Source organism: Camponotus floridanus, unplaced genomic scaffold (genome assembly GCF_003227725.1).
Source record: "Camponotus floridanus strain SB8 unplaced genomic scaffold, Cflo_v7.5 scaffold38, whole genome shotgun sequence".
NCBI classification, from domain to species: domain Eukaryota; kingdom Metazoa; phylum Arthropoda; class Insecta; order Hymenoptera; family Formicidae; genus Camponotus; species Camponotus floridanus.
In genome coordinates this window covers 1048731-1120819 of record NW_020229525.1, presented here as the reverse complement: position 1 = coordinate 1120819, position 72089 = coordinate 1048731, and the positions used below count along the sequence as shown (strand labels likewise).

General features: G+C 32.9%; 7 protein-coding genes and 1 long non-coding RNA gene across 15 annotated transcripts; 3 read left to right on the top strand and 5 right to left on the bottom strand.

Annotated features, from left to right (window-relative positions):
* Positions 1 to 31123: 31123 nt before the first annotated feature.
* LOC105249747 lies at positions 31124 to 37641 on the bottom strand. 2 transcript variants are annotated; one of them, XR_889067.3, is made up of 6 exons: positions 37317 to 37641; positions 36995 to 37130; positions 36690 to 36905; positions 35767 to 35955; positions 34765 to 35017; positions 31124 to 31896 (listed from the first exon to the last, which is right to left on the bottom strand). It is a non-coding gene; the product is annotated as an uncharacterized LOC105249747 (long non-coding RNA). The 2 variants fall into 2 exon arrangements; XR_002192470.2 differs by having other exon boundaries at positions 35771 to 35955.
* Positions 37642 to 37739: 98 nt separating this feature from the next.
* LOC105249742 (putative zinc metalloproteinase YIL108W) lies at positions 37740 to 42536 on the top strand. Of its 2 annotated transcripts, none has more exons than XM_011255426.3 (5): positions 37740 to 37920; positions 39642 to 40019; positions 40545 to 40979; positions 41105 to 41697; positions 41939 to 42536. In XM_011255426.3, exons 1-5 carry the CDS (start codon positions 37918 to 37920, stop codon positions 42150 to 42152), a joined length of 1623 nt encoding a protein of 540 aa, XP_011253728.3. In that variant the 5' UTR covers positions 37740 to 37917; the 3' UTR covers positions 42153 to 42536. The 2 variants fall into 2 exon arrangements, with proteins under 2 accessions (XP_011253728.3, XP_025266986.1); XM_025411201.1 differs by lacking the exon at positions 37740 to 37920 and adding an exon at positions 37947 to 38306 and having other exon boundaries at positions 41939 to 42413.
* A 1691-nt stretch (positions 42537 to 44227) lies between these two features.
* LOC105249715 (glycolipid transfer protein) lies at positions 44228 to 45702 on the top strand. The gene is made up of 5 exons (XM_011255388.3): positions 44228 to 44452; positions 44569 to 44624; positions 44703 to 44830; positions 44922 to 45072; positions 45199 to 45702. The coding sequence occupies exons 1-5, from the start codon at positions 44311 to 44313 to the stop codon at positions 45385 to 45387; spliced, it is 666 nt and encodes a 221-aa protein (XP_011253690.1). The 5' UTR covers positions 44228 to 44310; the 3' UTR covers positions 45388 to 45702.
* On the bottom strand, positions 45689 to 46927 carry LOC105249729 (transmembrane protein 17B). Its single transcript, XM_011255415.3, has 4 exons — positions 46657 to 46927; positions 46210 to 46313; positions 46013 to 46126; positions 45689 to 45943 (listed from the first exon to the last, which is right to left on the bottom strand). The coding sequence occupies exons 1-4, from the start codon at positions 46748 to 46750 to the stop codon at positions 45689 to 45691; spliced, it is 567 nt and encodes a 188-aa protein (XP_011253717.1). The 5' UTR covers positions 46751 to 46927.
* Positions 46928 to 47312: 385 nt separating this feature from the next.
* LOC109609877 (translation machinery-associated protein 7 homolog) lies at positions 47313 to 48241 on the bottom strand. Its single transcript, XM_020026993.2, has 2 exons — positions 48035 to 48241; positions 47313 to 47689 (listed from the first exon to the last, which is right to left on the bottom strand). Exon 2 carries the CDS (start codon positions 47686 to 47688, stop codon positions 47494 to 47496), a length of 195 nt encoding a protein of 64 aa, XP_019882552.1. The 5' UTR covers position 47689; positions 48035 to 48241; the 3' UTR covers positions 47313 to 47493.
* Positions 48242 to 49422: 1181 nt separating this feature from the next.
* LOC105249704 (dihydrofolate reductase) lies at positions 49423 to 50987 on the top strand. 2 transcript variants are annotated; one of them, XM_011255376.3, is made up of 6 exons: positions 49423 to 49549; positions 49639 to 49690; positions 49782 to 49937; positions 50010 to 50127; positions 50394 to 50503; positions 50585 to 50987. In XM_011255376.3, exons 2-6 carry the CDS (start codon positions 49650 to 49652, stop codon positions 50658 to 50660), a joined length of 501 nt encoding a protein of 166 aa, XP_011253678.1. In that variant the 5' UTR covers positions 49423 to 49549; positions 49639 to 49649; the 3' UTR covers positions 50661 to 50987. The 2 variants fall into 2 exon arrangements, with proteins under 2 accessions (XP_011253678.1, XP_011253668.1); XM_011255366.3 differs by having other exon boundaries at positions 49425 to 49690.
* On the bottom strand, positions 50852 to 52265 carry LOC105249696 (histidine triad nucleotide-binding protein 1). Its single transcript, XM_011255354.3, has 2 exons — positions 51896 to 52265; positions 50852 to 51269 (listed from the first exon to the last, which is right to left on the bottom strand). Exons 1-2 carry the CDS (start codon positions 52097 to 52099, stop codon positions 51000 to 51002), a joined length of 474 nt encoding a protein of 157 aa, XP_011253656.1. The 5' UTR covers positions 52100 to 52265; the 3' UTR covers positions 50852 to 50999.
* A 483-nt stretch (positions 52266 to 52748) lies between these two features.
* LOC105249672 (cyclin-dependent kinase 4) lies at positions 52749 to 69499 on the bottom strand. 5 transcript variants are annotated; one of them, XM_020027065.2, is made up of 5 exons: positions 69163 to 69499; positions 55061 to 55764; positions 54576 to 54935; positions 53975 to 54135; positions 52749 to 53880 (listed from the first exon to the last, which is right to left on the bottom strand). In XM_020027065.2, the coding sequence occupies exons 2-5, from the start codon at positions 55742 to 55744 to the stop codon at positions 53658 to 53660; spliced, it is 1428 nt and encodes a 475-aa protein (XP_019882624.1). In that variant the 5' UTR covers positions 55745 to 55764; positions 69163 to 69499; the 3' UTR covers positions 52749 to 53657. The 5 variants fall into 5 exon arrangements, with proteins under 5 accessions (XP_019882624.1, XP_011253639.1, XP_011253620.2 ...); XM_011255337.3 differs by lacking the exon at positions 69163 to 69499 and adding an exon at positions 65327 to 65589; XM_011255318.3 differs by lacking the exon at positions 69163 to 69499 and adding an exon at positions 63062 to 63342.
* Positions 69500 to 72089: the final 2590 nt, after the last annotated feature.

Genomic DNA, 72089 nt, shown 5'->3' with positions numbered 1-72089 from the left:
AGGATGACCCGTTTACCTTGACGGATAAAATTGACGACGTGTCTCGGAGAATTCGCATTCGTTTCTCCGATCGGATTAAAGATTAATTCCTGGTGGTCTCGGAGGGTCGATCCGCTCCTGTGACCAGTCGTTACACCGATCGATCGGTATGCAACGTACTGCGCACGATCGCATGATCCGAACCTTCGAAAGTACATTGACCTGTGCAGGTACTGTGTATCAATTACTGTATGTACTTAGTATAGTCGTTGAGGAGTCGAGTATCGAATTTTTTTACTGATAGACGATAACGCGAATGATGTCATCAGCACAGTTATTAATAAAATATCTCGAGGAGGAGAATCTTCAGCCATATATCTCTTCAACCGTGTCTTTTATACATTGTATTATTTATTCCATTCAACCGTATTTTATTATGCATGCGATACACGTTACACGTGCGATAAATGCATATGCGAGTAAGTTTTTATGCAGAGTGAAAAAAGTTAAGAGGATCGAAAAATTGCGAGTCGATATGCATCTCTAAGAGGAAATTTCCGCACTCCTGCCTGTGTAATATACGCGCATTGTAATCTCGCGCGTATTTATCGCGAATCGATAAACAGGTGCGTCGTCAATTAATCGACGTCGCGATGATTGGCCCGAGAAATGCGATCGCTATTAGATGATATGCTAATATCGGGCGATACTTACAGAAGACCGTCGATCGGGGTCTCCGACCTCGATCATTTTACGCAGTTGTCGCGTATTGGCGCAAAACACAGGTCGTCTCCCCCATCGGCTGATTTCATCGTCATCATCTTCCATATCGTCTGTTCGCTCGCATAATGAGCGTCTCGTTCCATCCTTCCTCGTCCATCGATCTTTCGGCGCTCACCTTTCGATCGCGTCGGGCGATCGTATGACAGCGCGTTATACGCAAAAAGAATCGCCATCGCGGAAACATGAGACGAATAGGAAGAGAATCGCACCTGAATGACTGCGTTTCCACACATGCGCTCAGCTTAACACGAGCTTCGTCGTTCGATTCAGCTTCGCGGATTCGCTGAATGGGTCTCACGCGCAATTTCTATGCGCAAAAAAAGACGTCGCGTGTGTACGTCAGCTGCTTTAAACCTTCGAACACGATCTGACGAAACAGTAGACTCCGCGCTGACAATGAATCCAATTTCCGCAATTTTTCACGCTGAGGGAAGTATAAGTATACGCCATACGCGTATGCCATCACGTATGCGATTTGGATGGAAACAATTAATTTTCGTCACTTCAACGAGAGAAAACTGGAACGCGATTCGATTATTGTTTATTCTCCGCGCGCGTTTCTTTCGGTTTATTTTTAAAGATTTTATTTTCGGCTATTCTTTTTCTTTTTACTGAAATTGCCTCACTGTAAACAACACGACCGTGAACTCGATGAGTGATCAATGTAGGTTCAACAATGCTCGATTGCGTCGTAAGTGATGAAATAAAACGTCCCAAAAATACTAAAGTAGTTTTAACTTTGCAATGTTTTAATTCTTTTTTCTAGCATTTTTATCGATTGTGCGCTGAGAAAAATGATGAAAAATATATGCAAATTATAATATTTATCATTTATATCAAAAATAATTTGTTAAACTAATGTCAGAAAATTGCCAAGAAAAAGCGAATTATTCGAGAATCGAACGTGCTTATGTAAGAATAAAGATTGAAATGAAAGAGAAGCTACAAACACAATTATTTAATTATGACTATATTATTACATAATATAATATAATAATTATATAATAATAATATAAAAATAATATAATAATAATATAATAATAATAAATGTGACAAATACGATGTATGATTCTTTTCCCTTGGCATCAAATTCGGTCGCGAAGCGAATCATATTATAATTTGTATGAGTAATAGTGTTCGTAATGAATCATCGATCTCGTTTGTCTACTGACTGATCGTATAATTGCGTATACTATTGTAACTTGACGAAGCATCGAATGTGTTTCGCGGATAGTTCGCCATCGAGTTCCATCTACGAAATACGAGACGAGCAATCATGATCCTAGTTACGTCACCGCAGCCGCAGATATAGAATCACTGTCACTCTCGGTATACACGGTAGTAAACACACACAGGTCGTAGCCCTCTTCCTCTCTCTTAACACCTCCCTCCCTTCTATTTCCGTCTCTCTCCGTTTCCCACGGCGTTTCTCTTCCCTCTCCGTCTGGGATCACTTTCGTTGGGGAATCAAACACAAATACAAACGCCATTATACCGGCTTATCAGCTTCCTGACCGCTGACGTAGAAGGTCGCAACGCAATTATCTCGATCCTTGAATAAATTTGAACGGCGTCAACAAGAGCGAATTTTTGCAAATCGTTTCAAAATGAAGATGCGCACGATGCAAATAATGATCGAAAACAATGATTCGAATGCATGGAAACTTTCATCGATTTAAATTATCGAAGCGAAATACAATCCTGGGATTGACAAGTTTGACAAGTACTTATTGTTACAGCTGTTTCTCACGAGAATAAATCTAATTCTCTTCAATTCGATCGAGGGAGGGAGTCTTCCGAGTAAACGACGTCGAAAACAGCGTCGTATCTTTCTTCATCGCGAAAATCATCGTTATTGTCGCAATTCAATTATTGTTATTAATTTAATTATATTATTATATAATTATTAAGTTAACAGAATAATAATCGCCGCAATTAAATCTAACGTAAGAACAACAATTTTGCGACATGAATTTTTCCGAATGGAAAATCACATTCGCCCGCGAGCGAATCAGATGCGAAAGATTATCGCGATACATAATAACGACGTGTATACAATATTTTATTTTATATAGGTAAATGACATGCACAACGCATTATGAAGATTAGTGATTATTAATGTAACGAGAAGGGGTAAAAGTGAGCGGAGAGGTTATTTTTTTTCGTCCACGTGTAGCAAATGTGCAGGACATTTTACATATTTATGCGATACGAGATTTTTCTTCCGATCATTGCGTGATTGATTTTCGCATATACGTACGTTTACGTGCATGCCTCTCGGAATGAAGCAAACGAAACGGAATGGAATGAATGGAAAATTGTTTATGACGTTGTATAATAGGGACAGGGACAACACACGCAATATAGAATTTGCTTACTTCGTTTCCCCTTTGTACGTATGCTGATAATGCTGCATATGTCGCATGCCATTAGAATTGTCTCTAACAGATACCAGCAATAATGCGGTTAGATTGCAAAATGATATGCAACACGTGTCGTTATTTTTTTCGGTATCTAGTGTCTCTTACATCTTTATTTACATTTCTCAAAGGAAAAATCATATTTTTATTACGCCATAAACGCTAATTGATTGCAACGAGATTGTCAACAGAGATTGTATGTATGTATTATTATGTAATATAATTATTAATCATTATTTTTTATTATATGTCATGTTGATGGCAGTTTCATAAATATATATATATATATATATATATATATATATATATATTAATAATCTAATATACATTAATAAAATAATTAATTAATCAAAATCAAATAATTAATCAAAATTGTTTATACATAAATATTAAATAGATAATTAAATATAAATTAATATATTTAATTTATATATCAATAATTAAATTCTTATATATAGATTCTTATATATAGATTCTTATATATAGATTCTTATATATAGATATTAAATATTGACACTCAAGATAGCTTAACTGTAATCGCCCATGTACGATATCATTCAAAATGGCATCCATCCAAAAAATGGAAAGAATAGATTGGTTGCTACTAGCAGACATTGCACATGGCACGAAGGTACCACATACACGCGTACGGACGCTAAACTATTTGGACAACATGATACCCATGTTTGCTAGCTGGTGAGATAAGGTACATCGATATCATAATACCTGTGGCAATGTACACTTCCGAGACGGTCACGAGGACTTACTCGTGCTGTTTGCGTCTCACGTGGGCAAATAGAATGGACCCCGTGAGATATTCCGCGCGCGCGCGGAGTCGAATATATTTTACCGCAAGCCCCGAGAAAAATCTCCCTTTTCCGACCCGATCTGCGGGGCACGCTCACGTTTTCCTTGCCGCTTAATGGACGTTAACTCACGCGTGAGACTCTCGCGAGGGCAGTGAACGCGGAAAACGAGCCGAGTGTCGGCCGAGGCCGCGCACCGAGCCCGCCACAGCCGACCTAGCATAAGCAATTCGGCACTGAGATTGTGTGAGAAATCTATGCTAAATCCGATCCGATCTACCATAATTGCGATGTAGAAAGTAAACAAGAATTAGAAATGCCAAAACTCACGTTGCAATCGCGCATGGAGCTCCCGAGGCGACGAATGTCTCAGCCCTCTCACATCCGTTAGTTCCAAGTAGTTCTTTATAAAAGGTGTGTGTACATGAATGTCGCGTATATTATCTATCTTTCTTCAACTGACAGTGAGAGTGAGAAAACGAAATTTCCTAGAAAATTAAAATAATTATAAAATAATTATTATTGGCCAGCCAATGCAACAAGATTGAATCAATAAACCAATAGGATTTGCAAGGTTTGAAAACATTTTGTAATTTTTTTCAATTTAATTCGATAATATTTATGAATAGTTAATAATCTCTTAATGTATATATGCCTTTTAGCAAGTATATTAAAACCCAGACGAGTTTAAAATACATACAATACGGAAATAATTTAAATTCGATAAAACGATAATTTTGTATAAATATATAATATAAATAATCTTATATAAATATATAATGTGAATGAATACATAATATGAATACATATATAATGTGAATAAATTATACTAGCAATGTATATTTATTTTTTTTGATCACCTTTATTCTCATCATTTTCTTGCATTAATTTAATCGATATTTAAAATAGCTAATATGAAAATTAATTCCACTTTTTGACAAACTAATCGAATGATTGTAAAAGAATGATTGTAAAATGATATTAAAAGACGAGTATATGATTAGTATCTAATCAATGTAAAAAAATGTTTTATTCTTTGACGCATATTTTAATAATTAAATAAATTGTAATCTTTATTTCTCTTATCGCGAGAATTTTTTCTCTATCGATATTTTGATCAAAATCTTTGTTATCTTAACAAAATCTATATTTTATATCAATTTTTCACCTGATTCAAAACTGATTTTTCTCATCCAAGAATGTTAAAGTCAAACACGTTTCACGTTTATCACAAGTAATTGCAAAATTAAAGACATTTTATAAAATATTAATTAACGCCTCGCGATTATCGTAATACGCTATCTTAATTATGTTTTTTGCGTCACATCGTGCGACGCGTCACACACTCTGTCGAAAGGAAGGTACCGGCGCTACGTAAACAGGGGTTAAGGTCAGGTGATATCCGTGTCCGACAAATGGATCGTGATCCGAAGGACGTCTTAGCAAACAAGACGCAATACTTTAGGCACGTGGTCGAAGTCTGCGTATTTCATGCGCGGCGATGGATCCCAGACACCGTCTGGGGCCGTCGCGGAATTCCAAAGAGAGAACGTTAGGAGTTCTAAGACCGGCTTCCCCTCCTCCTCCTCCTCCTCCTCCTCCTCCTCCTCCTCCTCCTCCTCCTCCTCCTCCTCCTCTTCCTCCTTGGAGAAATGACGCAATATATCCGCGGCTTATTTACGAGTGGATCGCAAGGATCGTCGCAAAATTCCAGCGAGGGCTGGTCAATGACGCAGAATGTGCGTCAAGGATCGCAAATGGAAAAATTCTGATGGACGAGAGATTAAAGTGTCGACATATGTATATCAATTTTTTTACCGGTTCGTAATTATCTTCACCACTGGTGTACAGGGCGTTTCAAAAAATTATCATCCATTATCGTTAGATTCTTTGATTAGAAATTAGGTTCCTTTGTACCTTTAAACATTTATTTTAAATATTTCTATGTAACTAATCTATAAATATTAAAAGACGTAATTAAAATCGATCACACTGGTAATTTTATTGAGGTAAAAAATCATGTAAACAACATTAAGACCTACAATTTTAAAAACACGGCTAATTTCACTACTCAAGCCCTCCACAAACGGCAAGGAAATGTACGAAGGTGTAACTGCATTGTCACATTCAAAGGACCAAAACCTATGGTCGAAACGTTGTGATTTTTTACCTCAATAAAATTGCCAGTGTGGTCGATTTTAATTACGTCTTGTATTTTATCTACTGGCGACCTTCAAGAATTTAATGTTACTATAAATATTATTAAAATATAAATAAAATATAAATTTTATAATTTATATATATATATATATATATATATATATATATATATATATTATATTATATATATATATATGTTATATATATATATACATATATATAATTACATAATAATATAATATATAATTATATAATACATATATATTTTATATTTTAAAATTAAAGAATTGGTTTTTTATTTATTTACAATCCTAAAATTTCACTTTAATCCTAAAACTTCACTTTAATCCTAAAACTCCACTTTAATCCTTCACAAAAAATCTCTACATTATAAACAATTCCTTAAACTTAAATGTAAAAATACTCGTGTGTTTTGATATTGAAAATAACTGTAATCTTCAAGTAAACAAATGGAAAAAATGTAATCATGTGAAAGTAATGTTATTTATAATTTGGACGCATTTGCCAGGTTACATAAAAAACATGTTATATGTAAATGCGAAACAATCGGGACTGCGTAGATTCTTTTACACACGCAGCGTTGCCACAGATATATCTTATGGCTACTACCTACCCTCGTCATTCGAGTGTTTGTTAAAAAGATTAAAAGAGAATTTCTTAGAAACAACGTCATCGTGAGGTAAAATTTTCCCACACTTTTGCAGCAAGGACGTAAGTCGGGGATCCTTTTAACGCGCAAATTATTTTTCGCTTGTTTTGTAATTTTATTGCGCTGCCTACGCACGTGAAATTGGAAAAGTCGGAGAATCAAGACTCTTGCATCGGTCTTTTTGGATGACGCAACCAATCACCTACCTAAGAGTGCAGTTTCGGGAGAGACGCAGGATTCAGGTAATGCGTACGCGATGACGCATCGTCGTGTTCTCCAAGGACGCTTCAAGGGATCTTCGTTGCACCGATCAAGTTCACCATATTTATACTCTTCTGATTGCACGAGAAGCGCAATAAAAATACGACGCCCGGGAATTCGATACTTGTGTAAGCGTATGTGTATTTAATTGATGACTGGGAGAATCACTTTTATATGCATATTATTATGTAAATTTATGTTGAGGTAAATTTTATATTGAAGAGTTTGCAAAATCGCCCAATGCTATAATTAGAGCAATTACATAATACGATATTAAAAATCGTGTTAATTCTGTATATATACATATATTTAATCCAGTGTATATATATATATATATATATATATATATATATTTAATATATATATTTAATCCAGTGTGTTAATAATTTACTATTATAAAGATATAATATAGGCTATTTTTATATAGGCTATTTTTAAAATGAATGTATTTTAAATGAAGTAATTTTATTTACATAGATGTCTCAATCTCGAGAGAATCTGGTCATAATAAACTAACAGAGTGTAATCTCAGGTGAAGTGATGATGATATCTTTCTATGTACATATTTACGATGTCTTTGAACATTAATATTTACTAATCTGTATTTGTATATATCAAATTCATTTATAATCGTCACCCATTATTATCAGATATTTATTGTTAGAGCTTATTATATTTGCTAATATTTATTTTGAAGCGGAAGAATTGTCGTGGGAAAAAATTTCCTAAGCGCTATTTGGATTGTGTTCATCTTGAATACACGTGACAAGTGTAAGAGTATACATTCAAGAATGAAAATCAAACCTGGCACCTGCATTTTTCGATTTCATTAATGCATTCAAGTTGCATATATTTTTCACATACTAAATATCTATTAAATTTCCTCAACAATCCGTGCAATGATTAATCGATATATATAAATTTTTTCGAGGAGAAATATTTGAATTTTTTTCTCTCTCTTTTGTCAAAGAAAATCACTAAGACTGACTTAACTAAAGATATTTCGTCTTTTTTTACATTTCAAGAGTATCACCGACAGAATCTTTCAGCTTCATTCCTGTGCTTCTTGAGCATAAGTTCCTCGTATAATCGAGAACCACAGCATCATTCTAGGGCAGAGGTAATCCCTCCGCTTTTCGCGGGAGATCGGAAGTCCATTCACGTCGAAGGAATTTTTTAATATGCCCTCGCATCCCATTCCCTTTCAGTTATCCGCCGTCTACGTCTGGCTGCCCTTCTCGTCGTCCTCGTCGATCTCCAACGCAAAATTATTCGAACACGTTGGCATACAATTAGAGTCGTGGAATCGCGTGACGCACATAGGAATCCAACGGGAGACCTCGAGCGCGGCCACCGACACCGGCGATTAGCAAGAAGCTCGTCATCCTGGAACGCCGACGACGATAGACGCGCGATCTCCCTCTCGTATGCGTATGCATTGAAGAGGGGTTATCGTTAGGGGAAGATCGTTAACCCTTCGCGCTGCTGAGTGCTCACGCTGAGGAGACGAGGAGAGGACACCTGCGTTTCTCTCTTCCGATAAGACATCGCGCGTCGGCCACCCCGCACGATAATCTCGCGCGGAAGTCACGCGGACTTCAATTACAGGCATCGTGTTTAACTCTAAACTCTGGAAGCGAATTTAGAATTACGTTACGTTGAAAAATACGGGGAAGAAATGTGATATAGAATTCATAAATGTGAGCTAAAAGTTTTGCTTCAATTTTCTCTTAACATTGTTCGTCACTTTACTGTTGAAAAAATTATTACATTTTATACATACACTTCTGGACAAAATTAACGCATAATTTTTTTTCACTTTTTCTTTAAAAGCTGATATTTAAATTTTAACAAAAAATTTAAAAAAAAATTATGCGTTAATTTTGTTTAGGAATATATAATTTACACTAATTTTAATTACAAAAAGAGGAAATAAAAACAAATATTGATTGATGATCACTTCGAAGTGATTGATGGCGCTTCTTGAATTGCGTTTCACATACACGTGTGAAAATTTGTAGGTCTTACGCAAGCATTTTGTTGAGGAGAAAGAGAGATAGAAGCTGTTTCACTCGTTAGTCATAACTCGTGACCATTTAGGCTTCTTAATCGTATGTATCTGGGTATTAGGGCAATGTTCGTGTGCTAACCTTGAGCCCATTTATATGTATGACCGACGATCTTTGCCCTGTCTTCTATCCTTTTACAAATTTCTACTCCCCTCTTTTTCTCGTTCGATGATGTTCTAATCTTTTTGAGCATCTTACACAACCTCAATGTTGATTTTAATCTTTTACTTTATTATTTTCTTATTTTTGATTTCTACAATATTATTTTCGATAAAATGTTAAAATATAGTTATTATGTTTGATAAAAGATTTATCGTTTATACTACTTTACTTATATTATATTTTATATTTTCTCTATCGAGATTTTGTCTATATTATTGATACAGATAAAACATTATAAAATATTAAAATATCTAAATAAGAAAGTTTGAATTACATAATTTTTCGATAAATATGCATATATATTATAACACACATTCTTGATGTATTTCACTTTTTTATCTCTTATTTTTTATCTGTGAAATTTTTTAAATCAAATGTAATAGATTCTTAATCATGTACATAATTCCCTCATCATGGATCTGTTTTAATCATATAAAACGATTATAATAAACTGAATATTTTATGTAAATTTTTCAAGATTACACGCATCACTTCATATTTTGAAAGAAAGAGAGAAAAAGATTATTTAATCTTTAGATACTATGCTAAAGTAAACATGATTGCCTAGATCTCTATGTCATATGAAGTTTTCAAGGAGAAAAAAATGCGCGAAAAAATTTTAATTTATTGTGCTTGTTTCCTTTATCGCAAAAAATAAATGCTATCAATATTATCATTTAGTTAATAATGCACTTTATCATGATTAAAACAAATGCATGATAATCATTTTTTTCGTGATAATAACGATATCTTGATATATTGTAGTGCTCAACGAGTTTACTTCAATCTACTTCAAGAACGTAATACAACTAATACGTAATACAACTAATTAATGTGAGTATTCTATGAGTGAGAAAACTTTGATAGGAGGGATGACTGCAATAAGAGGGGGAAAAAAACGAAAATAGAAAGGGAGAGGGAAAGTCGAACGCGTCGCGGAATCTGTGTTTCGGTGTTTCGGAGCCAAGGTCTCTCTCGTTGCGGATCTGCCGAAATATTGCCGCGTAACGCGTTGTACGTTAATGCAGGTCGGGTTTTACAGGTCCACTGCAATCACCCAAGGTCACAATGCAAGCGATAGTTTTGAAATATGCAAGAAGAAAAAAAGAATCGCGAGTATCGATCAATCTAGAGAAGAGAGAAGAGAGAAGAGAGATGACACGATGACTTGTGTCTCCTGTCTTTCGAATTAACCCTCTAATATTTTTTCAAAAAAAATTCTTGTACATCAAACATATTTTCTGCATCTCTCTCTCGGATCATGGTAAGCACGTATTAATTGCACGCATAATGAAATATTACAATAATTAATTGAAATGATTGCATTTCGTTGTGTAAGATATATTATCCGAATCATGATATTATTATAATCATAAAATGTTGACCGAAAATATATCTTATTATTAAATCAATTTTACAATGTTTTTCGAATTTTTCCAATCTAATCTTGATAATTTAAAAGCACACTTGATTTTTGATAATTTAACTTCGTCAAATTAGTCGGAGTATCGTTGAAGAAGAGTATTCTACATATCGCGCACGTACGCGAAAGGCATCAATCGAAATAATTTTTAATGTTACCAGTCTCGTCGACCCTGTTCCGGATGTCAAACGCGACCTCGTCCACCGGAAGAGTCACGCCCTCCCAGATTCGTCTGCCCCAGTAACTCGCCACGTCGCATCTGCATCGTACCGCCAATTCGTCAAAGGCCACAATGGAAACCTTGTTGCATTCGCAAATACGGGTTTTTCTGCACTGCTCATGCTCATCCGCGAAGAATTTTGCACTCCGATTATTATGACTTGATGTCTCAATATTGAAAGTCCGATGACGAATCATGACGAGCGTTGGTGCACATAACATTTTATTGCTTTTAGAAATATTGCTGCGTGTCGCGTTAATAATCAGCGGCAGGGGATTCCTGATCTTTGTGAATTTCCAATGACCGATAAAAGTTCTTTTCTAAAATATTAAATTATAATCGACAGTTGCAATGCTGTAAGATCGAGAATTAATGAATAAAAACGAAAAAATTTAAATATTACATTGTAATAAATAATATATCATTAATCCTAATATAAAATAATTATTGATTAAATTCTAATTGTTAATATTATTATTAATAACTTATAATAATTAAAAGAATTTATAAATATCCACATTAAATAGTGTATTTATAGTGTGACATTTCGTCAAATTTCTAAAAAAAGGGTATGTGCGTATGTATATTGTTTACAAATCTAAAAGTTATTATTATAAACGATTCAAAACAAGGAAGCAAAACAAGTGTCATCTAAGTATAAGCAGCTTCACAAATTTTCCATCAACGAAGTAGCGAAAACCGAAGCCGCCATCAGTTCTTGAAACGCAAAACGCCGCGACGCTGCTCTCATTCATTTTTCTCCTTATCTTTCGCGCAAAGTTGACGAAATATGTCGCTTACTGGACAGACGTGTCGTCTAGCCAGACACAAAAGTATCCGCGATTCGTACGTCGACTGCACCTCCGCGGGGAGGTGAAAAACGTGCGTAAGCGATGCGTGACAGACGGTGACGAGAGGAAACGGAAACTGCTGATAGGAGGTTTATCTTAAAAAAAAATTCGTCCCGAGGAATCATGTTCGAATCGAAATGCGAAACCTTTCCTCTCGTGCGACCGCACGCAGGTACGGCCACGGTTACGCACGTGCGTGCATCGACACGCAGGTAGGCGCGCGCGCGTGCGGCCTTGCGCGAGGTCGTCAGCATCTGGCAAAATTGTGAATCGTCTCGACGGAGATCGTTAGTTTCGAGAAGGAATATATGTTTAAGGTATATAAATGCCGAAAAATATGTGCAAAATTAATTATTCGGATTATCGTACGATCCATCCGACATTTCATCATCAACTTGATTAAATGACGCGTATATGTTTGGCATTATATTAAATTAAATCCATCAAGATATAAACCAATATTTTACTTAGAAGAATATTAATTATTTTTATCGAAATATAATTAAAAGCAGACTTGCATTACGGATATATTTGTGAAAAAATTGCGCAGTTTTAAAGAAATGCAAATTTTTTATTTTTAGAAGAGGAAATATTTTATATTCCTACAAAATATATTTCTGTATATTGCTATTAATATAGTTGCATTTATATATGTATTATTGTATACAATGTTTTATTAAAGTAAATAATAAATATCGCGAATAAAAAAAACATGTATGATTATAAATTGCAAATAAACTTTTAATTATTTCGATAAAATTAATGGATATTTTCCTATATAAAAAGATTAGTTTATCTTAATGAATTTAATTATTAATTTAATGTGAAACACATGTGCGATTGTTCAATCAAGTTGACGAATTTATAATAAAATATTAGATAGATCGTTATGATAACACACTGATAAAAAGAAACTTACATATGATTAAGATTAGGAACACGAAGTATATCTTTAATGCAAGACATGTGTATATTTTAAGAAAAATGTCTTTTTAAAGAGTTCGGCCATATTGCTTGAAAAAGAAACCTGACTTTAAGGAGGAGAAAATACAACTGTGCATCTTCTGCCAAGCCGCATTTTTCAAAACATGCGACATAATAGAGTTCATTTACCGAAATATCCTTTTTAAGTTTTTTCCGTCTTTGGACCCTCCTCTTAGTCCTAAAACCATGATCTGCATTCATTTCTACGATTGGTTCGTTTTCCCTCGCTCGTGAAATGTGTCCACGAGTGAGAAGTGCCACGTGTACGGTGCCACTTCCCATTGAAGTCTGGGCTTTGAATCCCTTTTTACTATTCTATTCTACAATATATTCTACAATAACAATAAGATTACAATAATTCTCTTTCAACAATAAGAAAATTATTCGCAGGTAGTTCCTTCTTTGGAACCGATTTTTGGCCATCATTTATCCAATAACGATCACTCTAGCCAAATTCAATGATTCACTATGTTAAGCGGATACTTTACGTATTTATCAATTAGTCACACAAACATGAGAAGATTTTTCAATTTTAAGCCGTTTTTAGAAAATCCTCAAAGTCCTAAGCCTTGTGCGAAATGAAGGGTCCCTGAAGACATTGTCAGACCACTTCCTTGACAGACCACTTCCTTTTCTCCGATCATTCTTTTTTTATGCGAATCCTTTCTTTTGTAATCATTTTTTTTACTTTCAACTCTTATATAGTTTCCACTCCTGAAATCGACGACCCACTTTGTATTACGTGTTTTCGCAACCGCTAATGTGTTACCACTGGAATGCCATCATCCCAACGCCGTTAATCGTGTTAGATTCGCTACAGATGATAATTTCATTACTTCTATGATCAACACAGATCATTAAAGATTAAAAAAAGTAGAAGAAAAAAGAATTTCACTTTTATATTTCTTTTTGCGTACTTTTTTCTACACGAGAAGCGATTTGTAAATATTTATTAATACCTAAAACAACATTGCATTTTTGACGATATTAAAGATGTTAAAAAAATAAAAAATTAATATTTAAATTTAAATGTAAAATTTATCTAAAAATAAATACAATCTATTGTTATCTCTAACGGATGTCTACCTTTTTCAAAATAGTAAAAGTAAATATTATTTTTATGATTTGTCCATCTGCTCTTTCCCTTGTCGATCTTTGTGGGTTATCTTATCCATATGTACAACGTAGAATTTTCAAGGGTGTCGACCTGCCATGTCAGGAATGTAGAATACGTCTCCTGGTCATCGAGCAGGTCATCGACCTAAAGCGACGGGTGGGCAGAATGAACTCCAGGGAAACTCCAAGAAGGGACCTAAGGCCAGACGCTGCGATATGACGGTATAGAAGTTTCTTCCATCCCTCGTTAATCAAAATGCGTGGGATCCTTTTCGAAGAGCCGAAGCGACCACCCCCGGTGGTTGTAACGTCCGTAGTAAACTTCACACGCCTGCGCTGCATTCCTAAAGGATCTGCCAGCAGATCCTTAAAGCAGATCCTTAAAGCAGAGGAAACTACCTACACTATCCTAAACTACCGTAGAGGTCCTAAACTATCGCAAACTTCGAAGATCCAATTCTTGAATCTGAAAAAACTAACCAGAGAACGCTTCTTCGATTGATCTACTTCTTTCCTATTAGAAGGAAACTTCACTGTCATATTGAACGAGATGAGTTCATTGCTTCTACGTCTTACGAAAAATGCAATGGCATTGCAAATAATTTCACATAGGATATATACTATATATGTTTAAAAAAAGGAAAATAAATGATCTTTAAATTTCGAAAACAATTCTTTCGAAATAAAGTTATGTTTGTCGTAAAATATCCGCTTTGATCTAATTTTGTAACGTATTCAATTTGTTACAAATTTAATGTATTTTTCATCATAAAAAACATATTTAAAAATTACTTGATCTTTACGCTCTCCAATTATTGATAAATATATATGATAACATATAATAAAATAACATATGATAAAACTTGAAACTTATAATAAATATTTGTCGATGCGGAAATTTGAAGTTATAATTTAGATATAAGATGAATGAAAAGGAAGGAGAAGAATTTTTTATTAAGAAAAAACACGTAAATTGTGCGATTGCCAATTTCCTCTAAATCTGAAATATCAGTGTGCGAATGCAATATTTAAGAGGAGAAATGTGTAAAGAGTGCACCATTTATCATTCTATCGGATTACGTTTCAAAGTACATTAGGAAATTGCTACACAGATCGCTACTTTTTCAGCTATCAAACAGATGTTTCTTCAATAAATCAAGAATTTGAAGAAGATCGTCTCAAATGTCGTCAAAATAACGTATCGAAAATTAAAATTTTGCATGTAATGAAAGTTTGCCTAAATAAATAGTTTTAATAGCAATATCATTCAAAATTAATGATGATAAATAATTGAATCCATAAAAATTTATTTGAATTACCACAATAGACATAAAATTTATCATTTTATTATTCTATTTATAATAATTAATTACAAAATTAAGGCATTTGTAATAGAATCATAAAAATAAATTTTAAAAAAGCAAATAAAATTTAGTCCTATAAATTGAGCGTATATTTTTTAATTAACAAATTTAATCCATCTCGAATAATATTTCGATCCATTTTTTAGACCATCTTCAAATTTAACTAATATTGAAGAGAGATGATGAGATCGCATAAATATAAAATAAAATAAAATGGAGTAAAGTAATGGAGTCGAGCACAATAAAATATAAAATTATCAAATGTAATAAAGTAATATTTTTTACACGGTCCAATCGCAAATAACATTACTTTCGGCATCCTTGAAATTTCTCTCCAGTTGATAGACTAGAAGATTTGAAATATACGTGTAAAAGATCATATATACATATATAAAGAATCGTGTATATAAATATAATTAAATAATAGAAGTTCTAGAATTAGTAGTTTGCAAATTAAAATAATCGAGGATGCATAATAAAAAAAGCCGAATAAAAGAAAGTTAAAAAATAATACATGTAATTTAATTACGAAATTATATATCACGAAATAACATGAAATATTGGACATTAAGGTGCATATGTTTAAATCCAGATAAATACCAGATAAATATGTCGACAAGCAAACAATAATAGCAACAAATGATGAGTAAAAATGATATATACAATTTTAAATAAATAGATGTTATATACATAGTAGCGAATATAAAGATAAAGCAATATCTCTCACGTCGTCCGATTACAAAACTAAAGATTCAACAAATAATTAATATTAGTCTTTGAAAGTCGTTAAATCTTTATTTTCAATTTGACACGAAAGATATTATTTTAATATACTTTTAATATACTTGATAATTTTATATTTTAATTAATTCAACTAATTTATTTTATATTTATACGATTTCATTATCTTCGAGATTGCTTAAGTTTGCGCTAAAGATAAAAAATAGAACAAAACACTTATTATTATTTTTAATTGATTGAATTTATTAATTAAATAAATTGATAAAATTATGTACTCTATCGTGACATCTTATTTGCCGTTTTTTAAGTCTGCTTTTAATATTCACAATTAAATGTTGCTTAACTTCACTAATATAATGATATCGCAATACTTTATCATCATAATAGTTTATTAGCTACGAATCTTTTAGATTAAAATACTAATGTCTAATTCTAATCTCTTAATAGGTTTAGTAGAATTCCATTCAATGTGATCTCTTAAGTATTTCTTGACCCATTTTTCCGAATGATTTCGCACGTTACGGCCCTATTGTATGTCGAATAGCAACAAATAACGAACCTTCGAGAGAAAGTTCTGTGGTCTGCGCGAGTTTCTCAAGCTGTTTGTCAGGAACACTTCCTGCACGAATGCGCATTCAGCCATTCTTTCTTACGTTCCTACAAAACTGTGCGCCAAACATTTCGAGCAATCCAAACGTAATTGAATACAAAGCTTAATAGCAAATATGTGATTCCGATGAAATAAATAGTAACATTCCATTAATTTCTTTTCAATATGCTAAGCAAGAAAAATTGCAGAAATTTTTTTATTCGTTCGCAATTTTATACTGTTTTTAAGAATTTATTTATTAACTATCCAATCAACAAAGTATAATTTCTAATCTTTACATTAATTCTGCGAATAAAGTTTAATTTTGTTTTGAAAAAATATATAATTGGCAACAAATTTACTTTTCAATGTGATATATTAGCTTAATATATCATACAAATGAAAATCTAAACCGACGCTTAAAGAAGATAAATTTAAGCGAAAGAGATACCAGCAATTGTAGATGTAAAAGTTTATACTATTATAATGCAATAAGTTTATACTAATATAAGTCTCTTTAAATGTAGATGCAAATGTAGATGTAAAAGTTTATAATATTACTAATATAAATCTCTTTAAATTTAAAATAATCATAAATCAAATCTTAATTAAAATAAAAATTTACTTTGCAATACATGTAAAATACATGTAAAATCTTCTTCTTTTTTATTATTCTGTCTTATTGTTCTTATCCAAAGAGTTTGTATTTTAAACGGATTAGTAGAGTTCTACACTTGCAAAATCGCGTACGAAAGTGATCTCATTATAAACATCCGTTAAATCGATATTGGCCATAACCTTGGCCGGTTGCAAGAATGCTATGCACACCAACTAGGTTTCTTTCGTCGTATTATTCGTCCGACATGCATGCGAATCGACAGCTATCGACATATCGACGTACCGGATGTATGCTCAAGTATCCCCTCACTCTTGACATTTCGTGACAGTTTGATATCAGTGAACAGAAAAAACAAGTGTACGGATATATATTTTACGATTGTTTTTCTTAAATGTGTGTTAAGACTCTTAGATAACAATATTCTTCAATATTATCGAATGTATTAGAAAAATATATATTTTAATTGATAAGAAAGTTATTTCAAAATAAAATAATATTAATAAGAAACTTAGCGAGACTTGTGTTCGCGTAAAATTATCATAAATCTCTAGATTTAGTATTTGAATAATATATTATGTAATATGCATTTTCCTTTTGTATAGATTTATTATAGATTTATTATTTATTGCATTATAAATTTATTTTATATTAGAGATATATAGATTTATAACGTAACAACGTTCACTGACTTTTTAATTTGATATCTAATCTGATGAATTTGATATCGTCTATCTTGAATTTATTATAAAAGCATTTGAATGTATGGACAATCATACGACAATTTAAAACTTGTATACATCTTGATGGATGATATCATCCTGTTATAAGTATGACAAAACATATCCCCTCTACTTCAAACAAAATTGTGATAATTTTTTCCACCGCACTTTGTTACGTCATTCCATAATGCGACTTTCGCTCTTTCTCTCTCTCTTTCTGATGCAAATACATTAATCTTGTATCGAATAAACAGGAAAGGCATCGATAAAATATTCCATGAAACGTAGAGGTTTTCACAAATATTTATTATATCGATAAACGAAAGCTCTTGAATTGGGTGTCATAGACAGCTGAGGGATCTGAGACTGTATTGAGAGGGTCGATCGATACATAGGCGCCAGGCATCCTGACGCCTACACTGCGGGCTTTTCCACGTCGCTTAGCTCATTTTACGCTGATGGCACGTGCGACAATTTTTCGACAGAGGCCTCTTTCCTTTTTCTCCAATTTCGAGGGTCGTTCGCTTGCAAGAGAAAGAACAGATGTAGGGATCGCTCCTCCGTCGCGCACACTCGCACACATTCGATTGCATTTGACATGTGAGCGATATATAGATATCGGCCGTGCCAAGAAAAAATTTTCCGATACACAATTTACAATCCGAACAATCTTGCGCCGTGACATCCTCTCTAATTCGATTGTTTTGCAGACAGTGAGTAGTAAACTATGTGTTTCTTCGAGAGAATTTTGCAGAAATGTCAACATATTTTCATATCAAATTGATTCTATGGTCAATAGACGCGATTCAATTCATCTTGTATAAATAATATAACTTTGATATATATATATATATAAATATATAACAAAGTTATACATATATATATGTATATATGCAACATATATACATATATATATATATATATATATATATATATATCTTTACATATATATCTTTGAAGTGAACAAAACCTATATATATATATATATACCTATATATATATATATATATTTATCCTTATTTTATTTTATTATAACTGCTTATTTAAAATGTAGTATAAATTTAGCTTATTTAAAATATAGTATAAATTTAAATGATAAATTTGATAGAGTAAACCTATTATCCTATTAATTTAAGTTTGTGTCATAAAAAAAATTCATGATGCTTCAAATATGCAATTGATTGTCTTAAGGCGCCAACAGCATACAATTATCAAAATTTCAAAACGTCTAAAGATGCCTACAGCAGTGAATAAATTAATGATTGTTTTTATTTGGTCAAATTACTTATGATTTGATAATACATATTGAGGATAAGATTATGTTATCAGATTAAATATTATAGTTTTGTTCACTTCAGAGTGCGTTAACCTATGTGAGATTTCTCTCGTTTTCAGATATCTTATAGAGTTTCAATTAAAACACTATAAAAACGTCGTTAAAAAATTTCACAATTTATAAAGACAGGACGGAGGGATTCCTCTTTTATAATTTTGTAATTTGTTTTTTTTTTATATGCCAATATAAAAGATTGCTTGTTTTATATGTGAGTAGTGCATATAATAACAAGTATGGTAATAGTGTGGTAATATGCACTCTCTTGTATATATTTCTAGTAAAACTATTGATATGTATTAAATATATAACATAATGTAATAAAATTGTAGCTTGTTTGTTTCAACTTGAGAAGTGGAGACGAAAGAAGAAGAAAAAATGCAAGAAATGGAACTGCTGATAATAAAAAAAAATCAGAGGAAGAGATATGATAATAAATAAAAAAAATTTAGAAGAAGAGATATGATAATAAATCAGCTGATCGCTTTAAAAGCGGCGCTATAACTATATATAAATAAACCAAATACATATTTGAAGCACCATGAATTTTTTTATGACACAAACTTAAATTAATATGGTGATAGGTTTACTCTATCAAATTTATCATTTAAATTTATATTACATTTCAAATAAGCTAAATTTATACTGCATTTTAAATAAGCAGTTATAAAAATAAAATAAAAAATGGATAAATATATATATAGGTTTTGTTCACTTCAAAAATATATATGCAAAGATATATATATATACATATATATATATATATATATATATATATATAAATCAAATTGATTCTATGATCAATAGACGCGATTCATATATATATATATATATATATATATATATATATATATATATGATTTCTAAATATATACGATATCTAAATTTGTACTGTTTTTTTCTTAAATTTCTTCCATCATTTACATTTTCATATCAAATTGATTCTATGGTCAATAGACGCGATTCATCTTGTATGTGAATAATATAACTTTGATATATATATATATATATATATATATATATATATATATATCAAAGTTATATTATTCACATACAAGATGAATCGCGTCTATTGACCATAGAATCAATTTGATATGAAAATGTAAATGATGGAAGAAATTTAAGAAAAAAACAGTACAAATTTAGATTAGAATAACCACTATAGAATTTAACGCATGCAAAGCATCGCCACAGTATTGTCCACAATAATTCGTATTTCGTTCATCAGACGATCGTGTTTAACGCAAAAATATCAAAGAGTGCTTATCATCAATTACGTCAACTATATATTCAATCTCTGAACTTGAAGAGAACACATTAGCGATGCACTTTGACATTATCGGCAATGTAAAGGAGGTGCGTCTTGATTTCGTCGTAAAACGCAGTTACGTAATCTTTTAGAATGACGTTACAAAATTCGGCTAAAATTTCAAATATCTCCTTGTAATAATAGAACAAATTATATATAATCGATCACATTTTTTTTTATATTGTCACATACATAAAAAACTGCGAAAGTGTTCTCTCTCTTTCTCATGGAAAAATGAGAAAGAACAAAGGATAAAATTATTTTAAGCTATTCATTAAAAATTCGAGATAATATTTTATAAAAATTAGAATTTTAATTAGTTTTATTTCTCATTTAAGATTTTAATTTTTTTTTATATTTTATATTTTATAAAAATATATTTATGCAATAAGACTAAAAAATAAAAATTAGTTGGTGTAACGGATCTCTTGTCTTCATAATCGCATTCTATTGCGGCCTCTATGTGTATTTGTTATCTTCTGATACTTGTACGCTTTTCTTCGCAGACTGTACACAACATATATCCTTCCCTGTTCATGATATATGTCTTTTTAATTACTACTTTTCTATTAAAAGCGCAATCCTACTTATCGAAAGCTCTCTTCATTTCCGCTCACACGTGCAGCAGGATAGATAGCATCTCGGTCAAGGCTGTTCTCTTCGAGTAACAGAGATATAACTGATGAAATACGATCGAAGTCATTGTGAATTAAGGTAATACACGTACGTGTTTCGTGCGCTTTTCATATTCCCTTCAAAATACTTCAGAATTATTATTCAGTGCACCGTTAACTTACGCCTTCATAATGCATACGCGAGCTACATTATTACATAAAACATGCTGGAACGATGCAAATAAAAAGTATTTTTTTTTTATTATCAGCAATTCCATTTCTTGCATCTTTTTCTTCTTCTTTCCTCTTTATTTCTCAAATTGAAACAAACAAGGTACAATTTTATTACATTATGTTATATATTTAATACATATCAATAGTTTTACTATAGAAATATATACAAGAGAGTGCATATTACCACACTATTACCATACTTGTTATTATATGCACTACTCACATATAAAACAAGCAATCTTTTATATTGGCATATAAAAAAAAACAAATTACAAAATTATAAAAGAGGAATCCCTCCGTCCTGTCTTTATAAATTGTGAAATTTTTTAACGACGTTTTTATAGTGTTTTAATTGAAACTCTGTAAGATATCTGAAAACGAGAGAAATCTCACATAGGTTAACGCACTCTGAAGTGAACAAAACTATAATATTTAATCTCATAACATAATCTTATCCTCAAAATGTATCATCAAAATAAATAATTTGATGAAATAACAACAATCATTACATTAATTTTTTTATTGCTGTAGGCGCCTTTAGACGTTTTAAAAGTTTGATAATTGGCGTCTTAAGACGACCAATTGCTATCATCAAGACGATGCTGTTGGCGCTGAAAATGAAACTAAAATATTCATTTTTTGATTATCTTATCTTAATACTTTTATGTACAAAATAATGAGAGGAATCAATTGGTGTAAAGAAAACACATAATTGTTTCGAAGAAAAAATATGTAATTTGCAATTAACAATTACATTTCTTTTTTCGAAACAATTATGTTTTTTTACATCAATTGATTCCTCTCATTATTTTGTACATAACAGTATTAAGATAAGATAATCGAAAAATGAATATTTTACTAGATATTTTATTTTGCTTTATATAAGAATTAAGAAATTATTTCAAGCTTCATAACTCGAAAAGTACTCGATGAAAAAATATTTTATTTTAGCGTTTTGAAAAGCTCTCGAGGCAAGCTACAAAAGCTTTTTTGAGGAAGAAATTGCCCTGACACCCTGTATATATAAATTACAATTCCGTACATGTATATAAATCGGAATAAAATTAAGTAACGCTTATATATCACGGATTTTAAACAATCTCACAGTGATAAAGTTTATATGATCATTCATGATTTAACTACCTCAAAGCGTGCAAAAAGATTCCAAAATTACATCCGATTACATTGATTACCTGGAATAATTAGGCGCCTGGCGGAAATGCATCGTAAAGTAAAATTGAAACTGGTTATCCCAGAGCAGAGAGTCGTGGTAAAGTGGGTCCGGGATCGTTTCGTTGAGGGATTACGGAGAGATGCTCGTAATTTCGAGAGGAACACACGGCAGGAAGCGGCGACGCGTTAAAAAATTCGGTCGCTCGTAATGATCGGCTTTAATAACTTTGCCAATCGAAGAACAGGTGCGTGCCGTTTTCTTCGTTCTTCTCTGACGCCATCGGCGTCATGTAATGTATTCAAGGCCGCTAAGGTTTATTCATAAATCAGATCTCACTTTCATTCATGTGCCTGACGCGACACCACCTTATATCTCCTCCCCTCGAGTGAATTTTCGGTCGATTCGAATTTTCGGCAGGGTACCACATGTGAAAAGCTCGCACTTGGCACGTGCTCCGCACCTATTATCGAGGACGTGATAGAAGGTTTCGACGAGACAAATGCGACGTGTGCACTACGTGTGTGAGAAGCAAAGGAGAACGTATGCACATTCGCAGGTCCCGCAATATGCGAGTCCCGTTAATAGGGCTCCGATACCCTTGCATTCATTATTATAGCATTTCACACGATATTGCGTGGAATTAAATTTATTAAGTCAATTTTCATCATTTTCATCATCAATTTGGATATAAACGGCGTAAAAATCGTTTAGACAAATTATAAAAATATTAATTACGAAATGCAATATTTTATACTTATATTTATATTTTATATTTATATTTACTTTATATTTTTTGACAAATAAAGAAAATAAATAGTAGCGAATCTCTTTGATAAATTTGAAAGAATTCTTTCTATTTTATTATGTCTCACCTAAGTTGAAAGATTATGTTAATAGGTAGAGAACCATTTTGAATAAATGTTTGATTCATTAATTGAATATCTTGATAAAATGGTACTTGTAAGTTATGCAAAAAAATGTGGACATGGAAAATGACACCATTGAACACCGTAGAATTTCCATAGTGCAGAGATTTTTTTTTAAGACACGGATCTTCGGATATTTCGTCTCGGGTTTTTCACCAACTTTGCATACGAAATTCTACTCTATATACACCTGGTCACGTCGATTCCAAGTTCGAAGCTCCGGTTACGCAGAAGGGCGGGAGATGCAGTTCGCGAATTTGCATAATCCGCAGTCGCTCGCGTCCGATATTATAGTAGTAACATTATACCGCTTTGACGGCACGTGGTCCTCGACATCGAACGCAGCGTATCCTACACCTACACCGACCGATTGCGTAAGTCCTTAAAGTTAGTACGCACGGGACCAGGTTCGCTTTCAGCGTGTCAAGGACACGCGTCGACGGATCCTCTCGGCCTAATTTCTCGCGATGAGCGGCCGCATTAAATCTCCGCTAATACGTGACATTTATTCCATCAAATCGCGAGCACAATTTACAATCTGTGTTCCTCTTAATGATCGTACAATATCATAGAAGAATGCACTGTTATTTTTTTTATTAAATAATATTTTTTTTATTAACTGTATCGAGTTAGTCTTGCAATGTAATAATACATTAAATTGAATTTTTAATCAATTATCGAGTTATATTATGGCGATTATGATATTTTTTCATGATTTTTTATAAATTTTAAAGGTTCTCATCAAGTTCGTTAAAAGGTTTACTCGAAATTAAAATCATTCTTTCCTTGCAATTTATCAAATCACTGATTTGACTTATAGTGAAATTTTGCGTGTACTTTTATTATCAGATTATTTGTTAGAGAAATGGAAATTTAAAAGAAACAAGTAATGTAAATAAAAACTGAATCAAGTTAAGAATCAATATCACAGAATCTGATCTCAGTTTAGTTGCTAATAATTTGAACGAAATTTATTAATACGTAAATCATGTCAAATTCTATAGTTAGTCCATTTAAAAAAAAATATTAAAAATAACATGAGAATGAAAAATATTTTTAATATCAGCGAATTTTACATTAAATATAAATATATATTTTATATATTTAAATATAATATTCTATGTTTAACGTAATCTATAAATTCACTCTAATTTTATATGTACTTTTATAACTGATGACCTTGTGAAAATTCAAGAATGCAAGTTCAAAAAATAAAATAAAGCATCGAAGTAGAATTTGTTTCATTGTTAAATTTCACGTTACAACATTGTGTTGAAATACAAAGTGGCTCTATACTTATGGATGACTTAAACAGATATTAATACATATCGAAAGGTTAAACAGATATTAATACACATATGTAGATAATCTGCCCAAAATTCAAAGAAAAAGAAACTTCAACTTCGCCCTGCACACACAATACCTGAAGTCATATTTCTTTCATCCATCGTGACGTCAACTTGCACAACGTTTGCCGACGAAAAGAGGGGCCCGATTTTTCGTGCCTCTCAGAAAAGCACGCGAGAATAGACGCGTTGTCCTTGACACGGCGCGAGCGCGTCGGGCCCGATTCGTCCAAAGAATTTAGTACTTCAGGCGCCGAAAGTGAAATACACAGACCGATTGGCCTATCGATGTCGACGTGACTTGAAATTCGTCGATCATTCCGGCGCATGTCGATTTTCTGTCTCATATTGTCTTCATCGGGCGATTTTTCGAAAATACAGAAGGATGGAAAATATAAATTTTATCTCAAAAATAACATGAGAATAAAAAGCATTTTTAATATCAACGAATTTTATATTTAACTGTTTTAATAATTTTAATCATTTTTTTATTTTAATAATTTTTTTATAATAATTTTATATTAAATATAAATATATTTTATATTAAATATAATATTCTATGTTTAACGTAATCTATAAATTCGCTGATTTTATGTACTTTTATAACTGATGACTTTGCAAAAGTTCAAAAAATAAAATAAAACACCGAAATAGAATTTGTTTCATTGTTAAATTTCACATTACAACATTGTACGAAGTAGCTCTATTCTTATGGATGACTCTTTTGTAGAATACCGATTATCTACATCTGAGCGATTATGTTTTCTAATATATTTCATGTGTCTCGAAAAAACTGTTGGTTATATAAAGTTCGAAACGACTACCGACTGTAACGGATCGTTATCGCACGAGGATTGAAATAATTATGAACTGATCAGAGGGGAAGCTTACATAATTTGTTCTTTTTATCTTGTAATAGAATAATTTAAAACTTTTCTCTCTCTCGAATAGTTTGTACATTTCTTGCCAGTGATTAAATATATCCAGCGTAAGTAATTTAAATATTGAATTTGAAATATAAATTCGTCATTTAAAAGTTAAAATATCAAGATTTAAAATTCGAAATTCAAGATAAGACTTTCTCCCTTTATTTATTCTGTTATCTAAAGACTATCTTTTCGATTCTTTTCGTTTCAATGCTTCTTATGTCGGTGTTTTATGTTGCTGATGCTGTGCGATCAGAAACGATTAATATGACTTATTAATTTTTTCTCTCTTTAACGAAGAGAGAGACAAGAATCTCTTTATCTTAAAAATATAAATGATAAATTTACACTAAGTTGTGCATAATTATCCTTTGACACAGAGTCACGCATAATTGCCAGTTATGCTGGGCACGCTTTCGCACTAGTCGCACATGTTGCGCAATATCATATATCGTAGAAAGAAAGAGAGAAATACAGAGAGAGAAAAAGAACAGGTTTTGTCTATAAGCAAAATCTATGAAAATATTTATTTTTTACGATAGTTGTAGATTCTTCAACATATGAGTGTTTGATCGAATCGTTTTCTCAATTGTATTTTGATTAATTAAATACTTTCTAAAAGTATAAGATATGAAAATAAATGTAATTATAAAAAATAAAATAAGATTACAAGAAACGCGAGAAATTTAGGAAAATAAAAATTGGTAGATTAATGTGCAATTATTGAATAAAGATCTTATTTTAAATTTGATTATAATAAATCCGTTTAATTTAAATTTTTTAAAAATAATATTTAATAATAATGTTATAAAGATGTCTATAATTTTGCATGAAAATTAAATATTGCTAATTGTAGAGGAAACTTTCTGAAAACTTTCTTTAAGTACTTGTGTACTCATATCGAGATATTCAGTTGCACGAGCAGTTAAGATATATGGCTTACATAATATTATTCGATTCTAACATTTCACGTTTCACACGTATCGTACTGTTTTGACAAATGTTTTCGGAATCTCTCTTGAAATTTAGTCGCTGCGTTTTGTCTACGTAATCGATAAAGTTAAATATTAGACACACACAAAGTCTTTGGCAACTCTCTCTAAAACAACCACTGGAAAGAGTGATGTTCTCGGTCAAACGCTTGTCTGAATACGTTGGCAAGACTTCAATACATCATGAATGATTATGCGACAAGATAATAGATGGAAAAGTGCTATAGAAATCGACATGGTTCTTAAACAACATCATTCAATTTGATGTCAAAACTATCTTATATTCGATAAAGAGAAAATCTTCTTTTATTAAAATCTCTTTAAATTATTCTGTTAGAGGATAGAAAAATACTGGACCTATTATTCAAATTTCGATTGATGCGTGATTTTTTACTGTGCACATTATTCGTCCAGTTGAAACTTTTTTAAATATTTAATGAAGAGACTGGCAGTTCATTCATATTTCTTTGCCATGTTTGCTTCATGTTCCACGGAGTTCATTCAACTCTTTATCTAGATATCCTTCAATTTCTGGATTCTTGTCCGCAAATCAATCGTCGGCGGTCTTCTCGATGATGTGTTTCTTCATCGTATCAACGTGTCGTCACCCAATGCCAAAATTATTTCCAAATCGTTCCGTCGTGTCGTAACGCGCTTTTCGGTCTCGGACACTAATTTTATTCCCATATGACGTTCTTCCTCGCCCAAGCTCGACGCTAAATTTTTGCACGCTTATATGACTTTACTGATTAATCAATCGTAGAACTATAAATAGGAATACGCAATTGTTGAATAATCACTTTTAGATAAAGTCAAAAAGGTATATTATTAAATTTTAGTTTTCATTTCTACGAGGAAACTTGTAGCTTTATGCTTTATGAATCGCCATAAATATATAAGTATAATATAAGGCATAATTCGAATACATATAGACCCGACATGAAATAATATATTTTCAAAATGAAAGCTATCGCAGTTAGCAATTATGCGTAATAACAGCCCTCCTTTCTTATACTCTCATCCACTCATCTCTTCGCTTTTCTTTTATATTTGTACGCTTTTTCCAATCTCGTGGATAGCGGCTTTTCCGGAGAAATCAAAAGTGTGTCTCGAGTTGTGTCGTTTGCTCCACTTCCAGCAGTCATCAGTATACCTCATTATAATGTAATTTCCGTAAATCCGCTACTTTTTCCCGGCCTTTCCTGTGCGCGGTGGGTAATAATAATAATTATCATTATAATCGACGCTATTATGCAGATCTCGCGATCTGTGAATCGCCTCGCGAAGACGCGCGATCGTGCCGTCTTGCTAATCGCGAACTCTTGACAATGAACTAAATAACGACGAGCTGCAATGTACACGTGTATGTCTAGGTTAGCAGTGACAACTTTACAGATTCATTCTTTGATACATGAAATTAGATTGTGACAGAGTTTCTCGCTCCAAAGATTACGAGGCTGACTCAGATTATGTTAGACGTGTTACGTCAGATATATTTCTTTTTTTAATTTTATTGCTAATATAGTATTCTTCCTTCAAATTAAAGTTTCAATTTCAAATATAGATACAAGTGAAAAGGATTAATTTTTGATTTTTATTAGATTTTTGTTTATTGCATTTAAAAATGCATTGAAAATATTAAAACTCTGCACAGAATGTATTATAACATTCTCTCAGCTTTATTAATACCTTCATCTCTTAATTGGAGACCGAATATTTGAGAAAAAAATAACAGCAGATAGGATACAGAAGAGAGAATGTTCGACTCTCATTATTATTTAATCTCGTTATTATTTAATAAATTTCACTATTTTGTTGAAAATCTCTGTATTTTCCTGATACGCGTGACAGACACGAAATGCAACATGCTGTTGCACATCGATGAACGACGTCATCCTATTTCCAATGTTGCATATTTATCATCAACGATACGTGGCAATGATCCACATAATCGTCATTCAACCATCATTAAGCAGGGCGATGAGAGAATTGAAATTGCACAGCTGACCGGCTTCGTTCGCAAAGGACGAGGCCGGACACCCACGAAGAATCGATGGATAAAAGCATTGAAATACATAGCGTCCTATCAAAAGGATCGGACGGTATATAAATTAACAGTGTTAGAGAAAATATTATTGCGTCTCTCGAAGAAAAGAAAGTGTCGGTAAAAGTCGCATCTTCGATTGTAGATTCGCGGGCAAATTTCATGCAGGTCGTCTTGGATAGTGAAATCAAAGTACGAAATCGAGCATCGATGTTCGACAAGTTTCGCAAGAAAACGTTCACGATCGTCCAGACGGGATCACTCATTTCCGAAGCATGTCGAAAATCGCGCGATCGCCGCAAGGGTCTATAAATAAATCCCGCGAGATGACGAGAACGTAATCGGCGAGCGCAGTTCTCGTTGTTTTTCTGTTTTCACGATCAAGTTTGCCCGACCGAGAGGGGCTGGCTGACTAGCCGAGTCGCTGACACTGGCATTGGCCTACTCTCTCTCCACAACGTCGTTCACTCTCCTGCTTCGCGCTCGTGTTCTCACTCTCTTTCATTTCATGCTCCAAGATAAAACACGACTGCGTCTCCATTTTCCACTCATCGCACTTTTCTCCTTCGCTCTCCTCTTCCGGACTCGCGCTTTCCCTACTGCTCGATAATTAAATTGCTTCGATATTTGCAATATCATTTTATTCCACTGAAAAAAAAATATCATTTTATTCCATTGAAAAAAAATATCATTTTATTCCACTGAAAAAAAAATATTTAGAGGAGGAAGCAACCACGAGATACTTGAAAAAATTAAGAAAGAATTTTTGCTCATCGACGATACATGAAAAAATAAAAATACCTGACTGAGTTGCTCGAGTTAAATAATTCGCTGGATAATATTATATACGAGCAAAGATGTAGTTGCATAAGTAATACGCTAAATAATTTATAAACGACAGAAACCAAACATATATTTGTTTGGCGCCAAATGTGTAGTGCGTATTTCACATAAATTTTACTCCGCAAATATTAGATCAGACCAGTTTATTCTGTTCTGACGATCTTTTTCCAGTTGGCAAAAATCATAAGATTTTATTTTTTCTTTTACCACAAACAGAAGCTTATGCTTCAAAATTAAAGAATAAAATTGCAAAACACAAGAATATATCGAAAACCGTACTAAACATTTGACGCTTTATCAGTCTGTTGATATAAATCTCATTAATATGCTCGCTCTTCACGTTATAAATGTTATGATGGTAGTGATAGTAAATAGATCGACACATATAAATCAATCGAAAGAGAGAAAGACGAAACCTGGTGCACGCTACACGACGGTCGTCCGGCTCGACCTGGTTTCCAGCGAGAAAAGTCGTTCGCTTCTTGCACGCTCGAGATCGAAGAAGAGACCGTGCTGTTACGAATGGCAGGACGACGCTCTTCCCGATTCTGGACACAGTGAAAAGCATCTCTCTTCTCCCCCAGCCACAGCCTCTCTCGCTCGCTCACGGCTCTCTCCCTCGTTCTGTCATGAAAGTGCTGCAAGTGGAGCGCACGCCGGCTGTGCGCGACAATAAAGCTATACTTTTATTTATAACTGGCCGACTTATATACACATATACAAGTACACACATATACGTACGAGTCGATGGCCCGCCAATAGACAAGGGATGGTTACAGATCGCGTCGCGCGAGGCCTCGTGGATGAGAGAGTGGAAAATGGAAGCGCGACGAGAGAGTGCGAAAGGGGCGCGCAAGAAAAATCTCGACGGACGATGACAATCTCCCTCTGCGAGAGAGCTGCCTGCACCGGTCGGAAGAATTCGTTTTCCTTTTGCCGAACGAGATCGATACGAGGAGGACGTGAGAGAGCCTGAAGAAGAGTACTCCACCCTAGATCTTTGGCGCGGACTTTCCAATAAAAGTTGGATAATTTGTTGCGAAATGATGAATCCAAATCCGATAACGGAAGGATACGAAGTTGAGTTTCTCTACGTGAGCTGCATCGCGAAACCAGTGCCATCATAAATCGATTCATTTCGCGCTGATTAATTTATCTCGGAAATGATTCAATTACACCTTTAATTAATATACTTCAGCGAAGTAAGGAAGTATGTCGCATTTGTGATAATTTAAAATTAGCGATATCAATTAATGGTCTTAATGTATTAGCATCAAATTATCTATTCGTCGATCAATTTTATTTATCAAACATCAAGTTTTTGAAATTTTCAATAAAAATTTTCTGTACCATTCTTAACGTACATTCAAAATTAAATTTTCGACGTATATTAGTATCCTTGCGGCCAGAATTTTGTTTTTTTTCTCATAAATTTAAAATGTAAAATGTTTCAGCAAACACGGAATCGTTTTTTAGATTTCTATTTTTTTCAAAAGATAAATAAAATAATAGATCTTTGAAAAAGAATTCTTAATGATGTTATGTATCTGATTGAATGTAAAACAACTTCAAATGTAAAAATATCGAATCAAAGTATCAAATCGAAATTTTTGTGACCCGATTGATTCACAATTTACCGCTAGTCGAAAACTCGAAAGAGTCATCATAATAATGCCTCGAATGACTCGCAGAAGCGTCGTGTCGAGAGTCTTCATCTTCTGGTAAAGAGAAAAGCGGCGGGATCGAAAGGAAGATCAAGAGGAGCTAACTAGCGCAACGCGTTAACCGACGCACTTAGGGAACACTTTCTTTTATGGTTGGCGCACCGAGGACGGCCGAAGGTGAGAAGAACAAGGAAACCGACCTCCGGTGCAACGACCCGCCGCGAAGTGTGTCGGTTGTGGGCGCAATCGCAATGATTTTGAAAAATGCCCGTTCCACTTTTGCAAGGGAGTACTTTCACGGTCGCTAACCCTGCGACTGACGATGAGAGAATCTCGTGTACCGCCTCTCGATACGACGCCAGCTACCTGCGCTTTTATGCTGTCAAATTGCCCGGGTTCACGGGCTCTCTAAATGGAAAAGACCGCTCGTCGTAAAAACCACTTCTTGTAAACTGCGTGTGATCCCGCCGGTCAATATCAGCACGCAGGGAAAGAACGACGTCCCAGGGGAGGTCGACGTATGTGAACCAATGAGTCGAACAAACATCGCCGAATCTGTTTAAAAAGAAATAGAGAAAATTAATAGAATAGAACAGTTTATATGGACAAATAACAAATCAACATAAAGATAATAATTTGAAACAATTATTGACAGTGACAATTATTGAGAGCGACAGGAGAAAATATTCCTACTTAAAAGAAAAGGTTTATAAAAAGATAAGCTTTATTAAATTATATTCGAAAATTTGCAAAGAAAATGTAGAAGTATCATTTTGTACGTCTATATATAAAATAAGAATAATTATATATTTTTCCAAGAATAAAAAAAATTAATTAAATTAACAAAATATACGTATAATTGGTTTAAAAAAATGATAAATTAATAATAATAATAATAAAGGCTTGTTTAAGAAAAGCGTAGGTAGTATTGCGTTTTATAAATCTATAAATTTTTTAATTAAAAAAAAAAATATATATATATATTTTTTTTTTTATATATATATATTTTGCAAGTTGAAATGGGATCCACTTGTCTGTTCAAAATCTGATTCATTCGAGCATATCGTGAATCTTGAACAAGGTTCTTGATTATGTCGTTTTCTGCTCTCTCTCCCTCTCCCTCTCTCTCTCTCTCTTTCCCTCAATTTATTTCAACGAGAGCAACGATTTTTCGTCCTAGGTCGCGTCACGAGGATTTCCCTCGGTTTCTCAACTTTTATCTTCAGCGGATCATCGTCCACGGGGCCCACTTTTCACCGTAAATTCTCACGATATCGTGCTCGGAAAGTAGCGAAAACGTGCTCGAGCATCTCTTTCCCTTCCCTTCCGCTGCGCCTCTCGGTTCTCGGGAGGATCGCTTTTGCACAGTCCGCGCACCGTGCACGGAGAATAAAACTGTCATCTCGAAAGTTGGCCTACTATCTCCCCGATCGCGATAATAGCCCCGCAGTCGCGAGAGGCGTCTTCCTTCTCTCTTCGACGACGCCAATCTCCTAATGCTCCGTAGAAAAACGAAGCTCTCTGTCGTAGCTCTTCGTATCTTTTGCGCCCGCTCTCCTTTTCTCTCCAGGCAAGTACATGAGAAAAACAGATAGTGAAATAAAAAAAATACAGGCACACGGTAGAAACGTGATAACAAACGCAACTTGTAGGAAATCTGTTATCTAACAAGGAAAACATTTATCTATTTTGTCTCTCTATCTATTCTACAATTGATGTTTGAATAAGTTCTATTATTATATTGATAAAACTGCCCAGAAAATTATACAATTTGTACAGTCAAAAACGCGAAAGATTATGAAATTGAAGATATATGTCGAATGATCCATATGCGAAAACATTTATATTATTCAGAAAAGTTTTTATTACAGACAGATTATATTGTGAATTCTATGTGAAGTGAAGAGTAAGATTTATGCGGGATAAACAAATAGATAAAATAGAGACTATAAAATATAGGAATCGGATTAATCAAAGTGTCAGATTATCCTGATAAAAGAGAGATATGTCGCATCAATTCATAAATTAATATTTGTCTTATTTTCTCTACGTTCATAGAAGATTAAAATTCATTGAAAACTAATGTCAACATATCAATTTCATACATATTATTATAGTTTTATTAAGACTCGCGGTTTCTTCCATATTACATCGTTGACTAGAGACATTGATTAGGATAGATAACAATAAACAGAACGCATGATATTTCTCTTTCACAATATAGCCAAGAGTAATTTATCTTGAAAGCAGTTTCCTCGGCTCTCATTCAGCACATTCCGCAGCCCTAGCATTTATGCGACACTCGATCAGCCAATAGCAAAGCGGGAGATGCGCGTCGCAGGAGTCTCAATATTTCAGGATTATGGGAACCATACACTCAGAAAAATGATTTCCCTACATCGTAAAAATGAAAGATATTAATAATAGTTGCTCTAATGAAAAATTTTTTTAACATAAATCTTTTTATACGCAGTCAAAAATATGTATATGTTTCAACTATTATATTATATTTTGAGAGAAAAAAAATAGTAATATAGGTACATATTTAATTTAATATTCTCAAGAATTTCCAACCCACTAAATCATGAGAATAAAAGTTACATATTTTGCTAGATGAGAAATTGTAAAAGAATAAATAAAATAATTCAAATGGATAAAAATATCGTCACGTAATTGTCACGGTATAATCAACTATCTTTTTTTATGCGGATAGCAGAGCATTAATATTGAGCGGTCTCAATATACATATATATATATATATATATATATGCTGTATATAAATATATATAATAGTCTAAAGTTATCATTAAACTTTTAGATCAATAATAGAACTTTAACTCTCTTTTGTATATAATACATTTATACATTTATACATTCACTTGAATGCATATATTCATTTAAATATTATGAAAATAATTCTAACTGACAAACTGGAATAATTATATAATAATTGTATTAGCCTCCGTAAATAATTTCTCTCTCTTTCTCTCTCTTTCCCTTTCTTACCTTTATCTTATGTTATCTCTAGGAAGTATAAGAAAAAATAGAAGTTGAAGATAAGATCGATAGCGCGCACTGCATTGAGTGTTTCTAGTTAAAGATATACATAATATCTTCTAGCTCGCAACATCTTCTAGCTGCTTCTCAAAAATGTGAAAAAACTTCACATTTAGTTAAAATTTCAAACTAAGCCATTTAAACTCCATTTAAACTTGTGATTTGATAAATAAATTTAATGATAAAAAATAATAAAAAAGATGATATTTATAATAATATTAAATTTGGAAGTAGAAATAACATATTGTAGCTTTTAAGGAAGAAAAATCTGTTCGTTTAGTCTATTTACTGAAAAATTGCGAGCGAAAAAAATTTATTGCGCAACGTTGTGTCAATGATCGAACGGTAATGTAACATGAAAATTACCAGATATATATTCTGAGCTGACCTCGGAGCTGTTCTACGTCGTCTCCTCCTCGCGATCGCGTCGACGAAACAAACGGATGCAAATGCGTGCAGGTCGTGCCATGTGGCACCTGCCGCATATTCTGAACGAGCACGATCGTGTTGTCTTCCCGCACGACCTTGACACGCTTGAATCAGCGACGTCTTCAATCCTCAGACGGCCCATACATTCCTACTAGATCGCAACTTGATATCCAAAGGTCGCTCATTAACACTGGAACGATTAAAACATTATCAATGATAATTTATCATGAATATAATATCGTGTATCGCGCACTAATATTGCCAATTTTAAATTTTTTATTTATATTAGCAACTTTTTAAAATGCAAAATTAAGTCAAAGTTGAAATGTGTCTTTGAATTTAAAGAATTATAAATTTTGACATAAGAAGGTTTCATCAGCTGTTTTACTGTCAATCTATGTAATTGGTACATAATATTGTTGGTCGTACATAATGTAATTATCATAAAGATTGTAGATATGAGGCATATCTGTATATCTAGACACTTTTTATGTATCATAATTATGGATTAAAAAATCTACTTGATTCAGATAAAAAAAATTTTTTAAGAAACCATTAACGATTTCTCGCGTGCAAACGTTCCATTTGTGCTACGAGTCTCTCGATCATTATCATCTCTCGAAATACTCGCAAATAATATTTACTTGTCATAATCGCCTCGCGCAAATTATTAGATAGATACACAAATATATAACTTGTATTATTATATTCTTACTTTGGAAGTGTCGTCTTGTTTAGGGAGCAGTTTTAAAGCGCACAAACTATCTCGGATGCAGTTAATATGTATATAGGTATTCTCTATGCAATGTAAAATGCTGATGAGACGATTAGAAATTTCTTCTCTAGAGTTCCTTAACGTTCTAAATCAAATTCCTGTCGGAAGTGCACGAAGAGTTGAACCCTTTCGAGCGAAGCTTGGCAAATATTCTATCTACCTACGCACGTCTTATCGATCCTTTCGGCCACGCCAAGAGAAGATCGGTGTGACGTCGACTTGCAAACGAGCTAGTTTTCGTCCGTCCTTCGCGTTAATTTCGCTCTCTGCGCAGACACATGATACTCGCGTTTATTACTCCCCAAAGATCCATTACTATTTTAATTAATCCCTTTTGGAAGTAATGCAAGCCACTAAAAAATGAAATTAAGCACGATGTACTTTGGAAACTTCAAAGCATGTCTAAAATTTTGCCGCAGTTCTCGCTACACGTAATATAAATATGAACGAGAGAGAAAATTAATTAATGAATTTAAAATAAAATTTAGGATAACATTAAATTCTTGAAAGTCGCCAGTAGATAAAATAGAAGACGTAATTAAAATCGACCACACTGGCAATTTTATTGATGGTAAAAAATCACAACATTTCGACCATAGGTTTTGGTCCTTTTCGAGTGAAAGTAATTTAGTTAACTATTCTATCGTGAGATCGTTTTAGTCTTTCTCTGTGTGTTAATGGAGAGGTTGACATGATAATCTTGACGAAGTGATTTCCTTATTTCGCTGGTCGATTTTAATTACATCTTTTAAAATTTAGGATATATCCGGATAATCTATAATTATATTTTAATAACTGTAGAGATAAAAGTATTCTAAAGTCTTTTAATAAATTAATTGTCTTTTAATAATCTTCGTAGCATATATACACGTTTATATATCGACAGTATTTATCATTATATTTCCAAATAATTGTTATCTATTTTAATTAAAAACGGAAAACAGATATAAAAATATTATTTCCATTATTGTAAAAAATAATCAAGAAAACATTTCGATAATTTTTCGATAAAAATTTGACAAAAAAGAGGGTTTGTGAGAAAATTCCGTAAACTTCATTAATTTTTTATAAAAGATGAATGCTTTACCTTTAACAAGTAAATGTAGATATCCCAAAAACGTGCCAACATATGAGGCAATTTCGTGCATCCCGGAAATTGATAGGCATCCAATCTTCGAGCCGCCCGAATAAACAATTTGACGCGACAGGAAATGGAAGTACCTATCTTCCATTTATCGCCGTAAATGCTTTTAGCTCCGAAGAAGACGGAACTTTACATTTCTAGGAATGTCACAAATTGTAGCTAAAAAAGATAAAAAAGATACCGTCAAGCGTGTGAAAAAGTTTTTTATCCCGACAGAAAAAAAGGAAACAATGCTTTCGCATACATACTTGTCTCGCAATATATAAAAAAGGAATAGCTCTCGCCGTCAAGTTTGAAAAATAAAAGCGTCCCGCTGTGGTTGTAAACGATATCTCATGCGGAGGATTCATGCGGTCGCGTTGGCGTATCCTTTCTGGCAGATCCCTGTAAAAAATGATTACAAGTCGGTTGCGTTTACAGAGCACGTATTGATAACAAAAAACATACAACGTGACATTTTTGTTAACCACAAATAGCAATTTCGTAGATGGAAAAAATATACCTATATTACTTAATTTAAGATAATTAAAAAAAAGTACGATTAATAAGTTAGAGTGAGTGAAACTTTACTTGGGAGAACGAAGAGCAGTAGAAGCGGGGTAACTTGACATAACTACCCAGTCAACACCAAGTAACAGTTATATAACTGTTAGTTAATTTCCCACTCAACAATATAACTGTTACATGTTATATAACATTACGTATTAAATAACAATTACATTGTCGGGCGGGAAATTCTAACGAACAATATAACTGTTACTTGGTGTTCGCTGGGTAGATTCCTTCCCGTTTTCAACGCCAAGCATATCGGCGACGCGTTTCGCAGCCCAGTTTCGCGGGCCCGCCTCGCATGACGCAGTATATGTGTAACAACGTGGGTGGAGATCGCGGCAAGAGAAAGACGCCCGACAGGGAGGACGACGGCGAGGAGCGATGGAGCGACGAGGCGCGGAGCGAGGACCGAGGACGAGACGGACAAGGACGCGGCGAGAGTGCGGGTGCGCGTCTGCATGCGCCGCGGCGACGCGGCGACGCCGTAGTACCGCAACCCGCCACTCGCCGCCGCCTCGGCGCCACAGTCCCTCACTCCGCATGTCCGGAGCCGGCTGCGAGCCGTCCTCGGCACCTCCTGTCCGACAACGTTCGTCCACCTCTACTCGCCTCCTGCAAAATGGTAAGTCGAGGATCGCGGGGATCTCGTCCTGTTTCCTGTAAAAACGTCGCGGGGTATCTCGGGGGATATTCCCGGGATATTCGGATTTCGCTGAAAGTAGCCGTGAACGCGTTTGCTCTTGAAGATTTTCGCTCGTTTTTTCATCGAAGGAAATTTTCTCGTAGAGTCTGAAAAAAGCGTGGATTTTTTTTCGAAGTTAATTAGTCGAATTTTTCACATTTACGTTCGCGTGTCGCGGAAGGAGGTCGCATGACAGACATGCTGCAGCTGCAGTGCGTCGTCTGCTGCTGTCATCTGCTTTACTCGCGACTGGTTAGTCGCGTGTAACGGAAATCTCTTGGGTGAAAATGGAGAAAAGCTGGATGGGCTGTTAGCAGAGCTGAATCGTGAGTGGGACGACTGACACAAAGTGAAAATACCATTTCCGTTCCGATGCTTTATGCGACGTGATCTAATGACAGGAAAGACGAGAGGGATCGTGATTGGAGTGCGTTTCCAGTTACACAATTTACCGCGCGATCGCAGCACGTGACGGGAAAAATCTTTTACGAGCGATATCTTTAAATTTTTTAAAATATTATACGCACAATTTCTTTTCAAAATTATTTATATATCAATTTATATTTCACGTGTAGACATTGACTAATTTTCGCGAAGCGTTAGAATCTTATTTGTGTTATCTCTCACATATTGCAGTATATTGCAACATTTAATCCGTGTCAATATTTTGTTTTTGCTGTATTTATACTACATTTGTTTATGTGATCTATCGGTATAAAAATATATATGAAAATATTGCGACCAATAAAAAACAAATTTTGAAAAGTATTTTTTAAAAACTGTAACAAATTCATATATTAAATGTATTACAATTTTCCTATTTAAAATAATACTCTGCATCATATTTTTTATTAAAACATGACGTCTCTTGATTTTTTAATAACATTTAATTATTCTCGAATTATAATAGAAAAGAATTCAAAGCTGTATACGAAATTGTACACTTAGACATTTGTGATTTGGAACACACTTGCACTGCAGTGTATATTCAATCAACAGATCATTAACACGTACTGTCTTATGCGGATATTGATCACTTGGTGAAACATACATACATTCTCATGTTTGCGCGTGAATACTCACATCCGCAGTTATTAAAACCAGGAAATGGAACGATATGCCTTTCGCGCTCGAGTATTTGTAGAACGATCGAGAAGTGATTGTATCGATCTGTTTTTCTTTACCCACGAGAGTTAAAATTGCCGCTTTCGTGGAAAATGTTTCAAACTGACCAAGCAACACTGACATTACATAATTAACATAACTGACTATTCCTCGTAAAATTATTTACAAAATTAATTACAAAAATTAATTACAAAATTGATGCTGTATATTAAAATATAAATGACTTTTAATTTTTTTTATAAAGCGAGAGTCGCAAACTAAATGATATTCCCGAGATTATTTTTATATATATATTATATAAAACAAGATATTATATAAAGAAAGATATTTTTATATATATCTTCTTTTATATTATATATATTTATATATATATTTTTATATATTATTATATAAAAGATGTGTATATATTTTTTTCTTTTTTCTGTATAAAGTACCTTGGGAAATATCATGTTCGATTGTGTGGTACTTTCCTGTGTTACATAAGAAAGAAGGCACTAAAGTATAATACATAAATAAGACATTACGCATATATCCAGGTACTTGCGGACGCGACATTAGCGGACAATCACCGCCGTCATCGTACTTTCACGGCAAACGGTAATCCGGACGGTATCACGATATGCAATCTAGTGGATGGCGAGACCTTGACTTACAGCTTAGCCTTGATAAGAGGTCGAGCACCCGCGCTATGCAGCTACATTACTGTTCGGGGTTACAAAAATGTGACTTCGGAGTGGCCGATCGTCGCCGGACAATTCCGCGTCCTGGTGGATTTGGCACGTGGTCCAAACAAATTAGAACTCGAGGCAGGCGGACATAAAAGAAGATTGATGCTTGTATACGAGCCGAGAACCACCAGGCTACGGGTAACACCGGTCTATGTAATTTGTGCAGGTCACGATGGTTATTTTCAGGTATAACTGCAACAATAAATTATATCAAAAGTAGTTATTTCTTTTTTCTAAGAATATATATACATATAAGTTATTATTATTTTTAATAAATTATTTTGCATGATTTTTTGAAATTTTAGATTTGATTATATGATGTGCATTGTTCAATCGATCAATTGTTTTGCTAATTATATTTTAATCAGTATTATTAAAACTTCTCCATCGTATGCAAAAATGTTGTTTCGATTATTGATAATTGACATTTAAGAAAAATAATACAGGTAAATGATTGTGACTCATAACTTAGTTACTTGGAACGTAGCATGCATTTTTTCCAACTATCGATTATCGTTTTGCTACATGAATAGCTATAACTCACAGTAACTTTGCCTACGTGCTTTGCCGGCGCATTAATTCGATTCTCTCTATTTCTCTTTTTCTTTCTTCCTTTATTACTCAATTTTGTAAAATAATTATGATCTCGTTATTTATTAAAAATTATAGAATTTATAATCATAAATTACGAAACACAATCTGCGTTTTCAGGGTCCACGTAACGAGGATCGATCACCTGAGAGCGCGGCAACGAGGATAGGACTTGGTGCCAGGCTTCTTCAGACTTTGACAGCCGAAAAGCTCTTGGAAGCCGGTTACGGTAGAAAAACTTTCCAGCTAGAAAGAGATTTAGACGGTCCGGAATGCCTGGTAATGCATAGTATGCTTCACGTGGATCAGGCACGAGCAATGAAACAAAGAGAACTTTGGGAGTTAATCGCACGTGAGTTGATGACCGGTCCCTTGGCGTCCAAGGATCGCAAATATCTGGCGTTCCTATCGTGTACGAGATATCGTGGCGCACCTAGTCCTCGAACGCACGAGGATACTTTAGCGAGAACGCAAGGTCATGCAGCTCTTGGTGGAGGTGGTTTAGCGCTCTTCGGTTCGGCATGTCTTCATACTTGGCCTACGCGTATGGCTCAGGTTGGTTGACATTCTGTAAATAAAAATAATTCCAGTGTGAGAAGAGGAAATTGTTTCTTATTTCAAATAAAATATTGTCGAAAGAATGACATTTTTAAAAAAGACATATTATGTATTATATACAGATATTACCGAGGTTTCTGGACGCCACTATCATCGATACCGAGCAACTCATGGACGACAGCAATTATCGTGGTACGCACGGGGGCTGCTTGGCGACGACATTAGGTTCCGTTCTACACGAGCTTGGTCACACTTTTGATCTCGGTCATACTCGAGAGGGAATAATGGGTCGAGGATTCGACTACGTTGATAGAGTTTTCGTAGGTGCGGCTGGAATTGACTTCAATCGTAATCCCATCAGAAGGGATCCTCAACACACGACTGTCGCTCTTAGTAGACCTCTCAGCGTTACGGTAACCGTGCAAGAATCTATATTATCAAGTCCGCGAAGAGGTAGATTGCTTTCCGAGACATCTAGACCTACGCCGTCGCCTACTTCGAGGCAGTTGTCTGGAAGACTTTCAGCACCGGCTAGTCCCGAGCTTAACAGATCTCTCTCTAAAAGTTTGATCACTTCGGAGCCTCTAACACAGCCTGATCGAACATTCTGGGGTCCATCATGCGCGGCATTACTTTCGTATCATCGCTGGTTTAACAGCGAAATGGACAATATTTCCAATAGACATCATCATGAAATAGAATACGACGGAAAAAGGTAAGTTTGCTATTCAAAATAGCAAGTTATTTTCTCAAAATAAATGATTAAAATTTTCAAGTTTTTTATTCATATCTAATCTCTTCTTAAACTATTTATAAATAATTAAGTATTTATTATTAATTTAATTAATTTATACTATTGATTTATATATATTTATATATATTAATATCATTATTTGAGTTATTTATGGTCAAATAAGCATGATATTATCTTTAATGATTATGATTTTTCTATTCAGGAACGTAGTGAGATCACGATATGGAATACGAGTAATAGAACTTAGAGAGAGTTCGGGAGGGATGGTTGTGAGTTCTCGTCAATTTCCTGGCTCGCGACCACCTTTGGAGGCTTTAGTTCCATCACCTCCACCCTACTGCCTCACCACTCTTACCCTAGTTGCCGAAGATTCCACCGGGAATGTGCTCAAACATCCTCTTCCTACTGCCTTTTAAAGGTCAGCAGAAACAATGATGCGTAATTTTACCTTCTAGTCTCCGGCGAGGATCATTACACACAGTCCATAAGCAATATCGGCTTAATATATACTGTAAATTATTCAATGACATTTTTGTTCCTTCTTTAGTTTATATAAAAATTTATATTAGGAGCATTTTAATTAAAGATATATAGAAACAAATCTTTTCTCTGTTCTGATATCCCTTACACATTAATTATATATATTTGATGATAAATCTACATAGACAGAGAAAGAGAGAGAGGAAGCGAGAGGGAGAAAGAAAACAAGAGAGAGAGAGAGAGAGAGAGAGCGCGCGCAAGAGAAAGAAATCGGCATAGATTGATATAGATAAATTGAGATATTTTTAGATATGTCTGTATTATAATACACATAATACTGAATTAGAATAAAAATTTTAAAAATGATATTTATAGAGATGATAAATTTTTTTTTAAATTATTGTGAGTTTTTTTTTATTCTGTGAACATATTAATTTTTTATTCTATAAACATATATATAATAATATGTCAAAATAAATTTCTATTTATAAATAAACGTATAAAATTCATATAAAAATTGTCCAAAAAAGGCCTCAGCAGCATTATACACGGTTTTCATTTGAGATCGTTAATCAAAGTATACTTATACTGTCATTATATATTTTTAGCTTTTAAAATTGCAAATACTTCAGCTAAAAGACATAAGACAATTTCTACATGAGATTTGAAAAAGTTTTTCCATATTATATAATTTATTTTTATATGATTTACATACATGTACGATTATATAATTAAAAAATTTTTCCGTTGCTCTGTATGTATATGACTGGTATGTATAGGTGATATGAATTTTATAATAACGTATTTTGCATAGCTAAATAAATATTTCCTAACCATATGACATATACATTCTGCTCATATATAATATTTATTGCCGAATATATATAGGTGAAGGGAATTACTTTATAATAATTAATTTTGTAAAGATGATTTCCAATGTGTGCGTTTCACGAGCTTTATTAGTTTTAAAAATTAATTCACGACGCTGGTAATGATTGCATAAATGCTTTGATAAATATATTGAGTAATACATTTATAAAAGATATGGAAAAGCTTGTGTGTGTATGTGTGTAACCACATTGCAGAAGATTTCATAGAATATATATGCAATTATATATACTTATATGAATAGGATAGAAAAAGATGAGTGATATAAGTTACTAACAAAACTGCACTAATAATAAGATAAAACAATACATGTATACTATTATAAATATATGTACAGTATCTTAAATTATTATAATAAATTAGGATATAGATGAATCAAAAATTAAAAGACAATATTATACTATTGACTTTGCAAACTAGCGAAAAGAATCCATGTATTTTAAACTAGAAATATAAAATTAGTCAAAAACATGAAAATTATTTAATCAATTTTCCCTCAATGTTGTTATAATTTATTATAATTTATGATAGTGAATGACTTATTTTCATATATTATTTTCATTATACCTCATTATACAGCATATACAATATATAAAGACATGGGAAAAAGTAATTAAAAATTTAGAAAAAAGAAAACAAAGACCACAATACAATATTTTACACGATAATTATATTTAAGACATAATAATTTGTACGAAATTAAAAAATTAAGTATTTTTAAAATTTATAAAGTTATTTGAAAGGATATTTTGTATTGCAGGAATATATTATTTATATCTTTTTTAATAATATACAAATCATAAAAATTTGTATAACTATACGATAATAACATATGGAAAAAATTATCATCACGTAAAATAATGTCACGATATATATTATATTCATATTGCATATGTGAAAAATATCTCTTTTCACGAAATAAATATTCTGTCAGATAAGAGTAATATTCAACACATTTCCTTAAACGTGTCATATATCACAAAACTTTTTTAAACTAATGACAACAATATATAGGGTGTTTTTTAGAAAGCGACAGAAAACACAGTGAATCATTTCATCCTTATTTACATTCAGCAATGAACAAGGATAAAGTGTTACACTTGCTCTCTGTGTCACTTGCTGAAAAACATCCATATATATATATAGCATATTTCGTTTTATTTCACAGTAGATAAGTCAAATGCGTACATTTTGAGATTATAGAAAATGTCGTCCGATCCAATCATCCAGAAAGAAACCGATACTGCAATAAAATTTGATAACGTAGTGCAATTTCCTGAAATCATCGATGATAAGATAAACACGGAAGAATTTTTACAAGCCGCTCGTGATGTCGTGCGAACAGTCGGTATGTGTCAAGTTTTAACTTTAACCTCAAATTATCAAGATCAATCATTACTGAACGAAAAATTTTGCTTTAACATGACATGATACGCGAGCACTAGAAACAAATCCGTGTTTCAGATAAATTAGGCAAATTGTTTTCTCCTGTACGATATGACATGCAAGGCAATATCGATGTAAGTGTAAACATTGATGTAAGGAACCTTCTAAACCGCTTTGTAGATCTTTTAAAAAATATAATCTTTCAATTACAGAAACTTACAACCAGATATTCTATGGATAAAGAGAGCAACTCGACTCTCCAAGACATGATTTTGCTTGAAAGATCTACTGAGAACAAAAAAAATCTTATTGCAGTTGATGCTTTAATGTGGTTGAGAAGGTATTTAAAGATATGTCTGCACAAATTCTTTAAATATGCATATCTATGCATATTTATGTAAAATTTCTATTCAGTTATTAAATATTTCTAGGGCCTTACACATGATTTTACTATTCTTCGAAAGGATTGTAGAGGATCATAAGGCTGGAAAAGCAACAGAAGATTTAGTTGCATTTTTAAAAGAGGCGTACAAAGAAACCCTAGAACCATATCATGGTTGGATGGCACAACAATTATTTAATGTAAGAGAATAAATTTTCCTACATATTAATTATTATTTAAACTATATATTTATTTAAAATATCAAAATACTAAGAATAAATAAAAAGATATTATAACATCATGTCTTAATATTGAAAATATTACAGCTCTTATCACGTATGGCACCTACTCGTTCGCAACTCTTATTGGCTTTAGCAGATGGACAATTGGGTAAAGAAGAAATTACTTTACACAATATGGAGTTATCCTTAATAAATTTAAAGAAAAATGTATTAGCTTTAAAGAGGTTTTATAATGACCAGAATTTAGAAGTGACTAGAGTAGCAACACTATAGGTTTAGCATTATCATAACATTTAATGTTATCTCTTTATCCCATTGAAAAGTTTAGAAAAAAATTAGCAAATTAAAAAAATTAAAACGAAGCTAAGAGAAAAATTTCACGTGTAAGATCTATTATGCATGACATTATAAATTCACACAAAATGTATTAATATATTACTTAAATATCTACAAGTTGTATCAAAATACAAAAATGGTTTGACTCAAATCTAACATTTAAATATCACATTGCATTAAATATTATGATATTAATGTAGCAATATTATAACATAGTGAAATCTCAGGAGCAATAAAGTCAATACACATTAATGTACTCTATATTATCAATTCCATATAATTGTGCAATGTAAAATCTTTTAGCATGATGATTTGCCAACTGTTTTAAAGCTATCGTAGCTGTTATAATTTCAATAACAAGCAACAGACTCATGACACCATTAGCAATTGTTTCGCTAAAATGAGGTATAGTTTTATTATCAAAAAGGAGGAACATTTCTAAAGGGAAATGTATAAGAGTGGATATTAGCCAAAAACTTGCCAGTTCTGGTATCTGTATAAAAGTAATATTTTTAACATTTATTTGTCTCCAAAATTTATCTATCTCATTGAAATACATTACCTTCTCAGCTAAGTTTCCAAGATATCCCAAATATAGTCGTAAACTTTCCAATGTTGATATAACAACAAATACTGCTATAGTTATAATTTTGTATACATCTGTCAAGTAATAATACTGTAAAATAAAAAATAATTTAACTATTTGTATTACTATTTTTATTACTAATTTAAAAAAAATTTATATTTTATTGTATTTACTTTAGCATCCAAGTTAACAATTATTACAACAAACCACAATGGAAATATCCCTACATTAAAGTATAATGCCATTTGGAGTGGTAAATTGGATTGTATTTGATTTCCTGCAAAAAAACAAACAATGAATTACAAGAATCATTTCAAATTAGATTGTTAAATTAATAAAATGATTTTTTAAATTAATAAAATTTAATTATTAAGTTTTTATATATATATATAACATTAAATAATTAAAATATTCAATAATTAATTGTAACAAATGGAAAAAAATTTATCAATTAATATTAAATATTTCGTTGCATCTTGAATCTTTTATAATTGTCAAAATTATCGAATAAACATGTTAATTATAGCAATCGATTAATGGATCGATTTCAAATGTTTACTATTATCGTTTGCCATGGCAACTGTTTCCATCGTTGTCGACGATAGAAGCGAAATGCGTACCTACATCATAAAATTCCTTTTTTCGATCATAATAAGCTAAACCGGGAAATATACGATCCGATGCGGTGACAATTGATGTCCTCCACATCCACATTGCTTATAATGAAATTCTCACGTTTCGGATACAAGTGTAAAATTCAATTGTACATAATTTGAAGCAGAATTTGTATTTCAATTTGCACACAGAATCTAATCGCAACGATGAACACTAACAACCAGTGTCGCCAATATTGCAACTTTAAATCTGTAGCCCTCTGGCGAATAATCGCATATAATGAAAAATTTGGATTTCCTTCTAATTATTTTTTCAATCTTTACAGTATTTATCTTTCAAAATCACAAATTTAACATTTTTATTAATTAGCATATATTTTTTTCAGAATATTAAACAAAGCAGTAGAGAAATTTTAATGTCAAATATATAATCAAGTCATATATTGTTACTGTTAATTAAAAATCAATACTATTAGATACTATTTATATAATCTTTATATATTATTTTCAGTTAAATTCAATTTTAAATAAGTATTTTATATAAAATATACATATATATATATATATTGTTTGTTAATTGAAAAATCCAAATATAGTTCACAAGTCTTTCATGTACAGGTACGCATTGTGATTTATAACTTGTAAAAATTGAAGTCAACAAATACATACGTAACATTGCTTTATTTACAAGTTTTAAACATCTCTCGAAATGTAAGAATCGTAAAAAAAAGATATCGCAGAAAAATCGTATAACAATGGGTCAGTTCAAAATTATAGTTGTAATTAGACATTTATATGCACAGTAATCAATCACATACTTCATCTTGTATATTTATGCTACGATCACTTCTTTCCAGATTTCTTTATACCACCAGTTACTAAAGGACCTTTTTGACTGGCTTTTTTCGCTGCCTCAGCTAATGCCTTTTGTTGTTCCTTTTGCTTTTGCTTAAATGCTACGTCCTCCTCGTCTAAAACTTTTGAGTCTTTCTTTGGTGCCTTCAATGGCTTTTTCTTACCTCCTTCTCGACCAGACATTCTAAAGCATAAATGGTCATTTATTATAATTAATTAATTATTAATTGGAAAAATTACATAGTTTTAATAATATTAAATCAAATCAATATAACCTCCAATGAAACACAGTCAGAGAAATGGTAAATAATTTTAAATAATTATTTAAATAATATGTAATAGACATTTAAACAAATTGTTCGTTTAATTAATATTAAACGAACAATTTGTATATACAAATAGATAGGAAATGTCTCTTGAAAAGCATACATATAACATATTTACCAAATCAGGAATAACGTTTTATGCTGTTTTACAAATACAATTTTTAAAAACATCTTGAAAATCAATATTTAAATCCTAGACTTACTTGCGACAGTATTAAATTTCCAACTGGGATTAAGATATAAACTGTACGTTTAAAAAATTCGAAAAAATTAATGTTTATGCGTAAATTTCTAGATTCGATCATACGAATTGTGCTGCCACAAGTTGTGAAATCTAAAGACTTGGATGTGTAACATATTTTTTCTCCTTTTTTGCCTTATATAGATTTGTTGAAAATGTATATAAAGGACGATAATGTTTTCGATTATGACAGATAATATAATAAGATCGAACGAATATGATAAATGTGTATATTTGCAGTTTTTATCAACAGACTTTATCTAGAATTTCAAGTCTGAGAATTCAATAAATTATTGTCCATAGCGGAAAATATGCATATAAATTACTCAATAGCCATTTTAAATAACTAATATTGTATTCAATTAAAGCAGTTTGAATGAGTTTATTTTTTTTATCAATATTCGGCTCGAAAATTCTAAAGAGCTGGACATAAGATGGCGCATCACAGGTCTAGTTTCCACCGAAGCGTTAATTCGCATCTAGTGCGGCGTAGATCAAATTTAAGTCGATGGAAACGCGATTAAGGTCCGGTTCCACAACTCGAGTTAATCCGAGTTTAATACGTTAAACTGGGTCCTGATTGGTCCATTCGCTACTTAAACTCGGATTAACTGGATTGTGGAACTGGGTCTTAGGCCGGGTCTACAATAGACAATTTAAGACCTAAGTCTTAAGAAATTGACCAATCATAGTCAAGTATGAAGAGAATACTCGACTGTAATTGGTCAATTTCTTAAGGCTTAGGGCTTAAATTATCTATTGTAGATCCGGCCTTAATCCGAGTTTAAGTAGTGAATGGACCAATCAGGACCCAGTTTAACGTATTAAACTCGGATTAACTCGAGTTGTGGAACCGGGCCTTAGAGATTAGATACTGCATTACATTCAACAAAAGTTAAGGCTGCACTGAAATTTAATCTTCCTCACTTCTATTCTACTTTCGATGGAAACAATGGGTCTGTTCGTTTTAGCTGCACTGCTGCACTAGTGCAATAAGTTAGAAAGAGACAAACGTACTTTCTTTCACTCTAACTAATTGCACTAGTGCAGCAGTGCAGCTAAAACGAACAGACCCAATATGTTAAATCCAACTAGACCACAGTGAGTATTTATAGAAATCAATTTTTTTCATGCATTCGTTCGTTTTGTCCAACAATTCAAATGTTGGTAGCATCGATTTAGTTACTTGGACAAATATAATTTCACTAGTTTCAAAGTTTCTTCCCATAATTTTTTCAACAATTGCAATAAAACAGAATTTTTATGTTCTTTTTACATTTTTCAGGGAATAATAAATACAAAATTAAAAGAAAACAAAATTTTAAATTCCTAAAAGAGGAAGTATACATGGCCTCGACATGGCTTTCCTCTTATCTCTAAAATAAGATGGTGGAGAGAAAAGATACTCGAATAATTTAACTAATCTCTATCGTCGTTGACTAGTTGCTTTGCTTCTCGATTGAGTACATCATTTTACGTAATTATACGTTTTTTTTATATATATAAGATTGTACCGTTGTTATTCGCGTATCGTAATGCCACCTAAATTGGAATTAATTGCCGCAGCATGCGAAAATATGGGTATCGGAATAAATGGTGGTTTACCTTGGCGTTTGAAGTAAGATCTTTGATGAATTGCTTACTCAAGTGAACGCAATTGTCACTGAGAATCAGAACATTTATCTATGAATGAACTTGAATTTATACAGGACTGAAATGGCATTCTTTACACGCATGACAACCGATACAAAGGATAAAGATAAAAAGAATATCGTACTTATGGGACGGCGTACATGGGACTGTATACCTGAAAAATACAAACCTTTAGAGAACCGTATAAATATGGTGTTAACATCACAATCATTGTAATTATGGAAATAATCGGTGAGATAAGAAATCTTTTTTTTTTAGAAAGAAATTAATTGTATCAATTTTAGGAATTATGGAGATAAAGCAATAATATGTAAAAGTATACCACATGCTATTGAAGTGATTGCGGAGATGCAAAATCAAGTAGAAAGAGTATGGGTAATAGGAGGAAGTAGAGTGTACAAGGTATTTTGCATAAAATGTGTACAAAAAAATATATATAGATTAATATCACAAATGTGTAAAATTTTTGAGATATAATTTCTTTTTTTTTACTCTCACATTTTCTGTACTCAAAATGAAATGTATATATGAAAAGAATGAAAAGTACATATTCATAATTCAGAAAAGAAAAAAGCAAAAAATATAGCTAACAAGATTTAATAACATGAAGACATAAATATTGATAATTTAAACTTAAATTAGATAACACTTGCATTTCCATTGCACAGGATGTCATGGGATCCCCATATTTTGGACGATTATATTTGACACGTATAAAGAAAGAATTTAAATGTGATACATTCTTTCCCCCTATTCCAAGTGGCTTTGTACTGATAAAGTAAACATTAATATTTTTCTATATTGCGTTTGTTATTTTATATCAATGATGCTCTGCTTTATAATGTCTATAAAATTCCAGAGATCCAACTGTACCACAACATATCCAAGAAGAAAAAGGAATAAAATTTATATATGAAGTATATGAAAAAAAATAATTACCAGATATTTCAATATCTTAATTATTGAAACAATTTACAACAGAGACACTATTTTTATAAAGTATTTTTTTTGCTATGTACCTATGGTATGTAATAAAAACATGAGACATTGTGACAAACACATTAATATTATTAATCATTCATGTAATTATAATATACAAACACAATATTGTTAATTGTTATGCTATATTTTTTTTTAACAATATTTTTCAAGCATACATTTTAAACAAATTTAGGATAGAAAAATTTGACAAAACCCATACCTTTGCTACTAATTTTACACCACCTTATGTTTCATAATAAAAGTTGTGTCTGTATATTTAACACACGACCATATTAGCCAGGTGGCCATTGCAATTGTCGACCGCCAAGAACATGCAAATGCAAATGATACACAGATTGTGCACCATGTTTTCCATCATTGATAACCAGGCGAAATCCATTTGTTAAGCCTTTCTCCTTTGCAACTTTATGAGCAATATTCATCAAGTGGCCAAGTAAAGGTTCGTCTTCATCTTGAGCTTTGGAAAGTTGCGGAATTGGTTTCCGCGGAATCACCAAAAAGTGTACAGGTGCTTGAGGATTTACATCATTAAATGCAACACACTGTAAAATATATTTAAGTTATATTTTTTTTATATATTAATGTTTTATTCATATATGTAAAAATATCTTACTTAATCAAAGCTTATTTCTATTTACAAATTCTTTTCTCTCTAAGAACGAAAATTGTAAGTATATTAGGTAGATATATTAAGTTATTTCTAATAATGAGGAATATTTATATACAATTTTCTATATTAATATTAATATGCAATTCCTTTGAGGTTAGAGATAATTGAAGTCAACATGTTTACTATAACAACTCAGCAAAAAATATGATTATATAAATGTGGTTGTTATTGCAAGTATATTATTGGCAATAACAGCAAATTTAAATAATGTGCAACATAGTAACAATTACTCTCAGATGAGAGGCTAAAGAGAAGATGTAGCTTTTAAAATATTTTTCAATATTCAGAAATATCTACAAATTTACATTACTAGTGCGCTATATTTTCTATATTATAATCCCTATTCTATATTATAATCGCATAAGAATTATACATAAAATATATAATAATCAATAATGTATTGAAAGCAACTATACAAAGCCGGTTAAGCAATTTATATTAAAAATTCAACAAAACGATCTATAATTTTCGAGATTTTTATGTGACAACATAATTTACCTGGTCATCTTCGTAAATAAAGTTGCATGGGATCTCCTTACGTAATATTTTTCCAAATATTGTATCACTTTCTGGCACAGCTGATTGTGCCTTCTCCACCTCGGTCGCCATTTTTCTCCAACTGACGGAACAGTTAGGTCGATTAGCACCGAGGTAACCTAAATGTCTGTACGCACTTATGGCAAAGGTCGATAATAACTTCATGTCGAGATGCAACAACGTTGTCGCAGACGCATAATTAATAATACGTGAGTGTATTATCAATATCACTTATTATGTGTCCCACTATCTTATTATATTTTTGTTCGTTCTATTACGTTTCTTTACGATTTAAAGGTTGCTCTTCACAAAGTACAAAGACGCTTTTGCTTTTGCAAGGATGAAATGATTCTACAAGCGTTGGAAACTTCAAGTAGAACATGTTTAAAACGCGCGAATTTTAAATTACGTTTGAAAAATTATTTGAAATTTAAAAACCGATGCTTTGTTACTTTTCATTAAATTCAAATGTTTATTTTTTTATAACAATTTTAATTGTATAAAAATTTAAGAGAATTGTTAAATCTTTAAAGAAAGTATGCTATTATGGAATTTTCACAGATTCCTACATATAAAACTATAAAACTTTTATTTTATCATACAGTCTTCTTAACAATGCACTTATGAATCTATATTTCATATCTTAATACGCAATAATGCACGTTTCATTAAATGAACTGCAGCCTTACTCTGTAATTTCTAACGCTTGCATTATATATCATTGCGCAGGATTTTCATATAAAATAACGCACATATACGCAACATATGTAACACAAGCATTAAAAGTTACAGAATAGAAGCCCTGATATATAAATATTGTCACTTATTGCTTTATACATGTCATTGATATTATACATTAAAAAATAATATGATATGAATGATTGTATAATGGCTCATGGTACATACAAGATATGGCAGTGCGCTTTCTGGTTTTCTCTGAAAGATTCTACATCTTTCACATATTTCTAATGGGTAAAAATCCCAGTCTTAGAAAAAAAAATAATTCTACTCAAAAAATATACATGTACATATTTGTTACCTCAATTTTATGTTGAACTAAAATTAAATTAGATATTCGCAGCACACATACATTCGTTTTCACACTCTTAGTAGAATTTGTTGTAATTATACGCATTTTACATAATTAATTAATGTCATACACATACAAATACAACTAAGCTGTTAAACACAATAACGTGAAATAAAAGAAGTTAATGGAAAGTATAATTCTTAACATCGTTATAAAAAGTGTCATTGACTGAAATATTAAGACATCATTATGTGTAAATAAATAACATATCAAAAATAATAATAATTGTCTGATTTTCGTATTGTATATTAAGGTACACCTATATCGAAATCCTTTAAATTAACTTAAATCCTGTTTTGTAAAATTATTATATGTGTTACGCTTATTCTTAATAACTTAACTACAGGGGCCAAATGTATAAAAATAAACTATAGAGGGTACATGGTGACTACTATCGACTATTTAATACAATAGAAAAGCTAATTTTAATTATTAATTGAAGTTTGATAGTATTGTAATGCACAAGTATGATTCTTATATATAATACTCATATTAGATATTTAATAATCAACCTATTATTAATAATCTTATAAACTGTTATAGTGTGATTACGTATGTTAGAAATATTTCTATTCCTGAATACAGTTATATCAGTCTGAGTTTACTAATAAATCTAGATAACTTACAAAACAGTCATTGTACGTCTTCTTCAGTAATATATCGGTGTCTTACTGCTTGAGCTGCGGTTATACGACTATGAGGATCAAACATGAGCATACTTCTTATTAAGTCTAGTCCATGTTCATTGAGATCTGGTATTATTGCACCAAGAGGTTTGGGTTGTCTGTATGGGAAAGCTGTCCAACTGAGTGATACATTCTCTGGCCATGCTTGTTGCGACGGAGTACCTAAAACTCTAGTATGGGAAAGAAAAAGACATGACGTAGAAAAATTGCAAAAAGAGAATTTTCTAAAAAAGGGAGAACAACTGCAGAATTGCATTAACTTACTGGAAAATCCTATCGAGTTGATCACCTTCACTAGTACCTGGGAATAATGGTTCCAATTTGCAAAGTTCTGCCAATATACATCCAACAGACCAGACATCTACAGGAGTAGCATAGGAACATCCTAAAAGTACTTCAGGTGCTCGATACCATTGAGTCACAACCTATAACAACATTACAAAGCTTTATCAATGCCAATGTCAAACAATGTTGTATAAGAGGGAGAAATATATCACATAATTGATTTGCATTTTGAGGTCCAAAACAAAAACATGAATTGTTTTAATATTGATATATATACTTTTACTTACAGATTTAATATTAAACATTAATAAATTATGAAAAATGGAATCATAAATGAATTAATAAATATATATAAATGAAAAAATAACAGAGTAACGATATTTTTATATTTTTTGATCAATTTTAAATCGTTTTATATCGTTGTGCTGACAAAAATTGTGATAAATAATAGTATAATTATTTTATTATAAATAATATGTAACAAAATTATCGTAAAATATTAAATCGAGATATTTATGGTAAAAACGAAAACGTAATTTATAATACATATATTGTATATGATACTTTGTTATTAACATACCACGGAAGTTAATCTCATCTCAAAATCGTAGGTTTTGGCTAAACCAAAATCCGCGATTTTGATTCTTCTCTCCCGCGTTACCAAGAGATTTTGCGGTTTCAAGTCTCTGTGTATTATTCTATGGCTATGTAGGAACTCCACTCCACACAATATTTCTCTTGACATTTGCCTCACGATATTTGATGGGATTCTCGATTGCGGAGAGCTATCTCGATAATTGGCTATGTAGGAAGCGAGATCTCTTTCCACGTGTTCGAACACCAACCAGAGGGTGAGACCACGATCTAGTCTCTCGGATTGTTCACCATCACCCGATGGTAGGTGAAGATAATCTCCTTGACAGACATCAAGTAATCTGACCTAGAAAATAAAGGAGATCAAATACAAGTCTTTAATAGAACAACTTTAGAGCAAAATATATTTGTTTAAGTAAGACATCTTTATATTGCGAGAGATTATTGTAATTAATATCATATTAAACTCACAATATTTGGATGTTCATATCGTTCGAGTGATTTCAAGGCAGCAATCTCCCTTAATGTGGACATGGGTAAACCATCATCTGTCAAGGGTACCCGAACTTTCTTAAGCGCTACAATTTGACCACTGGACTTGTCCTTCGCCTTGTACACCGTACCGTATGCACCGTTTCCGATGAGTGACAAATCTTCGTAGGAAGCATGTTCGCGCAGAGTAAAGCTCTGTACAGTTGTCTCGGATTTTGCTCTGGAAAGCTCATGTTCGCTCTGTTCGCTGTACTTCATTACAATGGATTTCAGCGTACCAAGCTGTCCCTCTTTCGAAGTACCCGGGATCGCTTCGGTCGAGGTCGTCGCGATGTCTTCTTTTCGCTCGGAGGTCTTTGGATCCTTTTGCTCGGTCGTCGATTTCGTTTCATCGGTCGACACCCTTCGCTCGGACGTTCCCGCTTGTTTCGCGACGCCCGACAGCTGCTTTTCCTCCTCCTCGGCTTCCTCGACGAGCACAACTTCCGCCTGCAAAGATACCTCACTCGTGGACGGTGTCTCGGTACTTTCTACCTCTGTCAAGTGCTCGGCGGACGGTTTGTCGAATGACTTCTCCTCAGATTGTTTGGATTTTTTTGGAGCCGTTGGCGTCGATAGATCTGGTTCGAGCTCTGTGCTCGAACGTCGTGATCTACCAGCCATCACAACATCTCGACTTCTACCTGAAATAATAATAAATTTTCTTATCAGTAATAGAAGTAATCAAACTGGAGAACATATAAATAGTTTCTTTATTTGTTTTACTAATGAAATTATTTTTGATATAAAGCAGAAGTTTTCATTAATTTAATAAGTCTAGGAAATTGTAAGAATTAATATATTAAAGAGGTAAATAAACGTATATATAAATATTTTCAAAATTATATTTATGAGGCTGAAAGAAGCAATGTAAATAAACTTAAACTTAAGTACCACTTTTTCTTTTCTCAATATGATATATACTTTTTTTAGGGGTATTTTTTAAGAATAACAAATTCAAGAGACTTTAATGATTCTTCACAATTTTTTTCTAAATGTATCCCAGCAAACGCCAAGTAACAGTTATATAATTGTTAGTTATAATTCCAATTTCAACAATATAATTGTTATTTAACATGTAACAGTTATATTGTCGAGTAGAAAATTATAACAGTTATATAACTGTTACTTGATGTTACATAACAGTTGTACAACCATAACATTGTCTCTTAAAAAATTTCAATTCAGCCAAGAGTGATTTGACCCCAATCGTCATATTTTATTAATGAATCTTTATAGGAGCTTAATTTTTTAATTTCTTTTCCAGCAGAGGACAAATAAAACAATCTATAGATTTTTCTATTCTTTTTTATATTTCTTCAATACATATGTGTATTGAAAATAAATAAATGTGAAACTCTTGCCCGAATCTCTACTCAGTATCCGATAGATAGAGCTATATCCGATTATAGATTCATATCGAGATCTGTGGGAGGAGATGCACGGGATGTCTCGGGATCTCGTATACGTGTGTTTCGCGTGTACGTATCATGTGATGCATGTGTGTTTGTACAGCGACACTTGCGACACCCGCGCGGGGTTCGCGGGCATAAGGCAAATAAGTACGGCTCTCCCTCTCACCCCTCTCCCCTCCTCCCCTTCTCATTCTCGCCGTCAACGTTTTATTAAAATTTCGAGACGGTACCGCAAGCGACGCGCGATCGCGGCCGGGCCGTCTGCTACGCGACATCTGCACCGACACCTGCGTTCGTATAATAGCCCGCTCATGCCGGCTTTCCAGAACATCTTGTAAATGCAAGAGGGAAGCCCCATAAACCCCCTCCCTTTATTTTCTGCGCTCGGATCGAGCGATAATCGTCGGTCGCTCGCGTTTCACCGGAAGCGCGATCGATGAATAGGTATGTAGATTCGGGGATTACGAATTATGAATTATCATCAGTCGTGACTCGAAACGAGGAAGCAGAGAGACGTTTTACGACATCCGTTATATGAAAACTGTAACGATGCGTCGAGAGAGAAAAAAGGAGGTCGCGGAGATACATCTCTTCTCGTTGCACGGAGAGATACCGAGTTATATGCGCTATGCGATAGGGGAGATCCGTGGCATATAATTCAAACGGTTTTAAATTCGGCCGGATGCCGAAAAAGATACCCGCGACTTTACATCCAGAGGAAATAATAAACCACGGGCTGTTATCACTTCGTAATTCACTCTCTCTGTTTCTTACTCAGTTAACATATGTGGTCGTTATTAAATACTGATTGCGAGAAAAATCCTCAAGTTTCAGATAATCCAATATCATTCATTGGTTTGATTCATTGATACATTCCTTTACATTTCGTGAGAAATTTGAATTTTTCACGTACGTAATCACTATCATTTGTTTAATCAAATGATAGTGTCATTAAAGCGCATTTTTTACATATCATATATTAATAAATATAATATATATGTTATATAAATATAATATCAAATAATTTATACTAGTAGATTTTTATAAACGAACGCTCCGCAGACGGATGTACTCTCGTGATTTTGATTAAATTTCTCTATCAATTTCCTCTTGCGATAAGAAATTATTAACTAGAAAACTGGAACGGAAGGAAGAAAAAAAGAAAGAAAAGGAGCAAGAAAATGAAGGAAGGACAAAGTTTTTTTTACATTGTAACGATTATTTTCTAGACATTTTTAATGTCGAATTATAAAAAGGAAGCATTTTGGACATAAATTTGGAGAAAATCTCCGATCAAGATCGGTCGATCGCGAAGTGAGAGGGACGAAGGGAAAATATATGGACGAGCGCATGTTTTACGAAACTGGAAAAAACATGTCTTTGCTCTCTAGAAAGAAACCAGCAACTTTGTATGTACAGAACGCGTTTCCACGCGGCATTATCTCAAGACCACCTTCCTGGAAGAGGCAGATGTTTCTATGGTTTCGTTGGATGTCGAGAAAGAGAAGCGAAGACAACGAAGTGCAACGTAGGAATTTTTTTTTCTTTCCGTGAGACACAAAAATGGAAGAATGTACTTTGTGTATCCTTAATTGCCTCGTATTTACTTCCATTAGCGAGCGCAATAACGTCTGATAATATAACATGCATTTGCAAGTAACTTCGTAATACGTTATTAAAAAATATAAAGAAGACACATTGCAAATTATTCTATCAATTTCTATTAATATTTCATTAACAAAAAAAAATATTTCATTAACAAAAAAATAATAAATAATTCAAATTATAAATAAATATATTTGTTTCTCTAAAACTATGAAAAAATATATTTGACAATTTATAGCTAATGTTTTGTCGCATTTTCAATCTTATTTTATAACACGCGATTTTATCTGTCAAAATGTTTCGACGCGTGGCTTTTGATAAGCCAATTAAATTCTCGTTTTTTAAAATATGAAATTTATGTTGCAAAATACTACGAAAGACTGCAGTTTTCTTTCATCATCTTCAACGTCTGAAAGAAGGACAATAGACGTTTCTCCTTTTCGAGAGACCTTCGTTTTATTATCCAGTCTTTTTTTCTGTTCCGTTGTCGTTGCAAGAGAGACTTAAGAAGAGATACGATGTTCTTCTACATTGTTATAGGACCATATAAAAAGCATGAGAACGTGGCTCAAGAAGTTGACATAGCAGATAAACGGTCAGAATGCGCGCCACAGAAAGACCCCATGGAAAACTGATAATGCTTGTGTTAGATAAATAGTCGTATGAATTAAGAAATTTTCAAGTATATAAGAGAATACGAAGAGATTTTAATAAAATTTTGATTTATAATATATCTCTAAATATGCTTTACATATCGACTTGTGGCTTCGAGACACGAAACTGCGCTGTGTTCGTGTAAAAAAACACGACTTCCGTCAGGAAATTAGATAACGTAAGAAACTTCAAACATCGAAATGTCGAGTTACTCAATCTTCTTATCAAGAGCTGCTCGACGATATCTATATATATATATATATATATATATATATATATATATATATATATATAAACTCAGCATAATTTCAATCTATTAGTAAAGTGAAAATTTAAAAAAAATGCGAAGGTAAGCAACGATGTCCCGAAAATAATTTATAAATCTATATATTTTTCTTTGTATTTTTGAACATAAAATATTAAAAGATGGAAAAATAGTCAACTTAAATTTTACAAAACTAAGCACGTGTCTCTCTAAAAATCGATTTCTTCGAATAATTAAAATTATTTCACTTCTACTTCTACTTTTACGTACCTCGAAAAAAAATATAAATGAACACGATTTGTATCTCCTTATATCTTCAATAAATTATTATTACGTTTCTCTCTCTTTCTTTCTATAAGAAGAGGATTACTCATCGGAGTCTCTTGATACGCAGCTTATCAAATTCCTCGCCGACAGAGTCATTGAAATTTTAGGTCACACGAGTTGTGCCTTCGTGGCTTCCGTAAAGTTACACGTGTTACGATGTTTACGCACTATGTAACACTATGTAGCGTAAGCTGTGCGGCGTATCGCGTAAATCATGCGTCGCCTTAATTGCAACGTAATTGAAGCCACATTTACGGCCCATTGTTTGCAGAGAGTACGCGGGGAAGGCATGAATGAACGGCTACGCGCGAGCGTAAAACGCACTTGTGCGCCATTTAATTCGTTATGACCTCCCACTCTTTCCCCTTCAGATATAACTACTATAAGTTCGAATCCTCTCTTAAATCTCGTCGACGCCACGCTGGGAGTCATGGGACTCGCTTTATTATGAATGACGTTTTTATCTCGCTATTCTCGATAGAATTGCTACGTTACTAAGAATGTAGAATAGATCAATTGACACTGTTACTTTAAGTACACAAATTCCACATCGATTATCTTATCTGAATTGCATGTGTAATTTTTCATAAAAATGAGAAAAGTTTGATACCAAGTATATAAGTATACATTTTTATGTGTTTTTACAAATAAAATTACGAGCAAAATTGTGATTTCGACAATTAATTTCGACAATTTAACACTGTTATTTTAAGTACACAAGTTTCGACAATTTAACACTGTTATTTTAAGTACACAAATTCTCCGATTATCTTATCTAAAATTCATCGATTATCTTATCTAAATTGCATCTATGCATCAGCTGTAACTTTTCATAAAAATGAGAAAAAGTATATAAGATCATTTTCTTGTGTTACAAGTAAAATTACGAGTAAAATTGTGATTTCGACAAATGATACAATTTAAATAAATCTAGTAGTTAGAAAAATAAAACCCAAAAAATATCGTGAGCATTTAAATAAACTTTTAAATTTAAATCTCACAGTGTTATGTATTTGTGCATGCGAAAATATATCGTGTCCCTTTGAAAATATTTATTCGTCGCGTTGAAAAATATTTTTCGCTATTTTTCGGTGAATAATTAACAGATTATTTCATTTGTTCCAATTTGCACTAAGATTATTGCAATTAAATGATATTCAATTGTTGACGAAGAGCAAATATATCGCAGAGGAAAGATTTTACAGTTATTATTGAGATTTTCAGATTATTTATCACTTGCTTATCGAAGAGCAATGTTGAAATTTTCTTTAGAAATTTGAATAATTGGAATCCGATGAAATAAACGACAAAGAACGCCGTTCTTCGTCCCGTGGAACGCGGTGACGGTCTAATTAGGAACTCGAATAATTTACTCGAATACCGCGTCGGGGGTCCTATCCAATTAAAGACGCCGAAAATACACGCTGAATCTGACGGCGATATTTCCGGGCACTCGTTTGTGCCATGCTAGACTACCAAACAGAGTAAACAGGACGTCACTGCTTTCAGATTATCCGCGGGATTGACACTACTATGTACTCAAGTCTTTCACACAACAAACACTTGCTCAACGCTCTCATTCACTTCTATTTCTAGAACGAAAAGTCGAGCGCGAGTATACTAGAAAAGTATACGCATATCCAGTGTCGTATATCGTTTCAATAGCGCCTGAGTATTTTGGGTATCGATTTCCCTACGAAAAACACGTCCCTGTCATGAAAGATTATTTTTTGTCAAATACAAAAATAATATTAATATATTTCTTTTATAGAGAAATAATTTTTCTATTTTTCCAAAAATCAATTTAATAAAATTATTTTATAAAGTCAATACTTTTTATACCAATTATATATATTTATGATCTTTTATATAAAATTTAAATGTATCATCTTCTTGAAATCCACAATTTTTAAGAATCGAGCTTACATCGAATCCTTTTCAAAATAAGCAAAATCTATCATTATCACGAAATTGTTTATTGAAACTCATAAATGAAATTTGTTAAATAATTACTTGGCCATAAATTTTCATAATCATTGACCCTAATATCTGTGTAAAAAAAAACAAAAGTTCATATAAGCATATAAATTATCTGCAAATGTGCAAGTTCATGACAGCTTGTCAGTCGTGGGAGAATCATCGCATTTCTTAGAAGATACGGAACTGCAGGCAATGCAATTAGAACTGTAGATTTGAATGAATGCGATATGTTACGATTCTTAGAATATACTGTGCAGCTTAGATTATACAATAAGCTGACTAACATGATTATCCTCTATTATTAAAACCGCTAATATGTTAAGTCGTAAAAAAAATGAGACGTCGAATTATCCGATCAATTATAACGTATATTTGTTGATAAATTCCTTTATTAATTTGCCAATGCATTATCCTTTTTTTGCAAACATTAAGTAATGAATTAATTTCCAAAATATATGAAATAGCGCTTAAAAAATACGAGTAATAAAAATGCGTTATGTATTATTTCGAAATTTTTATCTACGCGACAGATGTTCTGCTCTTTAGAAATCCCATGTTCTAAGTCACGTGGCTTTTCGTACTGTCTATGCACATCGTTCGTAAACAAGAGAGACGCGTAATGCTGATTGGAATACCACCCCTGTCATCGTTTCTTGTCTTATCTTTACACACGCTGAAATATTTTACATACTTCTTCAAAGATACGCTATCCCGTCAAAATGCACATTTCTCACGATAAGCATTTAAATATATTCGGCGATAGATGAAAACGGCTGCGTTAATCTTAATTCGTCAAGTTCGAATTACTTTTTAAATTTTGGATATTTCCTCTATCAAAAAATTACCGAATTTTAAAAATTGCGAATGTGATACAGACAAAGTGCAGACTGAGAATATTCGATATAAATAAGAGGATATTTCAATTTGAAAGTATAAAAAACGAATCGACATAAGACTTAAATATACTATTATCAAAATATGATATTTTCTTAAAGCCACACAAGTCGCTGTAAAAAATAATTATATAGAAATTTTCAAATATAAATCATATTTTCATATAATTTCATGTAATTTACGCGAAAAAATATATTCAAAAAATACTTTGATCTATAGAAAATTTTTCTTCACTCATAAAAGAAACTACTGGATTATCCATGCGTTAAAGTCCTCATTGCTCAAGAGGAAAGAGAGAGAGAGAGAGACAAAGGAATACGTAATTTTATATTTATTAAAATTATAATTTTAATTAATATTATATTTATTAAAATTATAATTTGTATTACTGAGAATCTACGAATAATTGAGCATTCAACACGACGTGAGTTTCGTCGGCGAGAGAACCCAAACAAAATCGCTCCGACACTCTTACGCGCGACTTTTCACCGAATCCCCGGGGAGAAACGATCGAGCAGCAGCATCCGCCACGAAATGTGTCCCGGTTGAATCGTCGTGCAGATTTCGAGCTGGCGGTTTCACACGGTGGATCCCCCGCGTTGGCCGGCAACACAAAGAAAAGAAAAACTGTACCGAAACCGGCCGCTCATATTTCACCGCGAGCTCTCCTTTCGAAAGGTAAAATGTAATGGGAGGCCCGCGGCCTCTCTCTCTCTCTCTCTCTCTCTTCCTCCCGACGAGTCCGCATCGTCCAAGCAACCCCAAATCCCACATTCCGCATTTATCTACCTACCTACCTACCGATGCTAAGGTGCTGACCTCCCACGAGAGGAGCGAAACAGCGGGAACCCGCGACGCTGAAGAGAGGAGGAGGAAGAAGAGGAAAAAGCCGACGATGACGATAATGATGATGATGATGAGGATGATGATGATGAAGATGATGAAGATGATGAAGAAGATGAAGATGACGAGCGCAGGCAGGAGGCGACGAGCGACGAGACGAGGCGAGAGAGCGGACGGACGACGCGCGAGACACGCAACACAACCGAAACTGTGTGCACGGCTCCGCGCGCGCCGGAAACGGTATTAACCAATTCCCCCGGCGTGTATACGCACTCGCTCGTAAGCACTCGCGCGAGACACAACGGGGATTATGAGCCGCACATAGGAGGCGACGACACGTCACGCACACACACCGGACCGTTCGCAACCGCGGCCGACGAATCGTCAGGCTGTATCCGGCGATAGGCGGCATGAGATCCGAGACGGAGCGAGCTGTGGGTCAGGCCGTAGAACGCGACCGAGCCGCGCCGCCGAGGCTTCAACGGATCCGATCAGTTGACGGCGGGCCCTCGAGCGGGCTGGCCGGTTTCCCGAAGGGATTGTTCGCGCCGAGTGTATTATGTATTATGTATGTACGGAGCTTCTGCTTCTACTTGTACTTCTCTGCAGCTGCCGTCTCATTTCCCGGCTCGAGCCACGATGGGATTATTCAAGAGTAAATGCACCCCGGAAAGAGGGGTCGCTTTCAAGATCCTCGCACTTGGAGTGGGTTTCATTTTCTAGTCGACATATACATCTGCATTTTTTCTCAAGTTTCAAGAATATTTGCGATATATTGTATATCAGCGTATTAGTTATATTTTTCCAAGCTGCTAAAGCTCGTTAGAATGTTGGAGAGTGAAAGATGGTTTGCGTACATTAGTACATTTCTGTTTAAGCAGTCCAAGTAATTTTATTTTAATCCACCGATTAGAATGAATGTAACCGAATGGTCGTAGAAAATACTATATTTGTGAATTGCTTATATAGGAGGAATTATGTTGACACATGATGCTATTTATAGATACACGTCTTTCGCGAACAAACACGAGGATTCATGTAATCGATAAGTGGAGATGATGCTTGAATCTTTCGCAGTGAGTAAATAATAAAGACGCTGAGTTTAATCGAACATTTTTTGAAACTGTTACGTATTTCTTACGTTGATGACACATCGTAATTTTCTACAAATATATACACGATATACGAAATCGTCTGTACATTATCGATCCATAGTCTACTTTAGATCCGTTTAACATACGTCATATTATACATAATAAATATAAGATAAGCAATAAAAAGATATATTAAGATATGCGAGATATAACGAGAGAGAGAGAGAGAAAGAGAGAGATAAAAAATAGGATGTAAATAGATAAGCTATGCGAAAAGAATTCGTGTGTTTTTAACAGTTTATCTGCTATGATATATGAATGCTCGCAACACGCTAAAAAAAATTAATCATTAGCTTTATTTCAGGAAAATTATCTCCCAGCGAAATTATTAATATTAATAAGTTTGTCAAACCTGTATGTGAGATTCATAGGAGACTTTTCCGCTTATAAATTACTTTTCTTACTAAACTTATAATTGAAAAATATTCTTTTTGCGCGCGTATTATTATTCCAAATAAATAGAAATAAATAAACCAACAGAGACAGAGAGCAACCTCGCGATACTGGAGAGCGAAGAAAATCAACATTCGAAACAAAAAATTAATCATTAGCTTTATTTCAGGAAAAATATCTCCCAGCGAAATTATTAATATTAATAAGTTTGTCAAACCTGTATGTCAGATAGGAGACTTTTCTGTTTATAAATTACTTTTCCTACTAAACTTATAATTGAAAAATATTTTTTTGCGCGTATTATTATTCCAAATAAGTAGAAATAAATAAATCAACAGAGACAGAGAGCAACCTCGCGATAATGGAGAGCGAAGAAAATCAACATTCGAAACAAAAAATTAATCATTAGCTTTATTTCAGGAAAAATATCTCCCAGCGAAATTATTAATATTAATAAGTAATATTAATAAGTTGTTAAACCTGTATGTGAGATTCATAGGAGACTTTTCCGCTTATAAATTACTTTTCCTACTAAACTTATAATTGAAAAATATTTTTTTGCGCGTATTATTATTCCAAATAAGCAGAAATAAATAAACCAACAGAGAGACAGAGAGCAACCTCGCGATACTGGAGAGCGAAGAAAATCAACATTCGCCCACGCGTGTGTACTTACATGTTTACGTGTTGCAGTAGTAGATCTCTAAGAGCGGACGCGGGGCGAGCCGTTTAAATAGGCGGCGGAGAGCGTGTAATTTTTCGTCATCGCGCGTAACCCTAGTTTGGGTAGAGGCCGTGGGAGAGAAAGGGAAGGCGCGCCGACGCGACGCGACGCTCCGAAGATCTCCAGTGTCTCGTGCTTGGAGGGATGAGACGCGCGTTCCGGAGCCCGAAGATGTATACGGTGACTCGTTCGAGTTACTGAATGACCGCACGCGATACGCACCCGGAGTTTATATGAACGAACGCGCCGTGAGTGAGATTACGATTTCCCACAGATACGTTCGCGGAAGCGCATGACGCTTCGCGTGTACTACCTGCCTTCGATAGAGGAATGTGATTCATGGCGCTCAATCAGCTAAATTCTGGAGTAACACGTCACCCGGCTGAACTTAATAGTCGATTCTGGACGACGTCCAAGCAGACGCTATTCAATTTTCTTCCGAGAAACTGCACCCGGAATTTTCGATTCTAAATGGAAATTGCGCATCCCTCCAAATGTTTTCGATATTATTTTCTTGTCGTGGGAATATAAAATAAATAAATTAAACGAAGTTAATTAAATAATCATTACACAGATATAGATATGCTCTTATCAAATAAAATATGTTGAAATCAGGAAATAGATACATAGATAAAATAGTTAAATAGTTAGATGTATTCTAAGAAATAAAAAATTATTTAATAATTATAAATAATTAAATAATTAAATAAAATAATAATTAATTTAATTAATTAATTAAATAATTTAATAATTAAATAAATGATTAATTTAATGATTAATAATTTGTTTAAGAAATTGTTTATTAAAAACTAAAATATATTTAGCAAACTGCATATAAAATGTCGACATTTACATTGCAATGAAGTTTCTTTTTATCAATCTGTTTATAGATAATACGAAGCAAAAGCAACGATTTAATTGATCTATATTTTCCAGCGCGTAATCTTACATCATCATGCTACTTTGGGTTTTACGGTCATTATACATTCAGGCAACATTATACAGATCCACTGATATTGTTGATATTTAATATGGAACTTGTATTTCTTTCACATACATGTATATATATCATCGGGAATGTATCAGAAAATAGTTATTTCCTGTTACTAACATAATGATTATCGATAAAATTATTACTGTAGGAATTTACATATATATATTTATCGCAAGGATCATGAATATCTCATTGTTCCACGAATGACGGTAAAATTCCACGTACATGCAAATATTAGCTTCTATAGATACATAGTGATTTGAAATGCTTAACGGAGACTTACTAGTGATTGTATCTAATGTATCATCATATCGACTCATGAGTTCATCATGATGACGATGATATATCCGTCATTAATAATTTATAATTTGAAAGGTGAACTCCCTTTTTTTTTGTTAATTAAAATTGAATTATATGTTTTAAAACGATAGAAAGAGAGATTTTACTGCCGATAAGAAGCAGAAAAGATAAACATGGAAATTGTCATTAGTTAAAATGTCATGAATACAATAGAGAATGCTACAATTATATTAAATATTTAATATTAAAACTCTATGAGACATCTGATTCTAATAAAAGAAAAAAATATATTACTCATTAATTGATCGAAGTAACTATTTATTGTACCGTCATCATATAACGGTAAGTAATTATTCATTCGACAATTATTTATTGCTTGATATTTAAAAAGAAGAAATAATGTTGAAATAATAATCACTTTTTAACTAGAATATCATTGTATTAATTTCCTTTGATATTTTTTTAAAAACTCTTCATTGTAATAAATAGAAAATCGTTTATCTTCCCTCGCGTGATACAATTACGTATCAAACAATTGGAAAATGACCTGTTTGTCGCAAAACGTAACGTTAGTATCGGCCATGCCGCATACACATATTCCCGGAAAAATTAACATTACACATTCGTCATCCGCGGCTTGACATTATCATCCACGAGTAAAGGAAACACGGCGGTCTCACGACGATCGTCAAGGATCCTCCGTTATTTCAACATCTATATACGTGTCGTAAAAATGGCGCCTCGCGAATGCATGAACCTGTCACGTCTTCGGAAAATGAGTATCCTGTCAAAGGAGGAAATCTCGCTCTGCGAGATATCTTGTGGTAGAGAGCTTCCCCAGAGCACAATCTGTTTCTTATAAATAATTTCTGATGAAATATATATACAGGGTGTTTTTTAATAAGTGTGAAAAATCTTAGGAGATGATTCTTTGCTGATAATTAAGGGTTCACAGGAATATAGGAGTGCATGTTTTTCATATATTCCTGTGAAGTTATACTCCTTCAAAAATGGGGATAAAAATTAGATTTTTATTATAATTTTGTTTTTGTTCCAATTTCCCCAATATTTATTCTAATTTTATTTTTATTTTAAAATTTAACTTCTCGTAATTCGAAATCTACGCTATTTAGCATCGTGCTGTGTACGATAACTTATTTCATTTTTTTTCTTGAAAACTACTGATTTTATGAAGACAATAAAAGAAATAAAAAAGTTTCTAAATAAATCAAACTTTTTAATGTATATTTTTAGATGACCATATTTTGGCTCATTAAAAAGTTCTAATAAAAAATTTAATACGGGTTGCTAGTTTCATCCCGTTATAACAATACGGGAGATTGAAAAAATATTAATAAATAATCTTTATTATTAGTGGAAAATATCCTCCTAATTTCATTTTTTTAACTTGTTTCAAATTTGAGAAAAAATTTTTTAATTTTCGACAAAGAATCATCTCCTAAAATTTTTCGCATTTATTAAGAAACATCTCATATATATATAAAATGTGTGTATGTGTGTATGGCGTGTGACGATACACGCTAACTGCTGGACGATTTAAAGGCGATATCTTATACACGTATATACAAAGTAAGACCGGGGAGTTCAACAGCCGCGTTAGCATGCGGAGGATGCGCGGTGGTTATGCGCTTTGGAAATGAAGACAGTTGAGATGACGGTCGGTTACGAACCCCGCAATCTACTTTGCTGATAAAGTAATAAAGATCCTTTACACACGTGATGCTGCGCTCACACGAAAGACCGAGACATAATCTTTAATCGCGTATACAGAGAGAGAAAGAGAAAGAGAGAAAGATGAAAATATTTGAAGAAATTAGTACAGATAGCCTAATGTCATAATCTAAAGATATAATTTGTAACTGCTATCTCTTTCCTTTGATGCGATTACATCGATATGAAGATCTTGATAAATGATATTTAAGCCGAATTAAATTTTTGTATCGCTAATAATATTTATATCGTCCAGATTATAAATTTGATAATGATGCAAAATTTGATATTCGCTCTCAATCTTATTGCAAAACTACCTGCAGATGAAACGTCATTATAAAGTTAAAAAATATAAGATTCTTGAAGCACAGTTGGCGCCGTCACGATAGGGTAGACATCTCACTACATGTTTTACCATTCTAATCACTCGTCTTTATCAGTAGCACAAAAACACATGATAAACGTCTTAATCAACCCGTTATATTTACAGACACCCAATTCTATCTCAAACTAAAACCCGAGATAACGCGCCGAGTGTCTATTATCTCTACATCTTCGCGATGCTCGCGAGGAATTTTCTCAATCGATATAAAAACAAACCGCGAAATTCTGGATCAATCCCCGAGTTCGATAAACTCTTCACGAATCGAGCGACGATGTGCCGCGGGAGACAAATTTCCAGACGAAACAACGGTAAAGGAAAGACGAGGGAAAGAAAAAAAAAGAGAGAAGGCAAGAGAGAGAGATAAACAAAAGAACGCACCAGTGCAGCCTCACTGCATCTCCGGATGCGCTCGGAGTAGCGGCCCGGACAATAACGCAGGACCACGTGCTTGGTGCTGGACGCGCTCGCAGGACGATGTTCCTGGCGGATCCGTCGATCGTCATCACAGCGGCTCGTCGTCGTCGTCGTCGTCGTCGTCGTTGTCGCGAGAAACGGCGCCGTTGCTCGCGGCTCCTGTGTCCTCCTCGCGGGGAAGAGACCCGGGTCGGTCTCTCTTCTCTCACTCGCGACGACGAGCGCGTCGCGCGTCCCGAAACATGAATGGAATGCTTCCTTCGACGGGCGATGCACGCGAGAGACGACTACGGGTCCGGAATGGAATGGGCCGAGAGGCTCTGCGGCTGGCCCAGGAGTGGGCCTGACGCTCGCCGGGCCCTTTACAGGGCATGGTGTAACGTCAGGACTGTAGCTATTTCCTGCGCCCAATTACGCTCTCGAACGCACGGCTCGAGTATTGAGCTCGGTAGTCCTGAAAATAGAAGTGTGTTATTTTATATTATATGTGTATATAACACGCACGATGATGAAATAATAGAAACGCGTGTAGAATAAAACGCTGCTCGTATAAAATTGTTTTCTTATAATTTTCTTTTAAAATATTAAGCAAGACAAATGTCTCTATGAAATTAATTATTAGAATTCTTGATAACTTCTGACAATCTTGTGACAGAGAATCCTTCAGTCTGGAATTTCGAAGTATTATAATCGTCTCTTCTGTACTAAAGTATGCATTTTACGACATGATTGTGGGGAAACTGTTGCGTAAAGTGTGCGTATAAGGTACACAATATTTAATTGGAGATCTGTGTATATTTCTATTGGCTTCTCACTTGCGTTTGAATTTCCGGCGTAGAAAAGTATGTCGGTATGTGCACTATCAATACGTGATCGGAATTTGTAGTATAGTAAGGGCAGGGCGTCCCTCGTCGAAGGTATAGGGTTAAGGAATTTGATATGCGTCGTATTATTGATTGACCTAAATATACATCTGACTTCTTGTAATCTCGTTCAATTGCCGAATGATTTTACTTTTCTTTCATTCTGCAAATATATGCGCCAGTAATCATTTACAAGTATTACGATTATAGTAATATATTTTTATACAATTTGCTTTTTTTATACATAAAAATATCTAAAGCCTTATACAAAAAATTGTGTACCCCTTTTGAAAATAATTTCTAGTGTATATAATAAAAAAAAATAATTTATACTAATATCTAATATTTTACTTCGATGTTTTGATATTATTTTAAAATTATTATAAAAATTACAATTGATTAAAAATATAAAAAATATAATTAATTAAAAAATATAATCAAAACATTGTTTTGATATTATTTTACAATTATTATAAAAATTTGATTAATTATAAAAATTTATATATATAATATATATAAATTATGCACATATGATTTTATTAAATACTTATTTATATGACATACTTAAATAATACTTTATAATAAAAAAGCTGTATAAATAATAGGGAAAATTATATTTCCGTTCTGTGACTAACATTATACATATATGTACACTGATGATTAGAAGAATTTTTTATGCTCGTCACTAGTTGTTCGAGCAGCTTGCGCGGAATTATCCTGCGTGACGAACCAGTGATGCATGCATTTAACGCCGCTCGTTTTCTATATAAGTGCAGCAACGCAGTGACGCATACTGCAGCCAGATGACATACGAATCAATGACCACTATTGCCGCTTAACGAGTTACTCTGTGCTTTATGCGATTCCGTAGATGTAAATCTAGAGAGACGATTGATAATTCATTTCAATTGAAAGTAGAATCAGATAGGAACGCGTGAAAAACATTTCCTTGTCATATACGATTTATCTTCAGAAATCGCATTATCGTTAAAGATTATTGTCATCTCTTTTTTTTTTTCTTAGTATCGCGATATATCTTTTATAAGATATACTACTTATTTTTATTTTCATTTAATTTAATATTTTAATATTACATTAATACTAATTTAATCATTATTATTTTAAAACTTTTATTGATTTAAATATTTTTTATTTAATTAAATTTATTCTAAACTGTTTTTAATAATGAAATTTATAAATTATTAAATTATTTATAAAAAATTCAAATTTTAAGAATTTTTTAAAATTAAAATTAAAATTTATTTTAATCTAAATTTATAGTTTATCCCATAAATTTTTAATATATATCAAAATATTCTTAATAAATATAAATAAAATTTTTAAACTTTTTATTCAAATCAACCAATCAATTTTAGAATTCTTTTTTCATTTTAGGTTACATTTTAGATTTGCATTAATAAAAATATCGTTATTCATTACTATAGTTACAAGATAATTATAATTAGAGCAACGTGAATTATGATACATTTTTTTAAACGTCAACGTCGGAATATTCCATGGGGAAAATATGACGACATTAAAAATAGAAAGAGATTGTGCGAGTTCCGTTATGTGCTATTTAACGAGAATCCAATGCACCGACAAAGTAACAATTTTTTTCGTTCTCAGTTAGTCACGAACGCTAATTATAAGTTCTCTCATCAAGTTATTCAAACTACTCGAAAGTCACAGTCGGGACACACATTTTATTTGCGGATCGATCCTGGGAATATCGCATAATGTGTGGAATGTGGATCTACATATGTATTTCTTGTTTTTGCAAAGAATTAATTTTCGATTTAATCCTCGGACGATCTTATCACATAACTTCTTCAATTTTGATAGCCTCATTGAAAAATCAAAGGAATTAATTATTATACAGTTACATTAGTCGAGAATTGTGTACGTGTAGACAATCTTTGCTCAAAATATATATAATAAAAAAGATAATATAAATGAAAAAATATCACATATATACACACAATGATAATGTTGGAAGAGTCTCGATGTTGCATTAAGAACACCTGG

Coding starts and splice junctions, on each gene's coding strand:
- LOC105249729 (XM_011255415.3), bottom strand. CDS start 46,750: ATGTGGATGTGGAGGACATCAATTGTCACCGCATCGGATCGTATATTT. Junction 46,314..46,656: donor AAAGGAATTTTATGATGTAG/GTACGCATTTCG, acceptor GTTTTTTTGCAG/GAAATCAAATACAATCCAAT. Junction 45,944..46,012: donor TTGGAAACTTAGCTGAGAAG/GTAATGTATTTC, acceptor ACTTTTATACAG/ATACCAGAACTGGCAAGTTT.
- LOC105249742 (XM_011255426.3), top strand. Junction 40,020..40,544: donor GTCACGATGGTTATTTTCAG/GTATAACTGCAA, acceptor CTGCGTTTTCAG/GGTCCACGTAACGAGGATCG. Junction 41,698..41,938: donor ATAGAATACGACGGAAAAAG/GTAAGTTTGCTA, acceptor TTTTCTATTCAG/GAACGTAGTGAGATCACGAT.
- LOC105249696 (XM_011255354.3), bottom strand. CDS start 52,099: ATGAAGTTATTATCGACCTTTGCCATAAGTGCGTACAGACATTTAGGT. Junction 51,270..51,895: donor TTATTTACGAAGATGACCAG/GTAAATTATGTT, acceptor TATATTTTACAG/TGTGTTGCATTTAATGATGT.
- LOC105249715 (XM_011255388.3), top strand. CDS start 44,311: ATGTCGTCCGATCCAATCATCCAGAAAGAAACCGATACTGCAATAAAA. Junction 44,625..44,702: donor ACATGCAAGGCAATATCGAT/GTAAGTGTAAAC, acceptor TTTCAATTACAG/AAACTTACAACCAGATATTC. Junction 45,073..45,198: donor TGGCACAACAATTATTTAAT/GTAAGAGAATAA, acceptor AAAATATTACAG/CTCTTATCACGTATGGCACC.
- LOC105249672 (XM_020027065.2), bottom strand. CDS start 55,744: ATGGCTGGTAGATCACGACGTTCGAGCACAGAGCTCGAACCAGATCTA. Junction 54,936..55,060: donor GATATGAACATCCAAATATT/GTGAGTTTAATA, acceptor TTTATTTTCTAG/GTCAGATTACTTGATGTCTG. Junction 54,136..54,575: donor AGATGAGATTAACTTCCGTG/GTATGTTAATAA, acceptor ATGTTGTTATAG/GTTGTGACTCAATGGTATCG.
- LOC105249704 (XM_011255366.3), top strand. CDS start 49,608: ATGCCACCTAAATTGGAATTAATTGCCGCAGCATGCGAAAATATGGGT. Junction 49,691..49,781: donor GGTTTACCTTGGCGTTTGAA/GTAAGATCTTTG, acceptor GAATTTATACAG/GACTGAAATGGCATTCTTTA. Junction 50,504..50,584: donor AGTGGCTTTGTACTGATAAA/GTAAACATTAAT, acceptor ATAAAATTCCAG/AGATCCAACTGTACCACAAC.
- LOC109609877 (XM_020026993.2), bottom strand. CDS start 47,688: ATGTCTGGTCGAGAAGGAGGTAAGAAAAAGCCATTGAAGGCACCAAAG.